Source organism: Sus scrofa, chromosome 2, assembly GCF_000003025.6.
Source record: "Sus scrofa isolate TJ Tabasco breed Duroc chromosome 2, Sscrofa11.1, whole genome shotgun sequence".
NCBI lineage: Eukaryota > Metazoa > Chordata > Mammalia > Artiodactyla > Suidae > Sus > Sus scrofa.
Genome location: NC_010444.4, coordinates 51,143,560 through 51,204,507, shown reverse-complemented (window position 1 = coordinate 51,204,507; position 60,948 = coordinate 51,143,560). Strand labels below are relative to the sequence as shown.

General features: G+C 48.1%; 1 protein-coding gene across 2 annotated transcripts; it reads right to left on the bottom strand.

Moving 5' to 3' along the window:
• Positions 830–50,530, bottom strand: WNT3A (Wnt family member 3A). 2 transcript variants are annotated; one of them, XM_021083340.1, is made up of 5 exons: positions 50,288–50,358; positions 41,165–41,209; positions 33,215–33,456; positions 9,501–9,766; positions 830–2,814 (listed from the first exon to the last, which is right to left on the bottom strand). In XM_021083340.1, exons 3-5 carry the CDS (start codon positions 33,339–33,341, stop codon positions 2,335–2,337), a joined length of 873 nt encoding a protein of 290 aa, XP_020938999.1. In that variant the 5' UTR covers positions 33,342–33,456; positions 41,165–41,209; positions 50,288–50,358; the 3' UTR covers positions 830–2,334. The 2 variants fall into 2 exon arrangements, with proteins under 2 accessions (XP_020938999.1, XP_003123669.1); XM_003123621.4 differs by lacking the exon at positions 41,165–41,209 and having other exon boundaries at positions 50,288–50,530.

Sequence of the window (60,948 nt, the reverse complement as noted above, 5' to 3'; positions counted from 1 at the left end):
TGCTAGTAAGGGATGTCCTTCACGACCTGCCACATGACTTTCAGCTGCGTGAGCAGTGACTTCTAAAGTGGATTTTGCAGGAGGTAGGAGGATGCCAGGCCCAGAAAAAAGCACCTGCTTGATTTCTAGGCTTTAGGCTGGTGAACTTCAGATTGAGGGAACATGTCTTTCCTCCCAGCCAGAACAGGCTCCTAGAATACCCTGCAGCACGCTGAGGGAGGGACCCCACATGAGGGTCATGTCCCCAATCCCAGAGAGCATGGCCACATAGCTGGTGCTCAGATGTCAACTGAGTGAGGTATGAGGTATATGTTTGGGGAAGTGGCTTTCAGCTGACTTGGTAGATGTCCTGCTACACCACTGACATGCATGGGGTGTCTGCCATTGGGGCTGCCATGGTGCATGTCCCCTGCAGCAGTCAGGCCTCCTTGCCCCTTTCTCTGCACCTCCACTGGGGTCTTCTGTCGAGGTCTCTAGTCTACCTGGCCCCAGACTTTGAGACAACTGACTGTTTCCTCCTTTCTTTGGTGTGACCATCCCTCTTCCTTCCCCTGGAATTCCAGCTCTGGAGTACATTGCAAAGGGCCCTGGAGTCTCTGAAGTACCATGTCAACTGCCCCCTCCCAGAGGGCCATGACTGATTTAGGCCCCACACTTTGCTGATCCACCACCAAAAATCCAGCACAATCCACAGGCTTGTTTGGTTGTTTCTTCTTCTTTTTTTTTTTTTTGTTTTTTTGTTTTTACTTTCCCCATTATTTGAAACTGACAAGCTATGACTGAAATAATTTCTTTCATAGAAAGAAAAGGAAAACAACAACAACACATCTGTTTGTCTAGCTTCTGTGTATGGTGGATATAGCAGCATCAGAAATAAAAATAAAATGAAAGATGCAAAATTCAAGGCAGAGAAAGGTCATGTCCCTAGTAGGGCACGCAGGTTGTTTTCCCCCCACCCTCCTTCCACACACACTGTGTCTTTTCCCCCTGCCTGGAGGGTGGGCCCCTGGGGCCAGGGCGCTGGGCAACATTTCACAGTGGCACAGGCTGAGTGAGGAGAAGTCTGGCTGGAAGTCCCTTTGGGAACTGGCTGAAGGGTCCATCAGCCTCATTCATGTTCATTCTCAGACTGGATGGATGAGTCAGATGTGAGGAGGGCCAAGCAGCTAAGCAGCCAACCACAGGCTTCATGACAATGACCACTGGCAGGCAGGTCTGGTGCACCATTGCCACAGCAGCAGGACCTGCGGGGTCAATCCTGGCCATGAGGGGTTGGGGCAGAGACCACTCCTCTTGGGGATATGGGTCCTCTGCAGCAGCAGTGTGGGCTCATCCCCTATTCAAATCTCCCAAACAATTTAACCCAACCCAACCCAACCCAACGCAAAGGGAGCCTCCAAGGCAGGCTATGAAGCTGAGTAGGGCTCTGGGCAGCCTTGGCGTCTGGGCCCCTTGCTTGTCTTTCCCTTACAAGGGGCTGTCAATGACAGAGGGGGAGCGAGGTGCTGAGGCCAGGAGGGAGGCGACAGCAGGGCTGGAAAAGGAGGCTTTGCTCCTCTACCGTGGGTGGGGTGGAGTGCAAGTAGGAATATGTGAAGACAGGGAGAAGGGAGAGCCAGATGCACGATTTCTATCAGCTGCAAAGTAGAGGGCTGACCACCCAGACTGGCACTTTTCTGGAACCTGGAAGAGCCACTGGGAGAGGGCAGAGGTGTCTGAGGTCCAGCACAGGGCAGCCAGGACAGAGCTATGCCTTCAGCCTACGGCCACCAGGCCCCCTCTCCTTCACCCAACTCCAGGTGGTTCTTGGGGCTTTGTAGGGCAAAGGCTTTCCCCACTAGGGCTCCTGGTAGGGAGCATTGGCAGGTATCAGGTTGAAGGAGGAGTGCTACAGGCCTCCAGGTACCTGAATCATTGGAAGGTGTGCCCCAGACCTCAGTGGAAGGGGTAAGGGACAGTATGCCCCACCCCCACCCCCACCACACATTCTCCACAGCTGGTCCTGCCAGGAGATAACTGCTCTACACAATGTCCAGTGTATGGAACCATGTGATCTTTGGAGGACGGTAATGGCAGGCTAAATCCCCACCCCCTGGAGTCCAGTCCCCAGAGAGGACACTGCTATCCTCCAGGAGCCCCATTCCTGGAGCTTCACCCCAAAGAGGGGCCGTGCACCTGTCAGGAAGAACTCCAGCAAGATCAGGAGCCTCATGCCTGACCTATCACAGAGGCCCCACCTCCCTTCAGGAGCTCCACCTATAGCCCTGGCCCCAGTGAGGACACTGCCCCACGCTGGGAGGAGCCCCACTCCACTGGTGCCGGGTGTGGTGCCTCCTACTTGCAGGTGTGCACGTCGTAGATGCGCGTGCACTCCTGGCAGCTCACGTAACAGCACCAGTGGAAGACACAGTGGCACTTCTCCCTCCGCCTCTCAGTGCGTGCGTTGTGGCCTCGGCCGCAGCACAGCAGGTCACAGCCATCAATGCCATGTGAGCTCACGTTGCAGGTGCGGTCACGTGTACCGAAGGATCCCGTCTCGGGGTTGGGTTCACAGAAGTTGGGTGAGGCCTCATAGTAGACCAAGTCGCGCTCTGTGGGCACCTTAAAGTAGGTGTAGCGTGGCCGCAGGGTCTCCACCCAGCCACGTGACTCGCGGTGCTTCTCCACCACCATCTCAGAGGCGCTGTCGTACTTGTCCTTGAGGAAGTCGCCAATGGCACGGAAGTCAGGCTGCGACCACCAGCAGGTCTTCACCTCACAGCTGCCTGACAGCCCATGGCACTTGCACTTGAGGTGCATGTGGCTGGCGATGGCCTGCAGGAATGTGGGAGTGGGGGTGTCAGGGCTGATCCTCAGTCTCCCTAACTTCTGGATCAATGGCTGTGCTTCTTGCCTGTAGTCCCCTCTCCACTCACCTGATAAACCCAAGCTCTCCCACTTGCCCCATAAAACTCTGGGACTCCCAGGAGGAAAAGATGTCCTCCCAGCACCACCCTTCTGGGTGGCTCCTTGGTAGACCCCAAATCCCTGGAGGACAGGGCCTGGGAGGTTCTCCCTCCCTCTCCTGGGCTGAGTCCATCTCTATACTACCTATGTTGAGTGAAGGAAGGGGCTGTAACATGTGACATGTACTTGCTGGGGTGGAGGTAGGAAGACTATCATTCTGATTGGGAGAACCCAAGACTTTGGCTCAGAGATATACATAAGCTGGGTGGCAAGGTTGGGGGTTGACCTCTGACCTGAGCATGGGTAATGGGAGTGGCTTGAGCAGGGAACATTCAGGGCCCAGGAAGCTGGGTTTGCCTGACTATAGGGAAGTGGCTGAGAACTGTGTGTATTTCTCCTGTGAGCATCCTGGTGGAAGGTTCTCAGCCCTTCTCTATTTGGGGGAAGGAGTAGGAGTGAGGTGAAGGGTCCTGTGACTTAATCAGAACTAAGTCTGCACTGGCTACTATGGTGGACACCAGGCCCCTGTGAGGCCCTGAGATGTGGCTGGTGTTCCAAACTGAGAAATGCTGTTATGTGTAAACCATATATGCTGGGTCACATTGAGTCCCCAGACTTAGTACAAGAAGAGGATATAAAAATATCACATTCAAATCTTAATATTGCTTGTATTACTGGATAACATGTTGGCTGTATTGGGTTAAAATATTATTAAAACAAAATTCACCTTTTTTTTTAAAATGTGGCTAATAGAAACTTTAAAATACATATATGGATCCTATTACACTTTCGTTATTCTACTGGACAGTGCTGGTTTAAGGCTTTAGGTAGGTTCTGCATCCAGATGCTGCCTCTACCCTGTCTCACTCTCCCTGCTGTTTCTTTAACCCTTCCCGTTCACACTGGCCCTTTTTCAGGGGCATCCCCTCTACCCCAGTCCAGTTCTATCTAATCTCTTTTGTTTTTGGGGGGGCACACCTGAGGCATATGGAAGTTCCTGGGCCAGGGATGGAATTCAAGCCACACCTGCGGCAACACTGGGCTCTTTACACCCTGCACCACAGCAGGAACTCCAGTTCTGTCTAATCTCTATTCTCTTCTCTTATGTGGCCAAGCTTTTCCAAAAAGGAGTCGTCACTTCCCATCTCTGCCTCCTCAGTTCCTTGTTTTATTATTATTATTATTAGCTTTTTAGGGCTGCACCTGTGGCATATGGAGGTTCCCAGGTCAAGTCGGAGCTGTAGCTGCCGGCCTACACCACAATCACAGCAACACCAGATCCTTAACCCACTGAATGAGGCCAGGAATAGGACCTGCAACTTCATGGTTCCTAGTCATATTTGTTCCTAGTTGGAGTGCCACGATGGGAACTCCAGTTTTACTTTTGATCAAAGTTATATATGCACATACTTTAAAGAGTCCAGTAGTTTCTAAGACCTGTTAAGAAAGACAGGAGTTCTGTTCCCACATTCTTATTCACAGCACTTTCCTGACCACTTGAGGCAGCACCTTGTACCTCTGCTCTTCTAATAAAATGCTTGTCATGCTACTTGATTTTTCAGTGTTTGGCATCATCCTCTGGACATCTCACCATGTAAGTTCCAGGGCACCTCACCCCACAACTCTGATGGGGGGAACTTTTATCAACCACCTTCCTACTCTAAAAACTTTAGGTTATAATTCCAAGTCAGAACAATATTTAGTGCTGAAGGTATTGGAGTTTTGTTAAATGTCATACTCACTTGATCCATGTAATATGATTGCTTTTCCTTTTATACAGAATGTTTTGTTGTTGCTGTTTTTAATGTAATTATCACAGATTTAGTCTCAAAGTCTCCTTTAGTTGTCTAAATATTCTCTTTGAGACTTTCAAACACACCAGGTGTTCTATGGATTTCATCTTCTTGGAGATATCTTTTCAAAAGCTCTTTTTCTTTTTTATTTGTCTTTTTGGGGCTACTCCCACAGCATATGGAGGTTCCCAGGCTAGGGGTCAAATTGGAGCTATAGTTGATGGTCTATGCCACAGCCACAGCAATGCCAGATCCAAGCTGTGTCTGTGACATACACTGCAGCTGATGGCAATACTGGATCCTTAACCCACTGAGTGAGGCCAGGAATCAAACCTGTGTCCTCATGGGTACTGGTCAGATTCATTTTATGCTGAGCCATGATGGGAACTCCTCAAAGGCCCTTTTCTAAGGTAAATGTTGTGAAATGTGTATATCTGAAAACAATCTTTCCTACTGGAAAAGTTGAAAAGATAATTTAGCTGGGTATAAAATTTTTGGCTTAAAATATCTGCCCCCCATCCCACCCCCCACTCAGGATTCTGAAAGCATTGCTCTATTTTATTCCAGATTTCACTGTTGTGTTTAGAAACTCTGATCCTTTGCATGAAACCAAACATTTTTTGGGGAAGCTTGGAATGCTCCTCTGTGTCATTGGCTGTGAATTTCAAACAACAAGTTTTGATGCAGATCTTCTTCTTTCCTGTGCCAAATACTTATGGGGCCTGTTTGGTCTGAACATTTGCTCTTCATCCCTGGAAACCTTTTTGTCTTAATCAACTTCCTCATCTTCATGTTCATCATTGTCTTTCTTGGGCAGATCTTCCATATTTTCTATTCTTTCCTATTTTCCATCTCTTTGTCTTTTTCTCTACTTTGTGGGAACAGTGTCTCAACTATCTTCCAATCTTTCTGCTGAGATTTTTGTTTATGCTGTCCTATTTTTAATTTCTAAGAGTCTCTTTTTTCCCTCTGAATGTTCTTTTAAGTTAACATCCTAATCCAGTTTTATGGATTTAATGTTTTATCTGTTGGGGATAATGATAGCTTTTTGACATTTTCATCTCTCTTTGTAATATCTCTTTCCCATAAGTTTGGTTTTTGTTTCTTTATTTTGGTCTTTACCTCTATGGTTGCAGGGGCCTTCCTCAGATGTCAGTGATCAATGGCTGTCTGCTCATATATAAAAGTGGGGCACCAAAAATCTTGCAACGTCCTGTGTGTGGGAGGGACTCATCAACTTGAGCCTTCACTATAGAGTGATATTGTCATGCTGCTTTTGGGGGAAACTCCACATGAGTATTTTCGAGTCTTTTTTCTTGGAATGGTCTGATTCTCAGGGGAGAATTTTCCATTCTCTAGTCAGGCTTCATTGTGGCACTAGGAGATTAGGAAAAGAAATGTGTATGTAGATGGAATGCTTTCACTTATGTAGCCTGATCCTCAGCTGTGCTTGGTGTCCTTCAGCCCAGACAATGCCTGCTTAACTGTTTTTAGGGAATCAGCCTCCAGACTTCTCTGTATGGTAATGGAGGAACGTTGTCTAGATGCAATAGGTTGGACAGAATTACTGGTAAGTTAAAAAGTACTTTTAAAATAGATGTCAACCAATATTTGTTTTCAGCCATATATCTATCTCTCTTCTCAAGATATATGATACTAGCAATTTCTTGGTGATTCTCAGAGTTCTCTACTGGCTAAGATTCAGCTTTCATGAGTGTACTAAGATATTGAGTATTCATCTATCTGCTTTTTACTTTCAAAGTTTTGTTTCCATTGTCACCTCTTCTGTTTCCATGTTCTCAATAGTTCATTTATGCATCTTAAAATTAATTCACTATCACTTAGTGGGTTTCTAGGAGAATGCAGAGGGAAATGTTTGTATTTGGTTTATCATCTTTAACTGGAAGGCCCCATTCATTTTTCAGGTCTATAATGTCTATGTGATTCTTTCCCAAATCTATTATATTACATTTTAGATTTGCGAACATAAGTAAGAATATTTTTCTCATGATCTGTGTCTAATAATTTCGATATTTGGAGTCATGTTTCTGTTTTTTTATTATTTATTTATTTGCTGGTTATCACTCACTGTGTCATCAGCTCATTTAACAGGTTATTTTTGATTAAGTGTTGAATATTGTGTTTGAAAAATTATTTGTAGAAAAAAATTTCAGACTAGGAGTTCCCATTGTGGCTCAGTGGTGAATGAACCTGACTAGTATCCATGCAGATGCAGGTTCAATCCCTTGCACAGCTCAGTGGGTTAAGGGTCTGGCATTGCCGTGAGCTGTGGTGTAGGTCGCCGACGAAGCTCGGACCCTGCGTTGCTGTGGCTGTGGTGTAGGCCAGCAGCTACAGCTCCAATTCAACCCCTGACCTGGAAACCTCCCTATGCTGTGGGTACAACCCTAAAAGACAAGAGACAAAAAAAAAAAAAAAAAAAGAAGAATTTCAGTCTAGTATAAGGTTATCATTATCCAAAAATGATTTGTCTGCTTTTCCAGGTGCATGGGTATACCAGCAATTTGGGATCACCTTAATCCATTCAGTCTTGAGATTTTATTAGCCTGCACATGACCACAAGGGCTGGTCTATTTCTCATTTTTCCTTTACTCCTTAGGGTACCAACCTAGACTAAAGAGTTATTTCCTAGACATAGCACCTTCGGTGGGCCCCTTTTGGCTCTGTGAGGATGCTGAAAGTGCAGCTCAGCATATGCACATTTTTCCCAGATAAGCAAATGATCCCTGGACAAAAGCTGCCCCAGGTACCAGGCTCAGAGTCTTGTCCTTTGTACCTTTGACTGCTAATATATCTATGTATAATATGTATATATAATATAATATATATAGTGATATGTTTACTTATTTGATACTTAACATTTATTTTATGAAAGTGTAATATACATACAAAAGTTTACATGTCATGTGTGAAATATGACAAAATCTTACAAATTACCAGCCCCAAAACAGAATACCAGCTCCTCAGAAACTCCCATCATGCTCTCTTCCAGTTGTTATTCTCTCCTCTCTCCAGGGCTTATATTCTAATAGCATTTCCTTGATCACTAATGCTACTGATCATTTTTTCACATATTTATTGGTCATTTCTAGATTTTCCCTGTGATGTGGATTTTCCAATTTTTCTATTGGGTTATCAGTCTTTTTCTTATTAATTTGTAGTGTTCTTTTTATATTATAGCTTTCATATATTTGTTGGATGTATATATTGTGAACATCTCTTATGTGGATGGCCTGTTCAGTTTTATGGTGGTGCCTTTCTATGAACAGATGTTCTTTTTTCTCTTTTTTTCTTTTTGTCTTTTTAGGGCCAAACCCACAGCATATGGAGGTTCCCATGCTAGGGGTCAAATCGGAGCTATAGCTGCTTGCCTATGCCACAGCCACAATGACGCTGAATCCGAGCCACGTCTGTGACCTACACTGCAGCTCACGGCAACGCAGGATCCTTAACCCACTGAACAAGGCCAGGGATTGTCCTCATGGATACTAGTCAGGTTCGTTAACCACTAAGCCATGATGGGAACTCCAAATGAACAGATGCTCTTAATTTTAATATAGTCCTATTATATTTTTCTTTTGTTATGAGTACTTTTTTGGCCTATTTATGAAATCTGTGCCTACTCCAACACCACAGAGATGTTCTCCTATGTTTTCTTCTAAACATTTTTTGTTTAACCTTTCCTATTTGGACTTGTAATTGATTTTTAATATGGTGTGAAGTAGGAGTCAAGATTAATTTTTTTCCATATTGTTATCCAGTTGACTGAGTACCTTTTACCGAAAAGACAGTTTCCCCCTCTGCACTGCACTATATTCTGTGATCAATCAAATAACTGTATACAGTGAAGCATTCTATACTTTTAAAGAGTGCTTTTTACATTTCATCCTATATTTGTACCTGTCTTTAGCTGGAAAATTAATCTGAGTCACCTAGTTCCCTGTTGTTGGAAGTTAAATATCCCTGTTCACTCTTCAGTCCTCTGCAATGCCCTGGTTCCACAGGACAAGGCCAAGGCCAGTTCTACTGGACATCTTTCAGTCCCTAAGCACATCACTTCCTATCAGCATTTCCCCACTGACCTTCTAAGTCCTTTTCAGAAGGGCTCACAAAGCCCTTTATAGCTTGGTCCCTGCCAGCCTCTCCATTCCCCAAATCCCTTTTTTCCTCTGTTCTCCATATTCTAACCAGATTAACTCACATTCATTCTTTCACCTCTGGGCTAACCAGTGGCATTCCTAGCCTCCCTTCACATAGATAACTGCCAATTATTCTGTTTCTCCACTCACCACCTCTGCCAGCTGAAAGTTTTTTTTGAGACTCCAGCCTGGGTTTGACTACTCTACTATGCCAAGATCACCTTGTGCATGTGAATTTCCTCATCATAGAACTTAACCACACCGTGATGTAGATAGAAGTCTGTCTGTTTCCCTACATGGAAGTGCAGGAGCTCCTGTAGGGCGGGCCTTTCTCCCATCCCTCCTTCCTTGAGACCCCAGTTACACACTGGACAGCATTGTGTTTCAGACATCTCTGGGTAGGAATTGAGCAGACCTCCAGCCTGGCCACGATAATAATCCTTCCTACAGCCAACCATCCTGCCTCCACCAGGCCACACCCCTCAGAGGACCAGGCCACACCCCTCAGGGGACCAGGGTTAGGGTCCACGAGGACCTGCCCGGGTGTGATTTCAGGGCTCTCAAGTTTACACCCCAGGACCGGAAAGGGCCGCAGACGTACCTGGCGCCCAGCCTCATTGTTGTGACGGTTCATTGCGGAGCGAGCGTCTGGCCGGTTCTCCCGCGCATCTGCGAACTCCCGAGACACCATCCCGCCGAACTCAATGTCCTCGCTGCACCCGCCCCACTTCCAGCCCTCACCGGGAGAGCCCTGGTGACGGCTGCTGCAGCCGCAGATGGCAGCGGAGCCCTCCGCACACGAGCGAGTCACAGCGAAGGCAACTCCAGCGGAGGCGATAGCGTGCACGAAGGCAGACTCCCGGGTGGCTGAGGAAAGAGGCGATTTGATTGGCAGGACCTGGCGAGGCTGCTTTGACTGGGCTTGGGGTGGGGGCGTGGCTGCCTCTTTCTGGGCGGGTCCTGGACACCCACTGCAGGCTGCCTTGCTACCTCTCACAGAGGGAACCGAGGTGGTCAAGTGCAGGAAGCAGGGGTGCAGTAGGACAGTAGTCCGCGTTCCTAAACAAGGACCCAAGGAGGAGGGAGAGGTTCCCCAAAGAAAGTATACGGAGGACCAAAGAGCCCAAGAGGCAAGCTACTGGACATTACTCGTCATGGGGAACCACAGGGACGGCTGAAGTCAGAAAGTCAGATCATAACCAGAGGGAGAAATAGAACCCTCCACACTGCTGGCTGGAAGGGAACTAGTGCTGCTGCTTGGGAATCATTTGACAGCTTCTTGAACACACGTGCCTACTATAGTCATATGCCTCTGAGGTGTTTACCCTGGAGGAAACGTGTCCACGCAAAGAAGCAAATGTCACTGCTGCTTTATTTGCAATAGTCCTAAACTGGCAGCTCCAAAATGTCCATCAACAGGTGAAAGGATGAAATAAGTAATGTACAGTATGGCGATTAGTGTTAATAATATCGTATTGTATATTTGAAAGTTGCTAAGAGAGTAGATCTTAATTGTTCTCACTGGAAGAAAAAAATCTGTAACTGTGCAGGGTAATGGATGTTATCTAAACTTATTTTGGTGATCATTTCACAATATAGACAAATATTGAATCATTATGTTTTATACCTGAACTAATATGAGGTTGTAAGTCAATTATATTTCATATAAAAATTGTGGCATATCCATAAAATGGAGTTCTATCTAGCATAAGAGGAAAGAGAATATGGATGAATCTCAGAATAATCATGCTGGACTTGGAGAATAGACTTGTGGACTTGTGGTTGTCGGGGGCGGGGGGGGGGGGGGGGAAGAGTGGGATGGATTGGGAGTTTGGGGTTAACAAATGCAAACTATTGCTTTTGGAATGGATTAACAATGAGATCCTGCTATGTAGTACTGAGAACTATGTCTAGATACTTACAACGGAGCATGACAATGGGAGAAAAAAGTATGTATACATGTATGTGTAACTGGATCCCCAAGCTGTACAGTGGAAAAAAAATTGTGTTGGGAAAATAACAATTAAAAAAAAAAAGAATAATCATGCTGATTGATTAAAAGGCAGACAAAAAAAGCTTATTGCTACTGTCCCTACAGCCCACCATGGAGCTCCCCTTCCCAGATTTCCTGGTTAGAAGCTTTCAGCATCTCAACAGCCCCTCCCAGGGTGTGGCTCCCAGCCCACATACTACCCACCTGTGGCTCTTTTACTGCCTGCACTCCCTTCTCTTCCACTTAGTGCCTTCCACCAGGCACTAAGAGGCCCAGCGGAAGGGTCATGTCTTCTGAACCTTCTAAAGGCCAGTGCCTCCATGTGCTGTGCCCTGTGCTCCTTGTTCTATGCGCTGGCCCCATGTGCTGGTAGAATGCCTGCCAGGAACTGTGATCAGGTCACCTCTGGCCCTGGGGGCTGGTATTGGAGCTGCCAGAGCCGCTGCACGCAGTCTTCTTCCATATGTGGGAAAACTGAGTCAGGGAAAGTGGCATTGGTTTTGTAGAGGCCAGTGGGAGATGGCTGGAGCTTGGGAAGAAAAAAGGTCAGTGGTCTGGATCAGACAGACATGTGAGGAAGTCAGGGAGGCCTGCTTCTGAGAGACCAGCTGCAGGGGGTTGCTGGGTGTGGGAGGCCTATTTTGATTCTGATAGACAGAAGCCTAGAGGAGTTGGTTTCAAAGGACAGGCAGGATGTTGACAGAGGAAAAGCAGGGAGCAGGAGTATTTTGCATGGGAGATTCCACAAGGGCAGAGCTCCAGGGAGGAAAGATTGGGCTGGCAGGATCAGAGGGAAGTGCAGGACATGTAGGGGATAGCCTGGACTTTACAGAAGCAAGACCCCCCAGCCAGGCTTCCTCAGATGGGGTGAATGAATGTATCATGCTTCCTGAGTGTGTGCAAACACTTTTTTTTTTTCTTTTTCTTTTTGGTCTCACGCACAGCATGTGAAATTTCCCAGGCCAGGGATCGAACCCATGACACAGCAGCCACCCAAAGCTACAGCAGTGACAATACCAGATCCTTAACCCTCTGGAACTCATGTGCAAACATTTCTTCAAGGGCACCAAGACATGATCCACCCTTGGTGGCAGACAGGATTCTGGGGATGTCCTAAATCCTGTGTGAACTGATAGAACTCACTCCTCAACTCACCATTCTATACGTGTGTGTGAGAGGACCTGCTGTTTGCCAAGCCCTGCTGGAGAAACATCAGGGAGCAAGATGACCTCATGGAGCTTACCTGCTGAGTAGCAGGAATTCTAAAATCTTGGGTTTAAAAAAAAAAGTGCCATGGGCTGTGGAGCCTGGCAGGCCTGGGGCTGAATCCTTGCTTGGCATTATACGGCCAGTGTACCCTTGGGTATCTTTGCTGCCATCATGTGGGGTCCTGTGCCCCACCTTTCCTGGCTCTGACTTATCTCTCCTTAGGCCTTCAGCTGGCAAGAGGGAGGAGGGAACATGAGAGATGTAGAAATAGGATCAACTAGGGCCTCTGTGCCTGTGTCCCAGAGTTGCTCTAGGGTAGAGGTCCCACAGCAGTTCTGAACAGTGCTGGGCTCCCAATGGCTATAGGACATGTATCATGGGAGGCTGCAGTCTCCTCACCCCCATCAATGCCTAGGAGGCTTTTTTCCTTGGGAAGAGGATGGACAGGTGGGCTCTACCTTGCAGAATGAGCAGAGGTTTCAGGTTGCTTCCCACACTTCCTCTAGCTGCATAGTCTCACCTATTCCCAAGTTTGCAGCCAAGTGTGTATGCCCCAAAACCCAGGTGGTAGAGGCAGGGAATGGTAAGACAGAGTTCTAGCCAGCAGTATGCACACACTCAGACTCATCTACACAGCTTTGTACACATCCACACACACCTGCCACTGAAAAAAGCACATTTACTCCTATACCAAGAACATGCAGAGTAGGATGCATCTGAGGAAGTGCCTTCTGCACCAGCTTCCTGAGAGCTGTCAGGTCCCACACTGCTTTTGGTGACTCTTTCCATGGATTTGCCAACACTTATGGATGGTTTTGCTGGTGCTGGCCAACTTGTGTACTCCCCATGTTTTGCCCAGAGCAAGTCCTGGACTCTTGCTGTTTTCTAGAAACTCCCAGGTGCAAGCACCCAGACACAAACCCAGAAAGGGACTCTCCATTTCTCTCCTATCAGCCTCTCACTGACAGCTTGGCTGGGGACTACTAAGTCTGAAGGCTGCTCTGACCTCCCAAAATGGCCCTGGCACCTCTGGCCCCTCGACTCTTCACCAGGAGTTCAGCTCTCAGTATCTCCCACTTGCATCAGAAGAGCCTCCTAGTTGGGAATGGCACTACCGGCCTCTAGCTTCCCCTGCCCCCTATCCACACACACACACACACACACACACACACACACACACACACAAAATACACTCAGACACAAACACAGACATTCTCACTGTCTCCCTCATACTTGCATGCACACACATCCACACATGTACATACTCTCATACATTTACGCACATATATGCTCTCCCACCACACACACACACTCTCACCCACAGCACTTTGTCCAGGGCCCATCTGGCCCTGCCCAGCCTCTTCTCCACTTCTTTCCACTGTGTCCTTGCTTGACTCACACACAGGCTGACTCCTGCCCCTCCTGTTGCCCTCTCAGCCTTGTCCACCACTCCCTGGCCTCCGGCCACACTCAGCCCTCATCCTTCCCTTGGTTCTTCCCAGGTGCTCTTCTGATCATGTGTATCTGCTATGTCCCCATACCTGCTCTTTGGGGCACAATCCAAGGTCCTGGCCATGCAGTCTGGGCTTGGTCCACACATGGCTCCGGAGCCTTCTGGTCTTGGGTACTTTGGGATCACCCTCCTACACCCATTCTATCTGAAATTTCCCTGATGTGGGTACTGTGTACTGTTCATTTTTTGTTTCTCATCTGGAGCCCCAGGTCCATCCCTCAGATGGTCATTGGGGAGCAAGGGCCTTGTCAGAGGAGAGGGCAGTGGCTCTGGGCTGGGGCAGAGAATGAGTTCTGCTCGCCTGCACAGGCCTACCCCATGGCTCTCTGCCCCTCCCTACTCAGCTTGTCCTTAAACGAATTAAGGACAGCTCCCTCACTGTTCCCTTTCCCAAACATCAGCCAGGCAGCCAGGCAGGTGCTTGAAACCCCTGCCCCATTTTCCTTCTATAATAAAACTGGTCAGTTACAGGCAGGCCTGGAACCACCTCCTTCTGACCCAAGGCACCCATTGAATGAACACCAGCATGGACACCTACCCCTTTCCCTTTTATCCTTCCACTCAGCAGAGTATGTGCCCTTATTTTGTCTTCTCAAGGACTCAGGTCGTCCCCTACCTCCAACTCTTCGGAGGGTGGGCTCAGCTCCCAATTTTCACCCCTCCAGAGTCCCAGTCTGGTGCCTTCCCTCCTGCCTGTGCAATGACTCTGACTTAGGGGCTGTGAGCTGGTGGATTAGGGGCACCTCCCCCCATCCCCACACATACCCAGGGAAGGGCAAAGCCCAGGCATTCCAGGAACCCATCACATACAACCTGGTACCTCCCCCACTGCATCCTCTCCAACGGCCCCTCTCAAGGTTCAGATTCTCCAAACCCTGAATATGCTCCCCCAACTCCCTCTAAGCCTGTCCCCAGGGGGCCCAGGGCAGCTCTTATAGGAGGATCCTGTATCTGTCTCTGCCTCTACTCTGCCCCCTTCATCAGTCCCTCCTCACTTCCCCTTCTCTAGTTTCTGAGATAAGGGGAAAGAAAGCGGGCCTGGGGCTTTGCCCTGTCTTGAACAGGGCTTAGAGATCTCTGCTTATCGAGCTCAGGCAAATAGTCCAAGGCCGCCAGACACACTTGAGGAGAAGGTTGTGCAGGGGTTGGGAGGGTTGTTCCCCCTTGAACTTGGAGGTAAAAGAACTCATTCCTACCCTGCTCTGTCACCAACTAGCTGTGTGACCCTGCACACTTCTCTCTCCCTTCTGGGCCTCAATTTACTCTTCTGCCAAATGAGGAGAGAGGCTCCTCACAAATAAAGTCCTGAGGGCTCAGGACACCTTGGAGTTGGTCTTCAACTTGCTCATGAGGAAAAGAAGGCTTTACAAAGACCACGTGGGCCAGAAAAACGTGAGATGGTTCATTCTGGCAAAAACAGTCCATTTTAAAATAGAAGACACTGCTGGGGAAATAACTATTAATAATAATAATAATAATAATAATAAATAAAATAAAATAGAAGACACAAGTCCTTAAGCAGGTTCCTGATTTAGCAATCAACCACAAAGGGAAAAACTGAAACTCTGCTTTGGAGAAAACTGACAGACCCTGCCTTACCAGAGAAACTGGGGATTGCAGTCACCAGCAACAGGACAAGACAGACAGATGGAAGCTATTGCGCTTCCTGAGATGATATTCCAAGGACAGCCCCACCCCCTTTGAGACATTCTCATCAAACATACAGTTATCAGGAAATATCCTACACACTCAAAGACTTGACCAAGCTCCTCCCAGTCTCAAGGGCATGAAGGACAAGGGCTGGGCTGAGGAGTCTAGGGACCTGGGGTGGGATCCTGGACAGATAAATGATATTAGTAAAAAAACGGATGAATCTGGGTTAAGTCTGGAGTTTAGCTATTAATGATGGATCATAGATTTGATGGATCTAACTGGGTTTGTGTGCTGTCTGGAGGCCTAGGAAAGGATCTGGGCTCCTGCAGTGTTTCTGTAAGTCTACACTAAATTCCAAAGAAAAAGGTAAATCTCATCCTGAGGCTGTGAAGAAGAAGACCTCCAGAATTCCCAAATGACATTCCACAGTGGTGGGGCTTTTAACCCAGGAATCCATGGGTAGGCTTTAGGGGGTTACAACTCTCCCAAATCATAAGCATGTCTGAAAACCCCAGGGCATGTCTGAAAACTTGTGTGTTTTCCAGTTTCCTTCCAGGAATAGACTGCTTTTATCAGATCTCCACAGAGTTTGAAACAAGGAGGTCATGACTAGAGGTGTAGCCTCAGTTTACAGAGGAAGGGGAACAGGGTTCCTCTGAAGTTGTGGGGGCGGGAGGGCACAGCCACAACTCAGACCAGGGTCTGAAGCCCAGCAGCTGCCCCAGTCACAGCAAAAGTTTTAGCTTTGTCAGAGTTTTCTGTTTATACAACAGAGGCAGCTAGGGAGGGAGGAGAGGAAACAATCCTGCCCATAGGAAGAGAACTGCATCTTGGAGATGAGACTGGAAATATCTTTGTCACCAGCAAAATGCCTTCTTTTGAATGGGCTATGGGAGGTCAAGAGAGGAGGGGACATGGGCTATGAGAGAGGGTGCTTAAGTATCAATGTTGCCAGTTTGCCAAGTTGCTGGGATAAGCCTGCATGAGCCTTCTGAGGCAGCTCACCCCTGCTCTTATTCCCACAGTATAACCAGGAGTTGGGAAAGGAAGAAGAAAGAGAAACTCGTGATAAAATCTTTCTTTAGGATAAGCATCTTCCATCAAGAAAACCACTTCCCCAAAATCTTGATATTGTCTCATTAGTGATTATTTATTGAGTTCATGCAAAATATCAATGATCTACAATTTCCTTTCATTCATTCACCATCTATCCATCCATCTACAATCCACCCATCCATTTGTCCGTCCATTCACCCTCTATCTATCTATCTATCTATCTATCTATCTATCTATCTATCATCCATCTATCTACCCATCTGGGACCTGAGAGTCTATAATGAGCCATACCCTAGGCTCACAACTAGGAATACAAGATAAGTAAGATACAATGTTCCCATTTTTAAGAACTAAGGTAGGAAATCTGCAAGAAAATGGAAATCTCTATCTGATGAAATTTATAGTAACCAAGGCTTTCTGAAAGTTGAAGGAACCACTTGTTCTGGTGTTAGTTAAGCATAAACTGGATGACCCACTGAAAGGTGGAGGGAATCCCTGTGCTGTGAAGGAGGAGGATGAACCAGAGAAATCCTTGCATTCTTTTAGTAGGCGGCTCTGCTATTGCAAGTCAGTTTCTTTGCTTTTGGCTGTGCTGAGTCACCTATCTTCGGGAGCTTACGGTTCATGAGGAAGAGAGTAGCAGGAACAAGGACACGCAGTAGACTTGGCAACGAGCTCTGGGGGAAGGCCTGGGATGGATGGATGAATGGATGGATGAGTGAATGGATAGATGAATGGATAAATGTGGAGAGTGCATGGATGGGTGAATATATGAGTGGATGGACGGGTGGGTAGGTAAATGGTGGATGGTGGGTAAATGAGCAGATGGATGGATGGTAGAGAGTGGATAGTGGGTGGATGATGGATGGATGATAGATTGATGGATGGGTAGATGAACGGTAGATGGATGGCAGGGTAGAGGTAGAGTCTAGGACAGGCAAGGGAGTAGAGTATGGCAAGATCTGGGGACCTGGGAGATAGAGGGAGCATCGCCTGGCAAGGCTGCATCATCACTGCATCATCACTGCAGCCAGTGCAGCCTTGGGTGCAGGGGTCTAGTGTCATACATGAGAGAGGTTTTGGCAGTTACTTCTCTTTCCCTGGGTCTCAGAACATTAGAACTAGAAGGATCTTAACAAGTCCTGTTTCTAGATTTGGATTTCATAGACTTGGTAACTACTAGAGATTATGCAAGGACTGAAACAGGGTTGCAAAGTGTTGTTACTTTTTTGAGAGAATATGACTTATAAGAAATGACCTATAATTTCAGAAAAGGACCTCTTAATATCAAAAAAGGATACATTTCCAAAATCCTCTATACTGAAGAAAGTAAAAAAAAAAAAAATTCCAAGGCCTTATCTTCCACATTTTACCATGAAGCTGGTCATTGGCAACTACTTATTAAGCACTGACTGTATTCTAAGTGGACAAGGAGGTTGTAGTCTCTGTCCTAGAGATGATTTTCCCTCAGGGAAGTCACCCAGAAGGCCATTTCATCAAGGATTGATAGGAGAGCACCACCCAGGGGCATCCCTGCCCTGGGCCTTGTGAATCCTTTTATTACTGCTCAGAGAACTGGTCCGGACAGAAAGACAGGGGCTCCTCTCTGCTGAGCCACCACCATGGGGCCTGCAGAACCTCTCAGTCCCAGTGATGTGTGGAGGCTCAGAATGGTCAGCCCCAGGCTGCCCAACAGTGAATATTGAGCCTAGACAGGGGTTGGCAGAGAGGCTTCTGCTTCCCTCAGTAATGGGTTGCATGATCACCAGGCTATTCCTGTATCTGGCCTGGCTCCTGTGTGAAACAAGGCCCTTGGTTACTGGCTGCTGTCATCTGGTGGCTGGGTGGGGACAGAGCCTGGGGCAGAATGGGGTGTGACCTCCTCCTTGGGAGCTGTAGGACCTGCCTGTCAAAGCCTTCTCCCAGTTGAGTTTTGGCCTGAGGGACAGCCCTCCCTCACCTGGGTGTGCTTCCCCTGTGACTCCTTGAGACCTAGTGCTCCACCTCTCCCTGGGACATGTTGACCTTGAGGCCGGTGGCGGGGGGGGGGGGGGGGGGGGGGGGGGAGGACTTGGTGCTGGGATTGGTCGCCAGCCTCCATAGAGCACCACATCCCCCCAGCCTCCTGACCCCAAGACCATGGCTGCAACCACAATCCCCTGCTCAGGGCGCAGAGTCTTGGATCCCAGCACCATCTCTCCACTACCCTTCAGGGACGTTTCTCTCTTGCCACTGTGTAGGGTGAACCCCCCATCACACAGGCTTGCCCTCACTCAGTCGGGGACTCTTTGTGAGTCCTCTCACTGTGTTCCAGGTAAGGAGTTCCTTGTGGCAACTGCCAGTACTCACGGTTGGATGGGCCTTTGGAGAGGCCAGGGCAGGGTAAATTGCTCCCAAGGGCACTGAGCCTCCAAAGGGCCTCTGTGGGGCCTTTTTCTGCTCCCACCTGCCCATAGAGCATCAGTGGCAGGACACAGAGTGAACTCAGTCCCCTCACTCATGATGCATCCCTAGCACATCCAAGGGCAGCAGCTGTGGCTCTCTTTCAGCTGTGGCTCCCTGCCTCAGCCTCCCTGAGCCAGGCCTGGGGCCTCTGACCACCTCCCAGGTGAAGGGCTATGGGAGGGGGAGGAAGCAGAGAGGCAGATCCAGAGATGGCCACCCCCCAAAACAGACAAGTGGGTCCTGCATTGCCTGCGCAGGTGCAGAGGGGTCAGCAAATGCTCTGTGACTGTCTCCCTGGACCATGAAGGCCTCAAGGGCACTTTTAGAGTGTTCAGGGGTTGGCACCTCTTCCCTACTAATGTCCCAACACGAGGGAAGGACAGATGGAAGACTGGCCAGAGCCCCCAGCCAGCAGTTTGCCCCCCTCCCACACAGCCCACCTTCCCTGCTCTCAGAGCTAGGGGGGGCGGTCAGGAGGGGGTGTTGCAATGGGCAATGGCATTTGGTAATCCCGTTGGCCCGTCCTGCACAAAGGATGGAGCCACCTGAGAGCGGAATGCAGCTTGCGCCCCACTGTAGCTGCGGCCCCTGACACCGCCCGGCCGCCAGCACGGCCGGCGTCCTGATTACCTGCTGAGGCTAATGAATCTGGCTTTGTGAGCCACTGTCACGCCGCGTTAGGCCCACAATGGCGCGCGATATTTTATATGAATTTCCCCCTCGTCGGCGATTAGGCCATAGCAAGCCAGTCATAGCAACCGGGAGGTATGCACGGCCCAGGGGCCTGGGGCGCGAGGGGAGCTCGCTATTCACACGCTTTAACACAGCACTCCCGAGGGCGTGTGAATCGCCAGCAGCATTTTCACTTTTCTCTTGTGCTTAATCTTGTCGTCGTCGTGGGGATATTGTTCTCTGAGCCGGGCGCGGCAGGGTGTCTCTGGGGTCTCTCCTGGCCCCTTTACATCAACTCCCCCAACTGGGGAGAGTTAATGATATACGGGGGGTGGGGGGAGGCTGCAGAGACAGTCGGAGCCCCCCAACCACCATGAACCGAAACACTTTCCGATGGGGGTCAGGGGTTGCAACCTGGATTTGGGGATGCTGGTTCCCTCAAGGGCCCCTTCTTCTCTTTGGCCCCTCCTGAGCCCTGTGGCTTGTGCCATCCTGGCTGTCCTGCCCCAGCCCCGTGCCTACCCGCTGGCCCTCCGCAGACTGGTCTGGGACACACAGGGAGGAAGACAGACCACCCCCTGGAGCCCGGCCAAGAGAAGGAACTCAGCTCCAGAGGGGATAGGCTGTGCCATCCCTTCCTGCTTCTCCCCAGTCCAGAACAGGGAAGAAGGTAGGCAGACATGGGTGGGTGCTTGACCCAGGGCTATCCAAGGGCATGGGTGGTAGGTTGTGAGGGAACAGGGCAGGCATCGAGCATCCAGCACACACTTGCTGAGATCTTGGCTAATGACTACAGACCTGTCCCAAGGAAACCAAAGAGGACTCTGACATGATATGCTTTGGGGGGTCAGCCAAGGCCCTCCACTCAGCTGCCCAGTGGGTAAGGTCCAGGTGCAGACCCACCTCTGCTAGCAGCAAGGTCCCCTTTCCCAATAGGGATGCCCCACTGGGGTATAGAAGTACAGGCTCTATGTCCTCCAGATCCTGAGACCCTGATGGGACCTGGAATCAGAAGAGGGGTGGGTGGCTCCCCCCAGCCATCTCATTAGGGAAGCCACTATGGCCCAGGCTTGAGGGTGCCTGGGAAAGCCACTGCCACCCAGAGCTCCTGGCTCTGCTATACTAAGGGCACTAAACTAGTGGGTGGACACAGGCTGAGGCTCAGTATCTAGGTGTCATTGATGATGAAATTGGGGACTGTACCCCATCTGTCACATTGATGTACTGGGACACCAGTGGGAGAAGCACCAAGGGCCCTGCTCCTCACTGTGGATGGCTCACTGCCTTATGGCTCCTTCCATTTCTCCAAAGTGCATATACCCAACTCAACTGAGACCAAGGTCCCAGAAAAGTCATTTGCCACACACAAACCTCCTGGCCTGGACCTTGAACAAGCTGCATCCACTGTGCTTCCCCAGGGGAATGGCCCTGGCTGGGCTTCCTCCAGGCGTGTCTACTAAGGTACCGCCATCTGGTACCTGACTTCCTTGCCTTTTGGCCTCCCCACCCCTTCACCTCATCAGGGGTCAAGAGTGGGTGTTGGCCAGCTCTCAGGGAAAGCAGGCGCTCCAGGTGTCCAGGAGCCTGCCTGGAGGGACAGATAAGCTGCAATCGTGTGCCAGCCTCCACACACTCAAAATTCTTCAAATGCTTTCTGCCCAGCGCAGGTTAAATTGTCTTGCTGCTGTGGGAAGTGAGAGTGGAGGGCACTTCCAAGCCTGGGCTCGCCTCTGTCGTCCAACTCCACGTTCCTCCCTGGCAGCTTCTCAGCCTAGCTCCCAGTCTTGGGCCAGGCAGATGCTGGTGTGTGTGTGTGTGTGTGTGTGTGTGTGAAAGAAAGAGAGAGAGAGAGAGAGAACTGGAAGCAGGAGGTATAGGCGCAAGCTCTTTCCCTCTTATCCTCACCCCCCACCACACACACACATGCTTGCACACGCACACGCTCACACACGTCCACACAAGGCTGGGCCCCTCTCCTCAGCTGGCTGGGCAGTGGTTAAGCTCTGTTCAACTAGGCCGCCTCAGCAGGGGTGGCCAAGCACCCCGTGGACCCTGCCACAAAGCCTGAGTGACCTCTGACATGATTAGGGTCGCCCTGACCCTAATCCAATCAGATTGATTACTGCAAGTGTGGCCCAGTGGGCAGGCGGGGGCCTCCACAATGGCCTCCCAGAGCTGGCCTCTCTCTGGGGCACCTGGCAGTCTCCTTCCTCCTGGGCCATTCAGCTCTGCACCACAATGAATCCGACCATTTCTCAGCCCTGTGGCGAGTGAGGGGGAGAGAGAGGGTTTCCTCTTTCCCACTAGACCAAGTGGTGAGGGTGTGTGGGAGCTTAGATGACTTCCATCCAGCTGAAAAAGAAGGACAGAGGGAGGGAGGGGGAGACATCAGGTGGTGTGGGGTAGTGGGGAGCAGAGGGAGCAAAGGGCAGAGGAAGGAGCATGGGCGTGGGGGAGTAGACATAGGGGGCAAACATGGGGGAGAGTGGACATGGGGGGAGAGGGGTTCAAGAGGCCTGCTGGAGTCTGGACTCCCCCTGAGAGGCTTTTGAGGGAGTGAAGGAGTACAGAGGAGGAGGGGGAACTCTCTGGGCCCCAGCCCAGAAGCTAGTGGCTTGTCTGTCCCTTGGGGCAGGTCCTAGGCACCCACAGAGCCTCCTGTCACCTAGAGAGCCCCTACAGAACCTCACAAAGGCTAGCACATTCTTCTGAGTCCTGGCCCAGCCTCTTCTTCATGCCTCAATTTCCTTAACTTGTAACCTTGGTGCCAGTTCATCCAATGGGTTTTAAGATTCAATTTGATGCTCCATGTAAAACACTTAACACATGCCCCCAGAAGTATTGTACACATATTCTAAAGAAAGAGAGAAAACTCTTTAAGGAGCAGCTCAGGCACCCCCTCCCCAGGGAAGCCCATCCACAGAGGCACCTTCAGGCATGTGTGCTCACCCTTCAGTCACTGACTTAGCACATCCTTATAAAGCACACATTCTCTGCCAGAGCACACCTTGGTACTGCCCTGTGTGCCTGCTGTGTGAACCTACTGTACACAGTAGGGAGCCCCAAACCAGACCTGAGAGCACTCCCACAGGGCTCAGCTCTTGTCCTGGGAAAGTGATGTCGAGATAGAGCTAGGAAACTCGAAGCTGCTCCAGAGGTCTGGAGCTGTCTCCCAGGTAGGCCCTGTGGGCTAAGAAGGATTTGGAGAGACTGAGGATTGCAAAGATGGGGGTCACAAAAACTGACCCTGTATCAGAATATGGGGTGCAGTGAGGGGCAGGTGCAGGCATCTTTGGATGGGCCGGGAAGGTCTGTCTATAACAGTGATGTTAGAAAAATGCAAGGAGCAGGACAAGTCACCAGCGAGAGGGCATGGCTGCTGTGGCACCCTGTGGTGGTGAACACAGAAGAAAGGAGTAGGGATAGAGGTCAAGAAGCAGGCCTCAGGGCCACCACAGCTGCCCTGACTGAGGTGCTTGTGTATCTGAACATGGCTGGTAGGTTTGGAGCTGAACGTGACAGGACCATATGTCTGAACATACAGAAAAAGGATGAAGCCTATGGGCCAGTGAGGGTGATGCTGTGCCCCAGAGGTCTCCTAGGCTGGTCTTCTATCCCTGGGGGTGAACAGAAACAGGCCAGGGCCCAGAGGATGGCATGGGTAGTTCCAAGGCATCCTCACTGGCATCTTTGCCTCTTTTCCTGCCTCCCATTCCAGGATCACCCATCTCCCACATGATCCAAGAGGAGGCTCCTAGTCTTCCTGATACTTGTCCAGACTTGGTATCATCTATAAAATCTGGGCCACCAAGTCCTGTACAAATAAGACGTTTCCAATTTCTTGTTTCCACAGAATAAAAAAGGACCCAATTAAATGATATGTTGACAGATTTTTAAAAACTTTTTGATAATAGATCACTGTGATTTTTGACACATATAACTCCGAAAAAATTCAAAGTATTGATATATACATTATATCAAAACTCTCCCTTTTATCTATTTATTTTCCTGAAAGAAGATCTTCATACTTAGATATATAAAATTTAAGAATGGGATGGATTCAATGCAGTCTCTATCAAGTTGCCAATGACATTCTTCACAGAATTGTAATGAAAAAAACTTAAAATTTGAATAGAAGCACAAAGGACCCTGAATAGCTGAAGCAATATTGAAAAAGAAAACTGGAACTGGAGAAATTAAGCTCCCTGACTTCAGTCTATACTACAAAGCTACAGTCATCAAAACAGTATGGTATTGGCACAAACACAGAAATATAGATGAGTAGAACAGGATAGAAAACCCAAAAATAAATTGAAGCATCTATGGTCAACTAATCTATGACAAAGGAGGCAAGAACATAGTGGAAGAAAGAAAGTCTCTTCAATAAGTAGTGTTAGGAAAGCTACATGGACAGCTACATGTAAAAGAACAAAATTTGGAGTTCTGAGAGTTCCTGTCATGGCTCAGTGGAAATGAATCTGACTAGTATCTACTAGGATGTGAGCTCAATCCCTGGCCTTGCTCATGGGTTAAGGATCTGGCGTTGTGAGGTGTGGTGTAGGTTGCCGACATGGCTTGGATCTGGCATTGCCATGGCTATGGCATAGGCCAGCAGCTACAGCTCTGATTCGACCCCTAGCCTGGGAACCTCCATATGCCATGGGTGTGGCCCTAAAAAGACAAAAATAAGTTGGAATTCCCATTGTGGCTCAGTGGGTTAAGAACCCAACTAGTATCCATGAGGGTGCAGGTCCAATCCCTGGTCTTGCTCCCTGGGTTAAGGATCTGGTGTTGCCACAAGCTGCTACATAGGTCACAGATGTGGCTGGGATCTGGCATTGCTGTGGCTGTGGTGTAGGCTGGCAGCTGCAGTTCCAATTCGACCCCTAGCTGGGGAAATTCCATATGTTGCAGGTGCAGCCCTAAAAAGAAAAATAAATAAATAAAATTAAAACATTCTCTAACACCATACACAAAAATAAATTCAAAATGGAATAAGGGCCTAAACATAAAGCCAGATACTATAAAACTCCTAGAGGAAAACATAGGCAGAACATTCTTTGACATAAATCACAGCAAAACCTTGTTTGATCCACCTCCTAGAGTAATGAAAATAAAATACAGAAATAAACCAATGGGACCTAATTAAATGTAAAAGCTTTTGCACAGCAAAGGAAACCATAAAAAGATGAAGACAACCCACAGAATGGGAGAAGATCTTTGCAAATGAAGTGATTGACAAGGGATTAATCTCCAAAAAATGAAAATATAGCATGGAGCTTTATAAACCCACCCAATCAAAAAATGGGCAGAAGATTTAAATAGACATTTCTCCAAAGAAGACAGACAGATGGCCAAAAACACATGAAAAGATGCTCAACATCACTAATAGAGGAATGCAAATAAAAACTATAATGAGGTATCATCTCACACCAGTCAGAATGGCTGTCATCAAAAAGTCTACAAACAATAAATGCTGGAGACGATGTTGATAGAAAAAAACCTTCTTACACTGTTGGTGGGAATGTAAACAGTACAACCACTATGGAGGACAGTATGCAAGTTCCTTCAAAAACTAAATACAGAACTACCACATGATTCACTCCTGGGAAAATCTACTCCATAGCCTATATGGGAAAAAAGAATAGATATATTTATATGTCTGACTGATTCACTTTGCTATACACCTGAAACTAATACATCATTGTAAGTAAACTATACTATGATAAAATTAAATTTAAAAAATTATGAAAAAAAAAAAAACAGGATGGGCTCTGAAACTGTCTCCCCAAGATCAGGAGGAAATCAGAGGCCCCTCTTCTGCTCCCTGCTATTCAACATTGTCCCAGAGGCTACAATGAGGGCAAGAAAAAAAAAAAATAAACGGTGTCCAGATTGGAGAGAATTAAAACTGTTTCTATTAGCAAATGACATGAAAATCTTAAGGAATGCATGAAATATCTATTAGAATTGATAAACCTGCAGAAAGATTATAAAGTATGAGATCAATATTTGAAAATCAGTTGTATTGCTGTACACCAGCAATGAACAATGCAAAAATGAGATGAAAAGTCCATTTATAATAGCATCGAAAGAAAAAATGCTTAGAAATAAATCTAACAAAAGAAATATAAGATTTGGGTAGTTCCCATGGTGGCGCAGCAGAAACAAATCCGACTAGGATCCATGAGGTTTCAGGTTCAATCCCTGGCCTCACTCAGTGGGTTAAGGATCTGGCATTGTCATTAGCTGTGGTGTAGGTCACAGACATGGCTCAGATCTGGTGTTGCTGTGGCTGTGGTGTAGGCCGGCAGCTGCAGCTCCAATTAGACCCCTAGCCTTGGAATGTCTATGTGCTGCAGGTGCGGCCCTAAAAAAAGAAAAAAAATATAATTTGTACACTAAAAACTGCAAAATATCATGAGTTCCTTTGTGGTGCAGTGGGTTAAAGATCCAGCATTGTCACTGCAGTGGCTCAGGTCACTGCAGTTGCATGTTTTTGATTCCTGGCCCCAGGAATTTCCACATGCCTTGGGCTTAGCCAAAAGGGGAAAAAACAACAACAACAACAACAACAACAAAACCACGCAAAATGTCATTGAAAAACATTAAAGGCCTAAATAAATGGAAAGACATCATATGTTCATGGATCTGTAAACAAAATTGTTAAGATGGCAATATTCATCAAAGTGACCTGGAAATTCAACCCGATCCCTAAAAAACCAAGCTTTTCTTTTTTTTTTTTGCAGAAATTGACAAGCTGATCCTAAAGTCCATATGGAAGAATAATGGGCCCCAAATAGCTAAAACAAACTTGGAAAAGTGGAACAAAATTGGAGTACTCACATTTGTCTGTTTTAAAACTTACTGCAGGGCCACAGTAATCAAGACAGTGTGACCTGGGCAAAGGACAGATGTATGAATCAATGGGATTGGAATAGAGCCCAGAAATTAAACCCATGTTTCCTTCTCTGGCTTCCAGATTGGATCTGATCCCACCAGACACAGCCTCCTCCATTACTATAATGGCAACCTTTCCAGGTGGGAAAGGCTTCTGCCTTCTTCCTGAAACCCCTGAAATTTCTTCTTACCTGGGAAAGTGGGAACCCTAATCATGCCTATAAGGCTCTGGAGCCAGGAACCCAGATGGCAACATGACCCTGTCTGGGCCCTCCTGGGCGTGAGGCAAATGATGAACATACCTCCCTGACCCACACTACCACTGACCATGGCACAGTATGGGATTTGTGTGGGTGGCAACCACACACACACACACTCTACACATTACACACATGCATATATAAGCACTTGCACACCACACATACAAATATACATGCACATGGTGAACACACAAACTTGTGCACATGCTCACAAGTGCATGCACACACATGCACATACATGCACACATACTTGTGCACATTCACACGTCTCCACATGCTCTATTTGCCACATTACCTTGTGGCCCTAACTTCCCCCCTGCATGATAGTAACCATCCCTGAAGGAGCTGCTGTGTAATTACCCTAGCCAGTATCTCTGTAAAGTTGACTGAGTGGCAATTATTCTCCCATTTTATAGATAAGGATGCTAATGCACCAGGAAGTGAACTGAATTGCTGGTTGAGGTCACATGGCATGATTGTCTCACACCCCTTCCGGTTCTTAGAGAACACAGGCCAATCTGGAGGCCTGACCATGACCACTTGATGCTGGGGAGCCCTGACTTCTTGAACAAACACCATTAGGCCCCACCTGCCCTCAATGCAATGCTCATTTGCATTCTTAGAACCTCTGCCCATATGCATGCCAGCAGTCTCAGAACCTGGTGTTTTCCTCCCAGACAGTTCTTGTTCTTTCTTCCTCTGCATTATGGCCTCTAGTTCTGAGCAAAGCTATTTGTTTCTCCCATATAAATTGACCATGTGCTGGCAGACATACATGGACTTCACAGGGCTCATGGGGAGGCTGATGGATGTAATGGTAAAGGATTCAGGACAGTGAGGAACAAGATGTGGAGGTGGGTGATGGCGAGAGAGAGAGACAGCATGGGGGATGCTATGTGATACAGGAGACAAGGTGGCATTTAGAAGGAGACTGAGGGGAGTTCCTGTCATGGCTCAGCAGAAATGAATCTTACTAGCATCCATGAGGATACAGGTTCGACCACTGGCCGCGCTCAGTAGGTTAAGGATCTGGTATTGCCCTGAGTTGTGGTGTAGGTTGCAGACACAGCTCGGATCTGGCATTTCTGTGGCTGTGGTGTAGGCCAGCAGCTACAGCTCTGATTTGACCCCTAGCCTGGGAACCTCCATATGCCATGGGTGCGGCCCTAGAAAGAAAAAGGAAAAAAAAAGGAGCCTGAGGGAAACAGGCAAGGGAACCACACAGAAGGCATAGAAAAGATCAATGACAGGGGCTCTACAAGAACAAAGATGGAGATGGAACAGTGGTCAGTGTTTTGGAAGCAGCCAAGGAGACAGTGGGGCTAGAGAGGGGCACAGGGAAGATGGAGAGGACAAGGGGAAAAGAGGCAGCAAGGACAGAGCATTTGAGAGAATAGGGTCCAAGTGAAGGAGGGGTGTGTGTGGTTGACATGGCTCTTCTGGCCCTTGGGACATTGGGAACAGCACTGAACAGTTGCAAAAGAGCTGCTTCAATCTTGGGCATCAGGGTTGCTGGGTTTGGTGGGAAGTAGATTCAGGACTCTGAAAGTATTACTGTTGGGACTTGTGATGGAGAGGAGTCATGAGTGACCCTACTTATGGGTTGCCTTTTACAACACAAGGAAGTAGGTATGTGGGAGGGATACATGGCCTTGGCCATCCTGTTGCCAGTGCCCCTTGGGACTACAGGGCCTCCAGCATATCTTTGCTAATATTATCTTCCCTACCTCTGTCCTAGTAATCTTCTTTGGCACTTCTTTCTTCTCAGGTCTTCTCTGGCCTACTCTCCCTACTGAGAGCATGACCAACTGTGCCCTCTGTGGCCATCAAATCTCTACCAGCCCATCCTGGAGTGGATGACATGTTCCTGAAGTTGCCATACCAGTGCACACCCCATCCTTCATGCTTTTTCCCAAGGTGACCTTGGCATGCCATCAAAGGGGAGGTTGATGTCCCCTACCCTAGAATCTGAGTGGCCCTTTGTAACTGCCATGACCAACAGAATGCACCATTGCAGAGCCTTTGAGGCTGGGTCTCAAAAGATGATACAATGGGGCACCAGCAAAATGGCAGAGTAGGGGGCTTTTTGCTATTGTTGTCATTCCAGCATATTAAGGAAATCTCTGCCAAAGCACTAAACTTACTATAAGCTAAAGAAACAGAGCTTCTGGAGTCACACATGACAAAGAATATAGTCATAAAAATAATTTAGAAAAGACACTAAACAAACAAGGAACAATAGCCCATAACAACAACAATAAACTCTGAAGGGGAAGAAGAATCTAATTTCCTGAGTTACCATATTATAATATTCAAAAGGTATATATTTCAACAAAAAATACTAGGCATGCAAAGAAATGAGAATATGGCTCATTCACAGGAAAAAGAAAATTAAATTAACAGAAACTATCTCTGAGAAAGCATAAATATTGGACATATTAGACAAAGACTAAATCAACTGTCTTAAATGTTCTCAGAGAGATAAGAAACCAGGATAGCAATGGCTCAGCAAAGAGAGAATATCAATAAAGGGGTAGAAATTATAAACAGCATCCAAATAAAAATTGTGGAGCTGAAAAGTACAATAACTGAAACAAAATATTCACTAGACGTTTTCAATAGCAGAGTGGAGCAGAGAGAAGAAAGAATCAGGAAAACTGAAGAGAATTCAATTGAAATTACATGCCGCAGGAACAGCCCTAGAAAAGGCAAAAAGGCAAAACCAAAAAACAGTATGAGGCACAGAAATAAAAAAGAATGAAGAAAAATGAATAGATCTGTGGGACATCATCAAATATTGCAACAAACACATTGTGGGAGTCCCAGAAGGAGAAAATAGAGAGGAAGGAGCTGAAAGAATATATTTAAAGAAATAATGGCTCAAAAGGTCAAATTTAATTTAATTAAAAAAAAACCTTGAAGATTCAAGATATTCACTAGAAGCTCAATAAACTTTAAATGGGATAAACACAAAGAGATCCACACTGAGACATTTTAATCAAACAATGAAAATATACAGAGAGAATCTTATAAGCAGAAAGATGTGATGTATAAAGGATCTTCAATAAGGCTAACAGCCAATTTCTCATTGGAAACCAATGAGGCCAGAAGGCAATTGGATGACATATTTAAAAAGCTGAAAGAAAAATGCTGTCAACCAAGAATTCTACATCTGGATAAACTATCTCAAAAATGAAGGACTAACCTAGATGAAATGAATAAACATACAAACTATCAAAACTGACTCAAGAAGAAATAGAAAATCTGAATAGACCTATAACAAGTAAAGAGATTGAGTTAGAAATTAAAAATCTCCCAATAAAGAAAAACTTCACTGGTTAGTTGTACCAAACATTTAAGGAGGAGTCAACACCCATCGTTCTTCAACTCTTATAAAAAAAATGGAAGAGGAGGAAATCCTTCCTACCTCATTCTATAAGATCAACATTATCTGATACCAAAACCATATAAAGGCATTACAAGAAAAGAAACTACAGATCCAATACCCTATTATGAATATTGATGCAAAAGTTCTCAACAAAATATTTTCAAACTAAATCCTCCAGCATATTAAAAGGATTATATGCCAATACTGAGGGGAATTTATCCCAAGAATGCAAAGATGGTTCAGTGTAAGAAAATTAGCCAATAATGTTATTCCATATTAACAGAATGAAGGCAAAATCATGTGATCATCTTATTTGATGCAAAGAGAGCATTTGATATAATCTAATACCTGTTTCATGATACAAACTCTCAACTGAACAGGAATAGAAGGGAGTTTCCTCAACCTGATAAAGGGCAGTTACAAAAACCCCACAAGTAACATCATATATTCCATGGTGAAAGACTGAAAGGTTTCTGCCTAAGATCAGGAAGAATACATGGGTACCTACTCTCACCACTCCTATTCAACATAGTACTGGAAGCCAGAGCAATTAGGCAAGAAAAAGAAATAACAGGTATCCAAATTGGAAAGGAAGAAGCAAAAATGTTTCTGTTCATAGAGGACATAATCTCATACATAAGAAATCCTAAAGAATGAACAAAAACTCTCAGAGCCATTGAAAAAATTAAGCAAAGCTGCATGATACAGGATTAAAATGCAAAAGTAAATTGTACTTCTATACATAATCAGTTAACAATCCAAAAAGGAAATTAATAAAACAATTTCATTTATAACAGCATAAAAAGAATAAAGTACTTAGGAATGCATCAATCAAAGATGTATAAGACTTGCCCACTAAAAACTACAAAACACTGCTGAAAAAAATTAAGGAAGACCTAAATAAATGGAAGCTATCTCATGTTCATAAATTCGTTCATTAATACTGTTAGGATGGCAATATTTTCCAAACTAATCTATAGATTCAGTGCCATTTCCATCAAAATCTCATCAGCCTTTTTTGCAGAAATGTAAAAAGTTATTCTAAAATTTATATGTAATTGCAAGGAAGCCCTCCAAAAAACCCAAGACAATCTTGTAAAAGAAATATAAAGCTGGAGAACTTATACTTCACAACTTTAAAATATACTACGAAACTATAGAAATCAAAATGCTGCAGTATTGGGAGAAGGATAGCATATAGACCAATGGAATGGAACTGAAAGTCCATGGAAAAATTTTTTTTCTTTTTAGGGCTGCATGCATGGCATACGGAAGTTCCCAGGCTAGGAGTCAAATTGGAGCTATGGCTGCCAGCCTACACCACAGCCACAGCAACACAGGATCCAAGTCACATCAGCGACCCACACCACAGCTCACAGCAATGCCATATCCTTGACCCACTGAGAGAGGCCAGGGATTGAACCCATGTCCTCACGGATACTAGTTGGGTTTGTTTCTGCTGTGCCACAACAAGAACTCCTCCATGGACAATTTTTGACAAGGGTACCAAGATCATTAAATGGGGGAAAGAATAGTCTTTTCAACAGATGGTGCTGAAATAAGTGGTTTCCAATTGTAAAAGAATGAAGATAGGCCCTCACAAAATTTAACTAAAAATAGATCAAAGATCTAAATGTAACAGGTAAAACTATAAAGCTCTTAGAAGAAGACACTGATGTAAATCTTTGTAATCTTAGATTAGGTAGTACTTACTTCATTATGACACCTATATAGGTAAATTGAACGTCACCAACATTTAAAACTTCTGTGCATCAAAGAACACTGTCACAGAAGTGAAAAGACAATCTATATAAGGGGGAAAATATTTGCAAATTGTATTTCTGGTAAGTGTCTATTATCTAGAATATATAAAGAACTCTGACAACTCAACAACAAAAAGACAAACAACCCAATTAAAAACTGGGCGAAGGACTTAGACATTTCTCCAACATTCACATGGCCATTAAGCCCATGAAAAGATGCTTAACATCTTTAGCCATCAGAGATGTGCACATAAAAGTCAAAATGAGACATCATTTCGCATCCACTGGGATGGTTAAAGGAAAAGACAGAGATAACAAACATTGGTAAGGATATGGAGAAATTGGAACCCTCATGTGTTGCTATTGGGAATGTAAAGTGGTGAAGCTACTGTGCAAACCAGTTTTTATGGTTACTCATAACATAGAATTACCATATGACTGGAATATTCCACTTCTAGTAGTATATCCAAAAAAAATTGAACTGAGTATAGATACTGAAATACTTGTACAAAAATGCTCACATCAGCATTATCCACAAAAGCCAAAAGGTTGGAAATAACCCAAGTGTCCATCAACAGATGGATGGATAAACAAAATTGGTCCATCTATATTATGGAATATAATTCAGCCATAAAAAGGAATAAAGTGCTGAAACATGCTATAGCTAAATCAATCTTGAAAACATGCTGTGTGAAAGAAGCCTTTCTCCCTTTTTCTTTCTCTTTTTCTTTCTCCCCATTTGCTGGAGGGCCCAGTCACTATATTTATGGGAGCCCAGGCCACATACAAGGGCCACTTGTGGGTGTTCCCACTGACAGCAGCATTAGCCATCAAACATGTAAGAGAAACAAGGACTAGCTGCAGTGGAGAGATCAGCCTGCCTACTGGGCTGCTGAACCCTGATCTGCAGGTGTTTTGTGAAAATTTGCTCTTCACTAAAAGTTAACCAACACCCAGACTTCTTCATGTTTCTCTCCTTCCCAGAATAATCCCTTGACTCCAGGATCATGGATAATTTCAGCTGTGTGCCTTTGTGGTCCCCAACCTTCTCTCTTCCTGTGTTTTTCTTTGCTTGTTTCTGTATTTTTCTCTCCAAGACGTGCCTGAAGTCCTGCAGGAAACCTGCAATGGTTAATTTCATTCCCATGGAACTGTGCAGTTGCCTTTTGGGGAAGGGGAAGCAGAAGGAATCTCTCCATGACCCTACATTCTTCCTAAGCTCCAGAAGCACCCTCCAGAATGGATGAGCATTGGAAAGGACCCACATGGGAGATGCCTATGGTAACAAGGTCTGTGCTGGATGTGTTGTTCCTATGCCTAAGCATAGGTGAGACATGGAGGCAGAAAAGGATGGAGTGGCTTGTGTCCACCCACAGTGAGGGGGAACTGGCTTAGACCCTGCTGTACCCACAGCTCTGGGCTGCCACCTCTGCCTGGAAAGTCATGACAGGTGCCATCTGTACCTTTGTCCAGCACGGGGCCAAAGATGGCCAGGCTGTTGTTGATAGTGGTGCAATTCCACCGGCGGCCACGGAACTGGTGTTGGCACTCTTGGATGCTGATCTTGATGCCCTCTGCCACGCTGGGCATGATCTCCACATAGTTCCGGCAGAAACGCAGCTGCTTGGGTACCAGGCCTGGGATACTGGCGCAGAGGATGGGCTGTGTCCCCAGGGATGAGTACTGGGGCCCAACAGCCAGGGACCTAGGGGAGGAGGACAAGGAAGGCTGGTTAGTAGGGGAGGTGCACTGCTAGAAAGCCTGTCTCTACCCTGTACCTGAGACTTTGCACAAAGCATCATGATATGCACGTGGATTGACAGAAAATAAATCAAGGAAGTGGTGGAGGCCTGCTTTCTTCTATGCAAAACTGCAGAACCCCTCCCCCCAACACTGTTGTTGAGACAGCAGCACCCTAAAACTTTTTAGGAATACAGAGAGTAGAACTCAGGAATACAGTGTTATGCTGGGTCAGCTGAGAAGGAGCTGCTGGGTTTGCGGTAGGAGGGAGGAGGACCACTTCTGGAGCAAGGTTGAGATGGGGCACAGCGTGGCTAAATCATAAGGCTGAAAATCATACCTACCATGCCAGTCAGCTTTTGGCTATTTACCCAACAGATATAAAAGAATATGTCCACAATAAGATGTGTTCAAGAATATTCACAGGGCTGTGATCATCAGAGAAAAACTTGGAAACCACCCAAGTATGCATCCATTGAAGCATGGATGAACAGTGTTTACTCATGCAGTGGAATGCTACTTGGAAATAGAGAGGTGTGGACTGCTGATGCAAGGGTAGGGATCTCCCTGGGGGAGTGCTGAGGAGAAGCATGACACAGTGTGCGTAACCACAATTCCTCTGAGACCCAGGCCAGGTACAGAGTGGATGGGGACAGAAATCAGGGCAGTTGTTTCCTCATTCATACAAGAAGATCAGCTTGACCAGAAGGTGGCATGAGACAATGTTTCTCAGGATTCACTTTGCAAAATGGCTCCCATTTGCCAAGGTGCCTATGCAATTTAAATTAAGCAAAATGACAAAATATGAAAGAAAAAGTCAGTTCCTTGGTCATACCAGTTACACATGGCCTGTGGGTACCATGTTGGATGGTTAGATATGGGACATTTCAGTCTGTCCCATATAGACAGCAGAACTGTGGAAAGTTCTACTGGATCACACTGGTTCAGGGTGATGGAGGTGTTGGTTACCCACGTATTTAATGTGTTGAAATGGATTGAATTGTGGTCATTTGACTATAAGTGATTACATCTCAACTTAAGAGGAAGAACCACCAGGTCTTCTGTGGGGCAGAGGGGAATGAGCTTTTCCAATCCCATGGTGACCTGTTGTTACATTGTCCTGCCGCTGGTCTATGTGTCTGTCTCTGTGGTGGGCTTTTGGGCTCTGCTCAATCCCTTTGTGTCTCAGTTCTTCCTTCATCCCTCCGTGGATACTCCTCATGAATGACTGTGTGGCTGCTGCTGCTTTTCAGGGCCAGCTGTGGAAGCTTGCCTCCCATCACCCATCGATATTACAAAGGCTCTTTGGGGTTTTTGGGAAGGGACTGTGAAGACCCTCAGGGTGGTAGGAGAAGACCAAGGCATGAGAGGCCCTGTGGAGCCAGGGGGACCACTGTGGGGGTGGGGTGACTCCAGGGAAACAGCATCCCGTGGCTTCTTTTTGGTCCCTAGGGATTTGCTGACCCTCTTGGAACAGAGAAGTGTAGATGCTGCCCACGTTCCCTTAGACCTTTGGCCTCATGCACGCTCTCCTCTTCCTCAGGGAGCCCCGTCTTCCTCCTTCCTCTGGGCTGTCTGGTGTGGTGTGTCCCAGGCCTAGAGTGGGACACTTCAGAGTGGTCCTTCTGCCTGGCAGGATAGTCTCTGCTTATCTGGTAGCTTGCTCTGGTGGGATCCAGGTGGAAATGTCTGTTTCCCCTTTCTTTGTTTGGTGGGGAGACCAACACACTGGCAGCTTTGTAAATGTTTCAACTGGACCCCCAGAGTTTCTTTTGTTTGGCTCTTCCTCTTCCCTGGGAAGGCTAAGCACCCCTGAGAATGTGGGACAAAGATTTCTGTGTCCCTCGGTAAGCCACATTCCTGCATTATGATGCTGACTTTTAGTAAGTCCTACTCTGAGTCTAACTCAGTTCCATCCAGCTGTGGTGAGAACAATAGGAAACAGGAACCATTGTCTCTCAGAGAAATAAACCTACCCTCTGGAAATACAAATCAGATCCTAACATCTTTCCCTGTTCATCTCCAAAATCTTCAAAGGCTGCCTAGCCTGGAGACAAAAACCCAAGCCTTTCAGCACCTGGAGATGCCTTATTGGACAACCCAGGGAGAACATTTCTTCATTGCACAGTCCTGCTAGAATCTGGATCTGTCTAGCTTATCCTCTCACCCCCTGCAGGCCTCCTGCTCCTGCCACAAGAGCCTCCCCACACACTTCCTCTGTCTCCACCCATCTATCAGCCCATGTAGGGCTTTGTCCCACACATCTCCACAGCCGCACAGAGTGCCCTCTCTCCCCCTGTAATACCCCTGGCCTCCTGTGTGATGGTCACCCTCTCCGCCTCCCCTCTGAAGCATATATGTAGTTCTGTATTTAGTTAGCTGGCTGGGAAGAGGGCAAATACTCCTTGAAGTTCTGAGCATATGGTTTCCCACTCTCATCTCATGCCCTCCTGCCCACCATTTCTGGGCATACTGTGCAGTCTTTGTTGTCTGTTTGCTCTCTTTTCCTAATCAAGTATATCTCTCAAGAGTTAAAAGTCTTTCTGGGAGTGACGATGGCACCTTGCAGTTAGGTGTTCAAGTGAAGCTAAGCCTCCTTTTCATGGTTGGCCATCCCTAGAGTCCCCATTCCTAGGAAAGGCCCAAAGCTTCCAGACCAGATTCCTGGCCTCCTAGACCCCTCCCAAGTCCATGCCCCAATATCTGACCCCACCTCCCTGGGCACACTCCCCATCATATCTGTCCTCTGCTTGAACGCCTTGATGAGCCAAAAACCAGCCATGACCTCATGTCAGATCTCATAGATGCCTCCATGCCCCTACTTGAGTCTGTATTTACAGAAGGGCATGCAGCTGAGGGGCCGGTTCATTCCCTTGCTTGTTCCTTCACTACCTGCAGAGACTGTTGAGTGCTGGGTACCTGTCCAGGCCTGACCCTCTCTAGCTTTCTCCCACATCCACCTTACAGTCTGGGACCCTGAAGTTTTCAGAAAAGTTAGCCCTCTGCTTTCACCCAGCTGTGAGGTTCTTCCTCTCTAAGAAGTATTCTGTCATTTGGGCCTTCCCCTCCTGCATCCTGTCCTGTATAAACAGCTCTGTGCTAACCTAAGTGCTTAGCTTCCTGATGGACCAGCACAGGCTGAGTAGATGGATGGGAGAATGGGAGGGAAGGTGACACTTGGACTGAGAGATGGTGTGCAGGCCAAAGTCAGCAGTCTCTGCTCTTGGGGAACACCCAGAGGCAGGGTGGGGCCTTCAGTGTGGAGAAGATCTGCCAGCTCTGCCCTTTCCAGGCTGAGGTCCAGATGTCCAGGACACAGGTGGTAGGGGGTATCCAGGGAGGTAGGCTGTGTCTAACCTGTGTGTGCCCCCTGCCACTCTCAGCCCAAAGTTTCATGGAGAAACTTCCACTTGTAAAACAGATGAAGAAACTCCCCTGGACCCCAATTCTCCTTCAGAACATTGTCACATTCACATCCTATCCAATCCATTTCAGCAATTCTATATGTCTGTACCTCCTCTCACCCTATCCTGTCCCCAGTGGCCACTCTGCCTATATTGATGCATGTGCTGATGTGGATGACTTCACCTGCCCTGGCTGGGGTCAGCTATCTGTTTCCACCATGTGGTACCTCTCACAGTGACCCCAAATGTACCCACCTCCCACCCTTGCCTGACATCATACCCTTACATCATTTGGCACTAGCAGGATGTGACCTGGAACTGGCAGCATGAGAGTTTGGGAAGACACCCTCTGTAATGAGTGGAGGGACTCGTGGGGAGGGGGCCTGAGAATTATAGCCAGGTGGTCTCGTGAAGGCAGCAGCTGGAACACAGGGCAGGAGCTGGGCTTGGAGAGAAGCAGGACTGTAGTTAAGGTCCTTCAGCAGCTTCTATGGTACCTCCCATAGCTCGGAGTCAATCTCTTACCTCCCTTGGGCTGGTCTGGCTGGTCATTCGCCAGGTTCCTTTTGCCTCAGGCCAAAAAATGGCTGCAGTGGCGAGTCCTGGAGGCCTCAGTGTGTGCCAGGCCAGAGAGGTGGCTATGATGGTCAGGCTGGTGGCTATTAATCTATATACCTTGGAGAACATAGGAGCCCTAGCAGAAGTGCCTGAGAGGCTGGCAGGTGAGGTGAAGCTGAGACCGACTGTCCTAGGTTGCCTGGGACTGAGCAGACTTCCATTTGTAAGCAGGGATAAGCTGTCACTCCTGGTGAGGCTGCTCTGATAGTCTCTGGCTCCGCTATTCCACGAGCCAGGATGTTTCACATTCACTTATTCCACTTATCCCATATAGATGGGATGTGATTTGCAAAAATAAATAAATAAATAAATAAAAAATAAATAAAATAAAAAGCTGAACTCTAGTTAATGATGAGCCCACCAAAGTGTTCAGGGGAGAGTGTACTGAGGGTGTATACAAACATGAGATGAATAATTGGTGGACAGAAGGGATGGTTAGGGATGAGATAAACATGAGTTGATTTTCTCTGTCCAAGTGCTGGATTTTTTCTGGATGTTTGAACATTTCCTAAGGGAACATTAGGGAAAGGTTTGACCTTCATAGCTCTGGTCTTGGAATCTTTTCTGGGGGGATGCTGAGTCCTGAGGTTCATGGAGTTCCCTCCTCTTCTGTTGCTAGAAGCCTTGCTCAAACTGGAGAAGGGCAAAGAGGTCCATCAGAAAGAAAATCCTCTCAGCTGATTTATTTTTATGGGATGAATGTACTTGGAGACTCAGAACAAGTGGGAAAAGAAGAGGCCACTTAATTCAGACAGAAAAACAGGATTTAGTCTCTCTTTGTCCTCACCAGTCCCATCTCTACCAGATGCCAGAGGCCAAGATTCATTCTGTATGGGGGTTGAGGTGCTCTTCCCTAGAACCCCATAGACTTCCACAGAAAGCATAAAACCTGCACCAACCTTGGCCCCTCCCCACCTCCTTTCATGTAGCCAGGCCACAGCACCAGGGAAAGTAGAGTGGGATTCCCAAGTTCACAGCTTCTCCACAGGCTTCAAGGGAGGCTGCTGAGTCAGCTCCCCCACCCCTGCCTCCTTTTGGCCCTCCTCCCAGTCAGGTCCCAGATCACCACCTCCCCAAGCAAGGCTGGAGTACCAGTGGCCAGTTTAGATGCTACTCCAGCTATTCCAGCCTCCACTAAGCTTGACTGGATCCCTCTCCCACTCCTTCTGGCTGGAATAGCTGGACTCTGGGCCCCAGGCCCCAGGGTCAACCATGTACAATCCTGTCTAAAGGTCTTGCCAGGAACCAGTGGCAGATTAGTGGGAGAGGGGTGCTGTAAACTGAAAAGTGCTGCAACTGTAGGACATATCACCTTAGTGCTCTATGCCTCCCCAAGTTCTCAGAGCACGTAAAATGCAATACACCAAATGCAACCTGGGCTCTGGTGTCAGATCTTGGAACAGAGGAAGGATGTCCATGGAGAGACTGATGAAGTCAGTCTGTGTTTGGCTGATGGCAGTGCACTAGTGTGATCTCTCATCCTGATAAGTGAGCTAGTTATGTTAGATGCAAGTGCCAGGGAAGTGGGTTGGGGCTGCAGAAACTCTCTGTAGTACAGTCAGGTTATCATCCCAGACCAAGTGTAGAAGAAAGAAACAGTTACAAGGAAACAAGCAGACTGATAAAAAGTTACAATAGGGAACAAGCTTGTGGTTCTGAACTGTGTTTTAGGTTATTTTTTATTTTTATTTTGTCTTGGCTGCAGGTACAGCATGTGGAAGTTCCCTGGCCAGAGTTTGATCTCTTGCAGCAGTTGTGACTGTGCCACAGCTGCCACAATACTGGATCTTTTAACCTGCTGCACCACAGGAGAACTTCTTGCGTGTTTCTTTATTGAGCCTACAAGGTGGGCTGAGAGCACAATGGTATTTTGTAATCTCTGCACCAACTGTCACCTGAGATAAAAGTATCTGCTTTCTCCTGGCGATAGGATCTCAGAAACTGTGAATTCTGCTGCAGTTCGTCGCCTCTATTCATAACTGAAGGTGAGTTCAACTGCAGTTAGTCTTGGGTACAAATAAAGATGTCATTTCCTTGTCCCAGGGGACTGGCATGTAGAGGGAGAGGGCTTGGGAGCATTTGTGAGGGGACACGTGATTTGAGGGGGGGCACAGAGGGCGGTTGTGCATACTTGGAAGGAGGTAGCTGCTCTCCTGTGCTCCAACCCACCACACCCAGATTCTGACATGGCCCCAAGAGTCCCCACCCTTCCATCTGAGACTGTGAACACAGACAGATCACACTAGCTATATCTATAGGACCTGTAGTGAGCAGTAGACATAAATCAGGGCCATCAACCTGAGTTAATCTAAGCACATGTTAATCTAAGCACAAAGCAGAGACTCCAGGTAGTAGCAGAAGACAGAGATAGCATCTGAGGTTGTTGCTAGTCTTGAAATGAAGGGGCCTAATTCCAGGACCAGAAAGTGGTCTTGAGGAGCTAAGAACCACCCTGGCAGACAGCACAAATACACGAGAACTGCAAGGACCAGAATTTGACAATTGGGTGAGGGTGGGAGCATATTCTTCCCTAGATTGGCCAACACTTAGGTTTTGGCCTCTAGAAACCCTGATCAGGGAAACCAGACTTCCAACCTGCACAGCTGTGAACTAAAGTACAGGTGCTGTTTGAAGCCATAAGTCTCATCATTTGTCACTGGGTGTAGACTAAATATAACCCATCTCTCTCTTCTGTCCATGCTGGCTCTTTCCACTCCAATTTGCTCAATATGGAAGGAACAGAACCTCACAGGATGGTGGTCCCTCCATGTATAGTCCAAGGGTCTGAGCCACTGACACCTTCAAGGGCTGTCATGAGGCCTTTAGACAGCTCTTCCCTTCCCTCCCCCTCCTCTGCCTGTATCCTCAGGACCACCCCTCCCCTTGTACCAGTGCCTTGCTCTTAGAGGTTGGTTACTCCTTCCTTCCAAGTCCCTGGCATCACTTCTGCCTCCATCTGCCATTAGCCACCACCTAGCTGCTTATCTGGCCCACCTGCCCCATCACCATTGCCCATGTGGCTTTGTGCCCAGGTAATGGTGATGAGTCTCTTCAAACTATACAACCTCAAGAAACACCTTGGACTCAGAAGCTGGGGCTAGAGGAAGAAACCAGACTAACATCAACAAGTTAACATGGCAGGAAGGGGTTTTGGCATCCCACTTTCCAACATGATGCTCTTAAAATGCATTAAGTACAAGCACATAAAAGGTAATATTTATGGGAGTTTTCTGGTGGCCTAGCAGTTAAGGACTCAGTGTTGTCACTGCTGTGGCTCAGGTTTGATCTGAGCCTGGGAACTTCTGCATGTCATGGGCAAAACAACAATAAGAACAACAACAACAACAACAAAATGATAACATTTATGAGTAATTATCTTGGTCAGTGTGGGCCACAACAACAAAGAGCACATATTGGGTGGCTGAAACAAAATACATTCATTTCTACAGTCTTAGAGGCTGGAAGTCTGAGATGAGGGTGCTGGCATGGTGAGGTTCTGGTTATGGGTTCGTGGTTCACATGTAGCTACCTTCTTGCTGTGTCCTCGCATGGCAGACAGAGAGCTCTAAGGTCTCTTCCTTTTATTTTAAGGACACTCTTCCCATCATGCGGGCTCTACCCTCATGACCTCATCTAACCCTAATCACCTACCTCCTAACATCATTACATTGGTGGTCAGCGCTTCAACACATAAACCTGGAGGAACATAAAGAAGAAATCCATGACAGAGAGTAAGATAAACATCTTATTAATAAACAAAACCCATATAGCCACCTCTAAATCCAAAGACACAGAACACTACAGGTCTCCTGGGTTCAATATGACCCTGTTTTCATCACAGAACTGTCATTGAGGCGTGATGTGTGTGCTGACCCATTTGTCCCCTTGATTTCTTCAGCCAACATACCAGGTGACTGGGTAAGAGCTGGGTCCTCTTAGGGTGGTCCCTGGGCCAGCAGCATGTGCACCACAGAACCTTGGAAGTAACTTAACTTACCTTTCAAGTAACTTAACTCGCACCACATAAATGCAAGTTTCCAGGCAGTGTGCCCCCTCACCCAGACCTGCTAAGTCAGAAACTCGGGGCTAGTGCACTGTTTTGACAGGCCCTGAGGGGGTTCTCATGCTGGTGTTTGACATTCTGGGATCACTGAAAGAAAGTCCAGCTTCAATTCCTGGGACTTGGAGTCCAGAGAACCTCCTGAGGCTTCAAGTCCAAACCTTTTGGTCTGGCAGTCAGGGTTTTCCTTTGGTTTCCTACCCCAAGACTTCCAGAAGCTTCTGGTGCTGCCCTTTGAGAACACGAGTTCTGTTGCAGAAGCAAGGGAAGGTGGGCTCGCCCAGGCTCAGGAGTGGGGCCAGGATGTGAGCCCTCACCCTCCACGACCCCTTCTGTCTCTGAGGCTGGCCACTCCCCTCCCTCCCACCCTGTGTTCTAGAGCCAGCAATGAATAAGTTTACCACGGGCTGGACCCCACATCTCTGCTCCAGAGGTGGGGAGGATCCCCAAAAAAGAGTAAGGTGGGTCAGATAAGTAGAAGATGGAAGTAGCAACTTGAAAGTTCCAGAAGCATTGTGGTTCAGATGAGTGCTGGGGGTGAAAGCCCCATCATCAGGCACCCCTCATTTACCCTAGGTCCTATCTATCTGGGTCACTGTGAGGTCCTGATCTTGCCTCAGGGACACCAGGCACTTTTACCCCTCATGGATACTGCTACCACAGGATGTTCCAGCCAATGGTGAGTGACCGCAAGGGTCAGCCAGCCCTGCCCTGATGGGCAAAATCCATGTCATATGACCCCAGGGAAAGCTGAGCAGGAGAGTGTGATGCCATCCTCTGGGGGTAGTGATCATGGGGGCCTGGGAACCACAGGGGCATGAGGGGGCCCTGCCTAGCCTGCAGGGAGAGGCTTAGAGCCCAGCTTGCCTTTACTGCCCCCATTTCCTTCACTCTGCACCTGGCCACCATGATTCACCCTATGAGGAATTTATTCCATTTCCCTTCTTGCTGCCAAACCTGAGAGTGCAGGCTGGCAACCCAGGAAGCGCTCACACCCCCACCTTCAGCTGACACCTGGCTGGGAAGCTAATATTTTAACCACTTAGCTGAATGTCACATTCAGTGTCCTGAAGGCCCCTCAAAACCAGAGTGTCCCAGACTGAATGCAGCCATTCCCCCCAGATATGGTGCTCCTTATCCCTCAGGTAAAAGACCTGAGATTTTACCCTAAATTTCACCTCTGGAGAGATCCTCCTGGCAGGGCCATTCATATAGCAGAAAAGGTCATTGGCCAGGCAAGCAGATCATAGCATGCCCACACCATAGCCCTGAGTAACTGCTATGCCATCGTGGAGAAGTTTCCACAAATGCAAAATGTTTAACCAAGACAGTAAGTCTTAAAAAGTAGAACACAGTTTATTTTGTACACTGTTTTTATGATCTTGAAAAATGTGTCAGTAAAATGAGAAGAACTTTTAGTGAGGGAAATGCCTGTATTAAATTGGTAAGATGAACTTTTTTTCCCCCCAGGTTTTTGTGGCTACTATTGCCAGTTAATTTTTCAGTAATAATTTGTTTTTCTTTTTTTGGGGGGGGGGTCATCATTTTCAACATAGAACGCAAAGGTGTGTGGTTTGCAAAGTGGCCCCTAGACTCTGGTTCCAGCCTGTGGCTTGGGCCACGTGAGCCACGCCTGCTGCCTGAAAGCACTAATGGTTTTTCTCCCTCCTCCCTCTTTTGCTCCTGTTGAGGACTGCGTTGTTGCACCATTGAAAGGCCAGGCGCCTTGCCAGACAGTCTTACTCAGGATAGAGCAGAGGCGCTGGCTGTGACACGCAGGGGAAGAAGGCTGCCCAGGACCCAGCCTGGGCCAGCTTTGGCACCCCCCGCCCCACTGCCCTGGGCTGATGGACTTCACCCAAGTGGATTTTACTGTAACTGTGTGGCGAAGCCAGAGGACAGAAGCCACTCCTTATGGACTGGGGACAAAGGCAGCACCCCTGGCCCCCCCCGCCCAGCTCCACTGGGGGTAGATCCGCAATCAGAGAGGCTAAATGCCTGTGCACCGTTACCAGGCAGGTCTTAATGGGGTGGCAGGCTCTTAGTTTTCCTGGAGTCGTAGTTTGATTTTTTTTTTTTTCTTTCCAAGAAAATTCAGCAAACATGGGGTACCTGTGCACTGTGGGCATAGCTCTGCCCTTGCTGGTGGCTGTGTGCATTGTGAAAAGAGAGTTGGGACCTCACAGCTGTTTTCAAAGAGAGAGGGGTTCTGCGGGGGCAGGGCTGCGCTAGCCCTGGAGGGCAGGATATGAGCACTAGCTCTATCATTCACTGATTTAACAGTTTCTGCCTTTCCCTCCTGGGCCTCAGTTTCCTTGTCTGTCCAAGGTGGATCACATTCTATCAGAGGCTCCTGGAAGGGAGGTAAACAATGGGCACAGCAGGTTTATTTACAACTTGTTGGAGCCAGGGCGCATTCTGCCCAGGTCATCTAGAACCATCTCTCTAGGAAGTGCTCTGTGCTCCCACCCCTGCTAGCTGTCCTCTCTTTAGAGCCTACTAAAGCTTGCTACTTCCTCCTGCTCATCCTCCTCTGTCTCAGCCATGAGGGGGCACTCCTGGAGAGCAGGGCCATATCCCTTCTATCCTTCAAGGGCACAGATCTCTTCCCAGTTCTCATCTGGGGGCCCTTATTGCCCACTCTACCTGCAGGGTCTTTGCTTAGGAGGGCTCCGATTGGTCCCATGGATCTTCCATTTGGTGATACATAAGGACTCCAGGGTACCTGTCTTATCCCAAATTACTGTCTTCTAAGGTCAGGACCAGGTTCTTGTCCTCAGACTAGAGGCCTTGAGTGTGAGGCTGGTTGCCCTGTGGGTTGATGATTGCCCAGCTTGATGGATAGGCTCTGTCTTTTCCTGGATGGAGCTGTGTAGGAGGCTCATAGGATCAAGACCACCCCCCAGCCCACCCCCCGCCAAGGGTGCTGACCTGTTCAAGGCCCTCCAGGTTCTGCTTTCTCTTTCTTACCCATTGTGGGGTCTCCAAGAAGGGCTCACACATCTCCATGATCTCGCTCTCTCCTGCCTGGAAAATCCCTCCCCAAGAGTTGGAGCACCTTCCACAATAGGAAAGGCTGTGAGGAGGGGGTCCCAAGACCTGGATCCCTGGTGTTGGGGGCCACTTCTTCCCAGGCCCTGGGGCACACAGTCCTGCCTGCAGCCCTCCCAGCACCCCCTCCTGCCCCACCGGGCCGAGCCGGGATTACTGACACATACTTTGCGCAAGTCCCAGCAGGCGGGCAGAGGCTCCCGTGCCCGCGGCCATGCATTTGCCCGCTTCCCTGGGCGGCAGCGGCACGTTTTGTTGGGGAAGGAATGTGGAAGCACCAAAGTGTGAGACACCTCCAGGGTGTCACCTGGAAAGGCTGGGAGGGAGACCGAGGCAGAGTTGCCCTGGTGCATCGTGGGAACCCAGCCCCAGAGCTGGCGGCTCTGTCAGGGGTTTTGTTAAAATAGTCAACTGGGTTCTGTCCCCAAGCATAGGCCACCAGATACAGTTTCTATTTTTCATAGGAAAGATTCCATCCATTCATTCCTTCATTTGTTTGTTCAACTAAATCTTTTCTAGCAGGCACAGGGGTCAAGCAGGGAGGAAGGAAAATGAATACCCTATGAGATTTCACAAGCTGGTGACATGGGTGCCTTCCTTTTGACAATTCTACAAAGGAAGGTATAGGTAGCACTGGGAGCAGGCAGCCTGACTGGAGTCAGAGCCTTATTCTCTGCCTCTCCATGTCACCTCACAGCATCCAGCCCAGCCTGGCAAGGAGTGAGGATTGAGAAGTAGGGCACAGCCAGGTCTGGACCAGTTGAGCAAGGCTAGGGGGTTAGTACAATGGGATTCAGGGGCTCAAGGTGGGGAGGGCATGCTGCTGTGGGAGTGGAGGGCACAGGCAAACAGGGATGGGGCCACCATTCCCTGTGCAACTAGAACCAAACTACCCCAACTGTGCCTAGTGGAGTTTAGGGGACTTACCAGGAGGACTGTTAACCACAGTGCTGACCATGGTGGGAGTAGGGGGAGAAGCTGGGCCTTATAAATCTTGGGTTCAAGGTGAAGTGTACATGGGAACCCTGGACCAGAGGCAGGCTATTCCTTCCTTCCTCAGACTCTGCTTCTACCCCTCCAGGGATGAGCAGTTCACCACCTCCCGAGAACCAGTATTGGCACTTCTCTCAGGTCTAGGAAGCCTTTCCCGTACTGAGCCAAAATCTGCCTTCTGGCCACTTGTAGCCTCTGTTCCCAGCCTTCCCTGGATTCACACAGAAGTCCAGTCCTCTTTCCCCAACAGCCTCTCCCACACTGAACAGCAGTGGGGTCTTCTCCTGACACATCCCAATAACCAGCAGGACAAGAACAAACTCTAGCATTTGGTTCAAAAATGGAAATGGCAAGTGCTGGGTGTCAAAGTGATGAGGGGTGGTGGTCCACACAGATGATCCCTGACTTGAGTATAGCAAGGGCTGCATGCTGCAGAGGACTTCAGCTTGTCAAACTACCTGGAGAACTTGGGTTTAGGGGCTTTTAAAATGTCCAATCCATTATTTAAAAACACATAAAGATGCTTCATGGAAAAAAGTACACAATACATTAAAAGAAACTACCATGATTTTCCCCAAACACCTACTTTCTATTTCTGTTCTTATTTAGTGGACAACCATTCATGATGGGCTCTGGTCTGTGGACTAGGCTGAGTATAACTGATACTTTCATGGATAGGAGGTGCATCCAGGCTGTGCTTTCCATGTCCTGTGCCACACCTGCAGGACAGTAGCAGAGCCCTTCTGGGACAGTGCAATTCCTGTCCCTGTAGACTGGAGATTTGTACTGGAGACCCATTGTAGAAAGTGTGATTTTTTACAGCCCCTCCAGAATGTACTCTTTCTCAATTGTATTTACTCACCTTCTCTCCTGCCAGAAAGAATTCTAGCAGGTTTGTGCAAATAAAACAAAATCATTTAAAAAATGACAACAAGCCCAGTGAAACACAGGGTTAACCAGTGTGGGAGAAGCTGCTGCACCTGAGCCCCAGAGTCCTGAGTGTTTAGGTGGCCAAGTCAGAGAGCTAGATGTGAGAGGTAAGTGATGCTTTTGTGCTCTGGAAGGAATGTGTGCTGTGGTGGGCTTTCAAGGGATCAAGATGATGGGTATTTGACTTGGTGGTACAAAATAAGTTTTCTGACCATACATATTTTACATATGGTCATTTATAACATTGCTCCTCAAAAAAGGATGTCCATTGGTGGTTCTGTAGAGGAACATCGTTCCCAGCATCCTGAGATCCTACAATATTGAGGGTGTTGAACTGGTGTCTGGACTTCTCTAGCTTTGAAAGTTAGCCACTACCATCACCAGCCTCAGGTTTGCAGAGAGAGAGAGAGAGAGAGAGGCAGAGACAGACACAGAGGACAGAAAGAGAGAGATAGAGACAGAGATATGGAGGAACAAAGACAGAGAGACAGAGACAGACAGGGTCAGACAGACAGACACACAGAGAGACAGAGACTAGACATGGCGTCACACTGGACCTTCCTGGGCCAGCTAAGGTGATGCCTGCCCTTGGGATCGCTCAGTGCTGGGGAGCCCTAGGTCCAGCAAGGGCTGGTGAAGGGTTGGAAGTGGGGGTTCTAACAGGGAAAGTGGGGGCAGGATCTCTGTTCAGGTAAAGGCAGGGCAGGAGCTGACCACTGCTGCTATAACTCTGGCAGCAATGTGGAGTGGAGGGTGCCAAGAACAGAGGCAGAAGATGGTGGGAATGGGGCAGTGCAGCCTGGTGGTGGAAATGGAGGGGCCTAGCCCAGTGGTGAGGGGGCAGGGGAGAAAACAGGGCCCTTGCTAGGCCATAGGGGGATTATAAAATGTCATCAGCCCAGACATGGGAAGTGAAAGGAAGGTACCCAAAGCACATCATGGAGCACTGCTGCCTACTCGGTATTGTTCTTCAGGGATTCCATATGTTCCCCTTGACCATGATCCTTGTTCTGTGTTCTGAAGACTTTTCTGATAAATCCTAATTAAACAAGAATTCATCCTGGACAAGAGGAGTGAGGAGATGAGGGCTGGTGTCTCCTTGTACATCTGCAGTACAGAGCCCTCTGGTACACTGCTGTGTCTCTGGGGTTAGGTGCCAAGGATTCTAACCTGTCACCTCTCAGATCCCTTTTCTGGATTCCCCCCACCCCCTGACGATCACACGAGGAGCCCAGAACTCATGCTCTTGGAGGTCTCCATAGCCTTCAATGTTCTGGTCTCAGGGCTGTCTCTGTGCCTCTGCTGGGACTGCCTTTGGACCTTGAGCATCTAGGGTGAAGGACACTTCCAAGAGGGTTGGCTCTTTAAATTCCCACAGGATGCAACAATACTTCCTCCTCTCCCTCTACCCTCCCACCAAGACAACACCAACTTCAAAGCCTAATTACTCCCAATTTGGGCTGTTTCCTTGTTTCTCCAGGTGAGGAAGTCCCTGTCACTTTCACTTTCATATGCAAGGTGCTAAGGGTGGTGGGGGGAAGTGATGGGAGCAGTGGCTTCATTTCAGAGAGGTTATTTTGGTGACGCAAAATACCACTTAGGGAGGCTGAGTGTGAAAGCGGTAAGTTATAGAGGGTTCCCCAAAGCCTCACTGGCGGGGGGGCGGGGGATGGCAAGAGACAGAAGGAGTCACCTGTGGGAAACTCCACCAGGTAAAGCAGGAAGATAGAAAGGCTTCTTCCCCTTGCTGTTAAACTCCATTTGTTCATCTAGGAGCCCTCCTCTTACAGGAGCCTCCATGCTTCTGTAGAGACTGCCTCTTTCCACATCTAGCTGGCCTGGAGTCAGAGGGAGGAAGAAGAGGGAACTGCTCTATCCCTAGTGAGCCCTGAGATTGTGTCCACAAGGGATACTTCTCAGGAAACAGAATCCCAGGGAAAGTAAAGTGGGGGCTCCATGGCACCATCTTCTCTCTAGGACCAAAAGGTTGCTTTGGACTCTTCAACTGGGTAGGTCACTGAGAGGGAGCGGGTGGGGAGTGGACACCCTTCCTCACTCACCTGTTGAATACCCGAGCCACCAGAGCATGTCTCAGGATCTTTTCAGATGGAACACATACTGCCCAGGTGGAAAGGGTGGCATACATGTGTCGAGGGGAGCAAGACCAGGGACCCTCAGGGCCAACAAGACAAAGATTCCACGGTGTAGGGTGCCCAGAGGCTGGTGACAGGGCTTTCTTTATAGAAGAAGCGCGGGGGCGAAGGCGCTTCCACTAGCGCCCAGGAATGCGGCGGCGGCGGGTCCTAATTAGAAGCCTGCGCGAGAGCGGGCGGCCGCGGGGCTCTCTCCGACGCGCTCCCCTAGTTCTCCCGGCGTCAGTGTCCCGGCGTCCGAAGGCACGGCAGCTGCAGCCGGTGCTCTAGAAGGCGACCCGACGCTGCCTGCGACCCCTCTCCCAGGCCCTAGTACCCGCTGGTACCACCTTCTCGCCTCGCCAGGCTACTCCTGGACCCGCGCCCTACATCTAGGGTGCCCCAGCTCCTGAACCATCTCGAAGAGAAAAATTATTATCGGATTAGTTGTACTTCGGCTTACTCAATTCTGCCCCCCTTCCCCTTGGCGTAATTATTATAATTCCAGGCAAGCCGTCGGAGAGAGTTCCTGCTGTGTGTGTGTGTGTGTGTGTGTGTGTGTGTGTGTGTGCGCGCGCGCGCGCGCGAGTCTGTGTATGTGTAGGCTTGTCTCCCATCTGGGTCTCCTCCAGCGGCACGCCCAGTCCCCTCGGCTCCCACATTCCCCCTAGTTGGGTTCGTCAAATCTTGGGCACCTCAAAGCGCCCCTCCATTCTCTCCCGGGAAGCACGGGTAGCTCTTGCCTATGGGGGCTCTGTCAACTTAGCTTCCCGGAGGGAAGGTAACCCTGACTTCCCTCCTCCTTTATGGTGGGTGCTATAGACCTTCTGGACCCTTCCTTGGGTTTATCTGCATTTCCATCGCCAGATTTAGGAGGGTCGGGAGGGAGTATGTCTTGCCTGGAGTGGAAAATGGAGCGCTCCAGCCCTCTCAGATATGGGGTCGCAGAGCCTCTCACTCGGGAGCCCTCAGACGTGATGCTTTCTCTCCCTCTTTACCTCTCCAGAAGTCCCCTCCTTACCAACGCGGTGAGGACAGCAGCGGGAAGGCGCAGAAGGGCCAGGTGCTGGCCCCAGTGCGCCCGCCACTCCCGGCCCTGTCCCCGAAGTCTTTACGTAACTGCGCTACTCCGAGCTGTTCAGTCTTGTCTCACTGACTTTGTTTTAAGGTGTGTGTGTGTGTGTGTGTGTGTGTGTGTGTGTGTGTGTGTGTGTGTAAGACATGTCTTTAGAGAAAGTCTCCGGCGGATCTCCCTCTCCCCATCTCGCCCTCCCGGCTTCTCTTAGTCTCGGGCTGCTAGAGCCTTCGTGCCATCTGTGGGTTCCCACTTTCCACCTCTCTCCAACCCTTTACTAACCCGTCCGACGCCGGGGGCCCCCCACTATGTCCGAGGGGACAATGTCTCCGGAAACCCCAACACCCGCGTCCCAAACCCAGCCCGAACAGGTCGAAAGTGGCCGCCAAGAAAAACAAACTATCCGCAGCCCGCGCGCGGAACCAGGAGGGCAGGGCAGAGAGCCGGCTCCGGGCCACAGCAGAGTCAGCCCGAGGGGACGGCGGCTGGGGGACGCACAGAAGCCGGGGAGAACGTAAGGAAGGCTCACTCACCACCAGATCGGGTAGCTGCCCAGAGCTTGCTTCAGGCCGTAGAGGAATATGAAATATCCAAGAGGGGCCATCGCCGGGCTGGAGGTCTCAGAGGGCCAGGAGTCCGCCCCGAGAGCGCGGGCGCCGGGGCAGGTGGGCCCCTGGGAGCTCGCGGGCAGCGGCGCTGGGCCCTCCTGCGGCCGCGGGGTACGCGGGTGTGCGCGGGTGCGCGGGCTCCGAGGGCGGCGCTGCGCCAGGTGGGCCGGCGGCCGGGCGGCGGGCCGGGGCCCGGGGCGGCGCGGGACGGCGGGGGCGGGGCAGCGCCGCGGGGGGCGCCCGCCAGGGCCCGGGCCGGGGCCGGGGCCGGGGCCGGGGCGGGGCGGGGCGGGGCGGGCAGGGGGCAGGCGGGGCCCTGGGAGCCAGCGCAGCGGCGGTTGAGGCGGCGGCTGCGCTGGCCCCTCCCGTGGCCGCGGGGTGCGCGGGGTATGCAGGGGTGCGCGAACTCCAAGGGCTGAGCTGTGCCAGATGAGCAGCTGGCCTGCGGACGGGTACCCGGGACTGCAAGGTCGGCAAGTATCTCTTCTGAGCTCCCGGGCCGCGCCCCCTCAGGACTCACCGGCAGCTCCCGAGGTTTGGAGCCCAGCGCGCCCTGCGCTCACAGTGGGACGCACCGCTCTGCTCTCGTTCCTGCTTCTGCTCTGTCGCGCACTCTGTCCCTTGCCCTCAGGGTGGTTGGTCTCCCTTTCGTCCATCTCCTGCCTGGGGTCCGTTCGTCAGACATTGGCTCCTCCAGCTGCGCCTTGCTAGTCTGCTGGAGCTGACCGTGAGCGGTCAGGACGAGGATGGCCTGTCTGGGGACAGGTGCTGGTGGGTGTCTAGGGTGCCTGGTGGGTGTCTGAAGGTCACTACTGGGAAACAGTCTGCTCTGTTTAGGGCCCAGGTGCTGATGCCTTCCCTTTCTCCCTCTACACCCCACCAGGGAATTCCAGCAACCCTGGCTTTGGGAGTGCAAAGACAGTGTAGCTGGTTCAAACCCTCACTTTGGGACCACTGACCCTGGAGTCTGTCCAGGGCTGCTAGCCCCTTCATCCAGAGGGATTTCTGACAACTTAGGTAAGCCTTATGATTTTTGCTGATGGGGAAAGGGAAGACCAGAGAGTGTCTTTATTCAAAGTCATGAAGAGTGGCTATCCGGTTTTTCAGCCCTCAGTCCACAGCAAAGCTCTGTTTGTATAATCATCTGTAGCCCAGGGAGACAGGGCTAGGGTTATTTGGGGAGGGGAAGATCCAAGTGGAGAAGCCTCCTGAGCTTCCCCCCCTCCAACCTCCAACACCTTGTGGTGGCCCTGCATTAGCGGGACACCCAGTCAGTCTCAATGACTGTGAGGAAAGTGTAGCAGGAATCCATGTCACCGTTTTGCAGTTGAGGAGAGCAGAACTGAATTAAAATCCCAACTCCATGCTCTTCTATGAGGTCTCTTTTCATGTGGACCATCTGCTCCTCCACAGCCCCTGAGTCTTGCCTCACCATGTGACCTGCAGAGTGTAAGGGCCCCTGCAAAGAGGCCACTGGCTGGCATGTGGCCAGTTTTTGGGGCAGGGAGTGACTCAACGACACTTCAGGTTTAGCACTGGCTGGGGAACTAGAGACAGGCTGTACCCCCACGGCGTGCTACCCCATCCAGCTTGATTTCTCCATTTGCGAAGGAAGCCCACGGGGTTCTGTAGGCTCTGGACCAGGGGTCACCTCGGTGACTGCATCAGGAACCTCTTCCTGGATATGGAGAGAGAGTTGTTCTCTTTCAAGGAATGTTCCTTCTCCTCTGCACTGCTAGTGGGATTCAGCTGAGTCTATGCATGCCCGGTCCTTCTACCTCTCCTGAGTCACTGTGCCCCCTCAGCCACAGAGGGAAGGAGAGAAGAATTCTGGAATGAGGCGGGGTAGGCAGGTTGGGAGCTGGCTCATCCTCCTCTGGACTTCCCCTCTCTCGCAGTGAAAATCCCATCCAATTATCGCATTACTGGGGACCTGGGCTGTGGGAGTGGGGTGGGGGCCAATCCTAAGGCAGCAGTCCCCCATCCCCGCCTCTCCAACTGTGGGGCCCTGGGATTAGAATTGTTATGAGGAGCCCCCCAGAGGCTGCTGGCTCCTCACACACAGAAGGATGACTGCGCTACAGAAGGACAAAAGATGGCTGTTCCACTGTGATGGGCTCTGCAGAGAATGAAACAGGTAGGTGCTGTTCCCTCAGTCCTCCCTCCTGCCACCTCATCTGCCAGGGCCTCTTGCTCCCTTTGCTGCTTGCTTCTTCCTCATTAGGCCCGGACCTCTGCCTATGCTAGAGGGTGGGGAGGGAGAGTGAGCTGAGCACCCTGAGCTTGGGTGTGCAGGCAGAGGGAGAGCTGAGAACTGCCTCAATTCTGCTCCCAGGTGAGGACTCCCACTTCTTTAAAGTTCCCTGAAAATGTGCATCACAACATGCCTCTGGTAGAGCTGCAGCCAGGGCAAGCTGCATGGTAATACTGGGCTGGGGGCCTCCAGAAACGGTCCATTCCACATGTTGATCTTGCATGGGGCTCTTCCTTTGCCCCCCTATCATCTTTTTGAAAGCCTTGATCCCAAATAACCCTAAGAGTGCAGACAGCATGGGAAGCAGTGATCCCCAGCAGGTGGAAGGACCTTGGTGGGAAGGCTGGAGTGATGTGACCTGAGTCTGGATAGCAGGGCCCACCATCCCTCCACAGACTCTGTGAGGCTCATGTAGAAGTTGTGGCAATGTGGCAAGTCCAAACCCATTTTCTGGGCATCATAGAAGCCCTCTTGAGTCTGTTTCCTGGAAGCCCAGGAACATGAGCATGGGGGCCATCTCCAGGTAGGTGTAGAGAGGAATGCAGGTGCAGGGAGGGGATATTTCTATCTTAGTTGAATGAGTGGGTTTCTTTCCTGTTCCTTGACATTCAGCTGGAAATTCAGCCACCTGGCTTGAGGATAGAGTCAACCCTGTAGTGTGGTGTGTCTGCTTCACACTATTGCTGGAACTGACACCGAAGGTGGAGAGGGTGCCTTCCTGACAGCGCCCTCTGCTGTCACACAGAGGGAGTTTTCATGACTGACCCATGGGCGCAGGTCTGATTCAACATTCCACATTTGTGGTTGAACCTGGTAAAATGGTGTTTTTTCTTCTTTTCTTTTCTTTCTTTTTTTTTTTTTTTTTGGTGTGTGTGCCTATAGGCTTACAGAGGCTCCTTGGGGCTGTGTTCCTTCCAGAATGGTCCCAGTGGGGAAGGAAAGTACAATACCAGGAGCTTTGGAAGAACCTTTTGGGAGGTAGGGGTGGGGTGCGTAGGGTGGATGAAGGACTTGGTGTGGGCGTGGGAGGCCAGATGAGAGAGGGCATTTTGCCTTCCCAGGTAATAACACTCATCTGTGTTGGTGTTTGAATCCCTGCCTGGTAGGTACCAGGTAGTGGTCCTTCCTGCATTGGGGAGAAGGGACCTAATATTCATTCTTTTCCTTCTTTTGCAAAAAGTTGAGGGGAGGCAGGAAAGATTCTGGGTAGCCAGGGGCTGGAGGCTGAGGAGCCCTGCAGCTGTGACCTCAGAGGGGCCACAAGCAGACAGAACGATGAAGTTCTAGGTCAGAAGGGGGGTGCTTTTCCTGTTCCCAGGGCCCATTTGGTTATAAACCCCTTCTGGAAGCTTCCTGCCATATGTGGGGAGTCACTCCTGGGACACCTGCTCCTCAGGGATGGGGTGCTTGCTCTCAGAGACAAACTTTCTGTCCATGTTCTGTCATTTTTTCACAGTGCCCCGGTCCAAAAGAAATGCCTAACAGTTTTTTTTTTTGCTTCTAGCTGCACCTGCAGCATATGGAAGTTCCTGGGCCAAGTATTGAATCCAAGCTGCCGCTTTGCAGTTGTATCAATGACAGAACCTTTAACCCACTGGGCCAGGCTGGGGATCAAACCTGCATCTCTGCAGTGACCGAGCCACTGTGGTCAGATTCTTAACCCACTGTGCCACAGTGAGAACTCCTAACCATTTTGTTTAGCAAGTAGTTAGGTCCAAACAATTTATTAACTAGTAGCTCTTAGAAAAAAATTATTTAAGTTAAAAGAAAAAAATACTATTTTTATTTCATTCTCATATAGCTACAGTTACTTACAATTGGAAGTGTGTACCTGTGACCCTAGGGAGAATACCTTACTTCTTGTTCTTCGTCAATTTTCACTTGGTACTTGCTTTTTATCACAGTGCAAACCAGAAACTCAGTGTCACAAAAGAATGTGTCACCATCCAATCTGAAATGGAACTACCTGGAGGCAGTACGTGTCTGTCCTACAGGTAACAATTTTGTCATGTGACCATTTAAAATACCCTGCAGTACCCTGGAAATTTGCTGTGACACCCCAGGTACCTTGGCACACAGTGTGGGAACCACGATTTTTAAGTGAGCAGCTAAGGGTGGGCCTGAGATGCATGGGTCATCTTGGCTTTTGTGCCTCTCCCATCCCTCTCCTTAATGCAGGTGCCCCTCTCCAAGTGTCCGGTATACCATGTGTCTAATCCTGCTGTGTGTTCATCAGCTCTTACCATTGGCCCTCATCTTTTCATCTTAGTCTGTAGATTTGTTGGTGTTCTAAGAGCCTCTCCTCTTCAGTTTGGATCCCTGGTGAAATTTTCACCTCCTCTTGTCTTTGTGGAAGTTTTTCCTTGTAAAGGCAGACTCCTGGATCAGATGACTTCCCCAGTGCTCTTTGAGATGGGGACAACATCACATGCTTTGGCTGCCCAGCGTTCTGTCCAGTGCTGTGGGGTCTTGATCTTATCCAGTGCCCTCTGGAAGCATCTGTCTCTGCATTCTGGGCAAGGAATCCCAGAGAGGCTTACAATGCAACTTTCCTGAGGGTCCCCAGAGAGATTAAAGGTAGGACTGGGGTCTTAGTCTTCCTGAGACTTAGGTATATTTCACAAGAGTAAGTCCCTGCAAGGTTTGAATACTGATGATGGGTCTTATGATTCTGAAGACTGAGTGGCAGAAGCCTGAAAAGTTTATAGCTGGCATGGGGAGGGCATGCATGGGGGCATGTGTCCTCAGAAGAGAGAGCTTTGTCTGCGGGTGCTCAACTTCCTGATCTGGCACCAGTGGACCAATGGAGGGCAAGGCACCTGGTGGGCTGGGTTCTCTGCCTTCTGAAGTCCCTAGAGAGAGCATTTTCAGAGGTTTGGGGAAGTCCTTCTGAGAAAAAATCTGTTTCAAGAAACCATTGCACAGCTGGCTCTCCCCTCATGTGGTTGCCTCTTCTAAGTTCCCCTGAGAATTCCAATTTGATTTTGATCAGAGGCTGTGATTCGTGGAAGTGACTGGAACCTTAGGTCATCCCCTCTTTTGTTCAGAGAAAGTAGGCTCAGGGTTAGTGACAGTGAGTGAGAGCTAATGGATGAGACCCTGGTCTCTAGACCCCACATGCCAGGGATTCTTCATGTTTTTCGGGTCATCTGCTCTGGGATCACCATGCTCCCAGCCTGTGCCTCTGAATGTCATATAAGAAGCTATCATCAAAGGCTTGGGGAGTAAACATCCTCCATAACATAGACTCCTGTGTGCATTCTTGGCTATGCAGCCCTAGCTCGTGTGTCTTTCTTTGTTGACACCCTAACCTTCAATTCCCACCTTTCCTAGTTCCAGGGCCCTTGTCTCTCCATTTAGGACTTGTCATGCAGGTGGCATGGTTGATCCAATTCTGTTCATAAGTTGCATTATTATTGAGTCTGCTCTTCTCAGATAGACAGAGGTGGCTTGGTGCTGTGGGAATTGTGGATTGTGGGAGGGGGAGGATAGAGTCCAAGAATCTTGGAAGTAGGGCTTCCTAGTTCTAACTACCTAAGTGGCCATGTGGTAAATTCTGCTTAAAATGAATGAATGAGCTCTCAAAATGTTAAGTATCACTCAGTCACAGAGTCGTGGGGCTCAGAGAAGCTGAGGAAGTAGAGCCATCAGATCTTGACATCATATGATTCTCAAAGCAGGGAGCCACAGATAGAGTCTTAGAACCATAAGAAAAAAAATAATTTTTAAATCAACATCATGGAATTTCTGGAATCCTAGACTCTCATCACTACCATTACGATCAGTAGATTAGTTGTCCTGGAATATTGACTCTGAGGCATTGCTCACCTGTAAAATGAGGGTGTTACTCCAGGCTTTATAACATGCTGAGTTTTGTTGTGACAGCCTCCCTGTGGTGCCATTAATGTTTGAGTGGCCACCTGCCAAAATTCCACTTCTGGAACAACACTGCCACCATGTGGAGATGTTGAGTGAGGTGGCATGATGATAGACATAGGGCCACTCCTAGGTTGGCCACTTAGGAGTGACTGGATGCCGGCATTGCCTGGCTGGGCTCAGCTGTGGTTCAGCAAGCCTCAGCCTGTCCCTGGCCTTTGGCATTCCCAAGGCTTAAGCACATATGATCCTCCTCCTGGTGATGGCAGTGACCTCAGTTCGGACCAGTCTACATTAGGCACCTTAGGTGATTCGCTGGATTCCTAAACCACTTAAGACATGGTATTACCATCCTCAGGACACAAGTCAGAGCTGAGCTTGGAGGAGAGCAAGATTGTTGGGGCTGGCATTCAGAGGATTAGGGTTAGGGCTAGAGTCTGGGTGGCTCCTATGTGGCATCCTTCCTGCCTTCCTGTCTCCCAGGCTCAAAGTCTCTAACACCCTCTGTACTCTAGACTATGCTTTCCTTTAGTGCACTAAACCCTCAGCATCACCTTTGGAACACCCATCAGGGATGGTGGGGAAGCATTGGCTCCCATCTCCCTGGACCAATGGAGACTCAGGTGTCACCTCCCCACACCTCCTAAAGGGGTCACTGGGTCAGGAAGGGTGAAGCATGATCATGAGAGGGTGCGAGCAGAGAGGGGCAGCGGGGGCTGAGGCTGTCAACGGTCTTCACTGGCCACTCCTTTCCTCTCTTGTAGTTCTCTGGCTCCAATAAGACTTGATGATTTGTTTTCTATGAGGCCATCAACATATTGGTTGGCTTCATCCCTTCCTCCTTGCTGTGAAGAGCCTTTCCACTGAGCATCCTCACCTTCCCTTGCTCTCAATAGGACTCCCTCCTCTCTCATGTTGCACAGCAGGTTATACTGGGAAATAGAAGCCATCATCTTTCCTGGTACAACCTGCTGTGGGGCCTCCATCTCTCCTGCCTCAAAGGATGAAATTTCTACCAGCCTAGTTGGTCCAGAAGATTCAACAAAGCATTTGTCCTCATTATCTCTAGGCTAAGCAACCATTCCCCCCTCTCTCCTGAATCTTCCATTTGCCCTCCAGACTAATTCTTTTCTATTACTCTAGAAGTTAGGTGCTATTTTAAATGATAGTTTCTTCCAATTTCCATTTCCATTTTTTGTTGGTAGTATGTAGAAATAGCACTGATTTTAGTACATTGATCTTGTATCCTTTCTAAACACACTTGTTAGTTGTAGTGAGTTTTTTTTAAAACATAGATTCTGTAGATTTTCCCCCATAGACAATGATGTCATCTGTGAATAAAGACACCTTTATATCTTCCTTTCAATTCTGGGTTTCTTTTTTTATCTTGCCTTGTTGCACTGGCTAGAAAATCTAGGACAATATTGAATAAAAGTGGTGAGAGTGGATATCCTTGCTTTGTTCTTAATAATGAAGAACATAAGCACAGCGTTCCATTAAGTTTGATGTCAATGGTAGGTTTTTCATAGATGCCCTTTATCATGTTGAAGAAGTTTCCTTGTATTTCTAGTTTACTGGAAGTTTTTATCCAAATGTCAGAATGTGTCAATTTATTTTTCTGCATCTATTGAGATAATTATATGGTTTTTATCTTTTAGTCTGTAAATATATTGAATTATATTAGTAGATGTTCAAATGTCAAACCAACCTTGCATCACCGGGATAAATTCCACTTGGTCGTGATGTATTGTCCTCTTTACATATTGTCAAATTGGGTATGCTAAAAGTTAAGAATTTTTGCATCCATGTTCATGAGGGATATTGTCTGGTATTTTTTTTAAATATCTTCTTCTAATTTTTGGCACCAGGATAATGCTAGCTTCATGGACTACTCATGAATGTTCCCAACTATAATTTTCTAGAAGAGTTTGTGAAGTATTGCTATTATTTCTTTCTTGAATGTTTGGTAGACTTCACCAATGAAGCCAATCTGTGCCTAAATGTACTTAGGAAGAAAAGTTTTCTATAAGTTTGTAACAGTAATTTGATTTCTTTGATAAATGTAGGGCTATTTTGGTTATGTATTTCTTGTTGAGTGAGTTTTGATAGTCCATGTCTTTTAAGGAACTTGTTCATTTCATAGAAGTTAAATTTATTGGCATATAGATGTTAATGATTTTTTAATTTTTAAATATCTATTGTATCTGTAGAGATGTAACCATTCTAATTCTTGATATCATTACTATCTCTCTCTTTTTCATGATTAGTCTGGCTAAAGTAATCTTTTCAAAGTGCCCATGGTTTGAACCTGCCTGTGATCTCTTCCTGAATTTTTGTGGATTTCGGATTTGCTTAGCCTCCAAAAATGTATATGGCAAGTTCTAATAATAAATCAGTGTCCTACCTTCAGGGACTCCAATTACACAAGTATCAGGTTGCCTGAAGTTCTCCCATGGCTCACTGACTCTCTGTACATATTTTTAGTCTTTTCTTCTGGTTCACTAATTTTCTTTTCTGTCATGTTTGATCTGCTGTCAATCCTATTCAGTGTATATATGTCAGCTCAATATTGCAGTCTTCAACTTTAGAAGTATGATTACCTTAATATATTCCTTGACTCTACATAACCTATTCAGTTTTTCCTCTACCTTCACAAATATAGTCACTGTGTTGACTTGCTTGACTACTAATTTTTTCATCTGTGTCACCTGTGTGTATTTCTATTGCTTGATTGCCTTTTCATTATGGGTAATTTTTCTGCTTACTTGAAGGCCTAGTAATTTTTGATTGAGTATCAGACATTGTGAATTTTACCTTATTTGGCTGAATACTTTTGTATTCTTATAAACATTCTTCACTTTTATTCTGAATACAGTTAAGTTACTTGAAAGCTATTTCATTTGTCTAAGGCTTTCTTTTTTTTTTTTTCCTTTTTGCCATTTCTTGGGCCGCTCCCGCGGCATATGGAGGTTCCCAGGCTAGGGGTCTAATCAGAGCTGTAGCTGCCAGTCTATGCCAGAGCCACAGCAATGCAGGATCCGAGCCGTGTCTGCAACGCTGGATCGTTAACCCACTGAGCAAGGGCAGGGATCGAACCCGCAACCTCATGGTTCCTTGTCGGATTCATTAACCACTGCGCCACGATGGGAACTCCTGTCTAAGGTTTTCTTTTAGGCTTTTTTTTTTTTTTTTTTTTTTTTTTTTTTGGCAGGACCTGAGCAGCATTTAGTCTAGGGCTAACTTTTCCCCAGCACCGAGACCATATACTGATGATGCTATTTGATGTCCTCTGAGTTGTGAGGGTTTTCCAGTCTGGCTGTTGGGAATATAAACAACTGCCGACCTGTGTGGGCTATGGAGATTATTTCTCAAATTCTTTTAGGTGGTTCTTTCCTTGGCTTTAAGTAGTTTCATCACATGTATCACCACTCATGGATGACTTGAGGGAGCCCTTTGCAAGTCTTGGGGGCACTCTCCACACACTTCTCTCCTCTCCAGTGCTCTGCTTATGAGCTCCATCCAATCTGGATTCCTAGACTCCTGACTGTCTCCTCAGCTCAGGAAGTCCCCAGGGTCCTCCTGGGTCCTCCTCCCTGCCTCAACGTAGACTCTCCCCAAACAGTAAACTGGGCAATTGTAAAGCTGCCCTTGCTTGTTTTCCCTTTTTTAGGGATCACTATTCGGCTCTGTTTGACACTATCTGTTGTTTTATGTATTTTGTCCATTTCTTTTCTTTTCTATTCTTTATTACTGTTGTTTTATTTAGGAATGTAAATCTATTCCCTGTTATTCCATGAGAGCAAATATCCTGATGTCATTCATTCATTTAAATGTTTGTTTTGCTAGTGGATATGGAGTGGTAGTTCACTGTTTAATTTGCATTTTTCTAGTAACATTTTTATATCTTCTTAATTTGAAGTATCTGAGTGTTTTACATATTATTTTATTGAGATACTGCCTTTTTACTTTAGATTTGTAGAAGTTCTTTACACAACCTGGATGCAAGACCTGTGTTCCATATGCGTATTGTGAACATTTTTTCTCTTGGTCTGATGCTTTGCATTTTATTTTCTCAACATTGTCTTTAGTTGAACAGAAGTTTTTAATTTTGATGATGTATGTGTTTTTTTCTTTTATATTTAGAGTTTTTTGTGTCCTCTCTGAGAAATTTTTGCCTACTCCAACATCATGAGGATATTCCCCTAGAAGACTTTTTAAAGGAGAATTCTAGATATTTCTTCTAGAGGAATTTCTAGTGCTTTTGTGTTTAGATCTGTGATCCATCTTGAATTAATTTTGTGTGTGCTTTAAGGTGGGGGTAAGCCTCATTTTCCATCTGTTTATCTAGTTGTTCCAGAATCATTTATTGAAAAGATTTTTTCTTTCTTGTTGCTTTACCTTGATGCCTGAGTTACACATAGCAGACTCTATTTCCAGACTAAAGTCTTTGTTGATC

Excerpts from the sequence above, each read along its gene's own strand:
- WNT3A (XM_003123621.4), bottom strand. The coding sequence starts at position 50,358 with ATGGCCCCTCTTGGATATTTCATATTCCTCTACGGCCTGAAGCAAGCT. Across the intron at positions 33,457-50,287 it reads GGCAGCTACCCGATCTGGTG|GTCCCTGGCTGTTGGGCCCC; the intron begins GTGAGTGAGCCT and ends CTCCTCCCCTAG. Across the intron at positions 9,767-33,214 it reads TGGCCCCGTGCTGGACAAAG|CCACCCGGGAGTCTGCCTTC; the intron begins GTACAGATGGCA and ends CTCTTTCCTCAG.